The sequence below is a fragment of the Malaclemys terrapin genome, chromosome 8, assembly GCF_027887155.1.
Source record: "Malaclemys terrapin pileata isolate rMalTer1 chromosome 8, rMalTer1.hap1, whole genome shotgun sequence".
NCBI lineage: Eukaryota > Metazoa > Chordata > Testudines > Emydidae > Malaclemys > Malaclemys terrapin.
The window spans coordinates 22,982,504-23,054,592 of NC_071512.1; the positions used below are offsets into that span (position 1 = coordinate 22,982,504).

At 42.4% G+C, this 72,089-nt stretch overlaps 1 protein-coding gene across 3 annotated transcripts; it reads right to left on the minus strand.

Annotated features, from left to right (window-relative positions):
* Positions 1–11,792: 11,792 nt before the first annotated feature.
* Positions 11,793–53,555, minus strand: PWWP2A (PWWP domain containing 2A). 3 transcript variants are annotated; one of them, XM_054037391.1, is made up of 4 exons: positions 51,622–53,555; positions 32,072–33,039; positions 18,245–18,364; positions 11,793–14,911 (listed from the first exon to the last, which is right to left on the minus strand). In XM_054037391.1, the coding sequence occupies exons 1-4, from the start codon at positions 52,416–52,418 to the stop codon at positions 14,898–14,900; spliced, it is 1,899 nt and encodes a 632-aa protein (XP_053893366.1). In that variant the 5' UTR covers positions 52,419–53,555; the 3' UTR covers positions 11,793–14,897. The 3 variants fall into 3 exon arrangements, with proteins under 3 accessions (XP_053893366.1, XP_053893367.1, XP_053893365.1); XM_054037392.1 differs by lacking the exon at positions 18,245–18,364 and having other exon boundaries at positions 51,622–53,554; XM_054037390.1 differs by lacking the exons at positions 11,793–14,911; positions 18,245–18,364 and having other exon boundaries at positions 30,207–33,039; positions 51,622–53,170.
* Positions 53,556–72,089: the final 18,534 nt, after the last annotated feature.

The window sequence follows — 72,089 nt, forward strand, 5'->3', positions numbered from 1 at the left end:
GCCATAACCAACGATGGGCTATTCACCTCAATCAGAGGAAAACACGGTCCTCCAAAAGTAAAGAACAGGCATAATAGCTACTATCCCCTACAGCTGGAGAGGAGGGCATGGCTGAGGAAAAGGGGGCATAGAAATGGCTTTAATATATCTCAGCAATCACCAGGCTGACCACTCCATCAGGTCACCAGGAGCCAGACTGTTCACCTATGCTGGGGAACTAACCAGTGTTGGTATGTCTGCACTTGGATGCAATTCCCAGGTTGAGAAGACAAACTTCCACTAGTTCTGATCAAGATAGTACGCTAAAAAATATAGTGTAGCTGTGGTGGTTGGAGGGGCTAGGTGCCTTGACTCTGTACCCATCCAAGACACTGGGCACACATGCAGACAGGTAGCCCCTCCTACTGCTGGCACCACTGGAACTAACCCAGCCCAAGATCACAGAGCACAAAGGTAATGTAAAGCCACCTTTGTACCTCCTCCCTCTCCTGTGAGTTTCTTGGTGGCATCTGAGGGTATAGATGAAGATTTCTAGAATGCAATTCTGGTACTGCAGTGTTCACTAGATGATCTCTAATTTGGGTGTATGGGGGTTATCCAATATTCCCTTGACTTTTGCCATAGTCCCTCTCTTTCTATAACTCCTCCTGCATGACTAAAGGCTGGCCTTGATGGAATCCATTTCCCTCATAGGAAATTGTACCCCTTTATACCTGCTTCCCACTATTTAGCTGGCAAGTGCTTATAAAATCTTCCTGGATCATGAAGTTCATTAAGGAGCTGTGACACATGCTTAATGAGGGAAGAGTAGTATCACCATGTTGATGCTTCCAGGGAATAATAAACAGGAGTCTACATGACATCACCATTGGTAGGGATGGTGTTACTTTTATACCTTCATTATAGTGCTACCGTAGTGAGGATTAATCAGTATATCTGTAGAACCCTGTGAAATATAGTTCATTACTCTCATGGGTTCCACAGCCATGTAGCATAAGCAAATGACTCCCACAGTGAGGAGCTATAGAGCCAATGTCATGAAGTCATTAGTGACCAATTACATTTTAGCATGATTTCCTCTTTCCACCTATAAGCCAAATGAGAGAAAACCACAACAGGAGAGACTGCTGCAAGAATGAATGACTAATGGAAGAAGGAAGTTTCTATAACACTGGTCTACAATTTTTGAGAAGTCGTCTGCTTCAGAGATAAAATGTGCTATTTATTATGTATTTTGGTGTGCTGAATTCAAATATGACAATTAAAACAACTGATTGGCTACTGTTTCTAAGTATTTAAGTTTTTACATTTTATGTCTTTGTATATTGTGTAGATAGTAGAGTTTTAATCATAAATTGTAAACCTAGGTCTTTTCATGTGTTTATGGTTGCTCTGCATGATAATATTTCACCTGTCCTGTTTATGTAACACTTTAAAAATCAGCAAAAGCGTTATATAAATAAAATTGATTATGAAACAAAAAGGCAAAAAACTATTATGTACATAGTTTAGTCCTATTCAGTGTCTACTCGGTGCTTCTTGGCTTGTCTCTTGTATTCATTAAATGGAGCATCTCTTGTCACTGTCCAGCAATAGTCTGCAAGCATTGATGGGCTCCATTTGCCCTGATTGCAACAATAGAGAAACGCTATGTCCTGGTGAAATTGCTCGCCGTGCTCGTTGCTCACTGCTCCGCAGGTTCGGTGGAAAAAAATCTAGATGAGAGTGCAAAAAATGTATCTTTAGTGACATGTTGCAACCAAGGCTTTTGTATGCCTTGAGGAGGTTTTCCACCAACAACCTGTAGTTGTCTGCCTTGTTGTTTCCGAGAAAATGTATTGCCACTAACTGAAAGGCTTTCCATGCCGTCTTTTCCTTGCCACGCAGTGCATGGTCAAATGCATCATCTCGAAGAAGTTCACGAATCTGAGGACCAACAAAGACACCTTCCTTTATCTTAGCTTCACTTAACCTTGGAAATTTTCCACGGAGGTACTTGAAAGCTGCTTGTGTTTTTGTCAATGGCCTTGACAAAGTTCTTCATCAGACCCAGCTTGATGTGTAAGGGTGGTAACAAAATCTTCCTTGATTCAACAAGTGGTGGATGCTGAACACTTTTCCTTCCAGGCTCCAATGACTGTCGGAGTGGCCAATCTTTCTTGATGTAGTGGGAATCTCTTGCACAACTATCCCATTCGCAGAGAAAACAGCAGTACTTTGTGTATCCAGTCAGCAGACCAAGCAAGAGAGCAACAAGCTTCAAATCGCCACAAAGCTGCCACTGATGTTGGTCATCGTTTATGCACCTCAAAAGTTGTTTCATGTTGTCGTAGGTTTCCTTCATATGGACTGCATGACCAACTGGAATTGATGGCAAAACATTGCCATTATGCAGTAAAACAGCTTTAAGACTCGTCTTCGATGAATCAATGAACAGTCTCTACTCATCTGGATCGTGAACGATGTTGAGGGCTGCCATCACACCATCGATGTTGTTGCAGGCTACAAGATCACCTTCCATGAAGAAGAATGGGACAAGATCTTTTTGACGGTCACGGAACATGGAAACCCTAACATCACCTGCCAGGAGATTCCACTGCTGTAGTCTGGAGCCCAACAGCTCTACCTTACTCTTGGGTAGTTCCAAATCCCTGACAAGGTCATTCAGTTCACCTTGTGTTATGAGGTGTGGTTCAGAGGAGGAAGATGGGAGAAAATGTGGGTCCTGTGACATTGATGGTTCAGGATCAGAAGTTTCATCCTCTTCCTCGTCTGACTCAAGTGAGAATGATTCTGGTGCATCAGGAACCGGCAGTCCTTCTCTGTGGGGTACTGGGCGTATAGCTGATGGAATGTTTGGATAATGCACAGTTCACTTTTTCTTCTTTGACACACCTTTCCCAACTGGAGGCACCATGCAGAAGTAACAATTGCTGGTATGATCTGTTGGCTCTCCCCAAATCATTGGCACTGCAAAAGGCATAGATTTCCTTTTCCTGTTCAACCACTGGCGAAGATTTGTTGCACAAGTGTTGCAGCGTATGTGTGGGGCCCACCTCTTGTCCTGATCTCCAATTTTGCAGCCAAAATAAAGGTGATAGGCTTTCTTAACCATAGTGGTTATACTGCGCTTTTGTGATGCAAAAGTCACTTCACCACAAACATAGCAGAAGTTATCTGCACTGTTCACACAAGTATGAGGCATCTCTGCTCACTTTGGCTAAACAGAAATGTGTCCCTTTGCAAAAATCAAACACTGACAAATAAGAGTACGACACTGTCATAACTATAAAGGGAAGGGTAATAGCTGTCCTGTGTACAGTACTATAAATCCCTCCTGGCCAGAGACTCCAAAATCCTTTTCCCTGTAAAGGGTTAAGAAGCTCAGGTAACCTGGCTGGCATCTGACCTAAAGGACCAATAAGGGGACAAGATACTTTCAAATCTTGGGGGGGGAAGGCTTTTGTTTGTGTTCTTTGTTTGGGAGTGTGTTCGTTCTCGGGGACTGAGAGGGACCAGACATCAATCCAGGTTCTCCACATCTTTCTAAACAAGCCTCTCCTATTTCAAACTTGTAAGTAAATAGCCAGGCAAGGCATGTTAGTTTTCCTTTGTTTTTCTCAACTTGTAAATGTACCTTTTACTAGAGTGTTTCTCTTTGTTTGCTGTACTTTGAACCTGAGACTAGAGGGGAGTCCTCTGAGCTCTTTAAGTTTGATTACCCTGTAAGGTTGATTTCCATACTGATTTTACAGAGATGATTTTTACCTTTTTCTTTAATTAAAAACCTTCTTTTTAAGAACCTGATTGATTTTTTCCTTGTTTTAGATCCAAAGGGGTTTTGGATCTTGATTCACCAGGAGTTGGTGGGAGGAAGGAGGGGAATGGTTAATTTCCCCTTGTTTTAAATCCAAGGGGTTGGATTTGTTTTCACCAGGGATTTGGTGAAGGTTTTTCAAGGTTTCCCAGGGAGGGAATCCATTGAAAATGGTGGCAGCCGAACCAGAGCTAAGCTGGTAATTAAGCTTAGAAGTTTTTATGCAGGCCCCTACATTTGTACCCTAAAGTTCAAAGTGGGGATCTCAGTCCTGACATGGTGAATAGCGGTGGGATCATTTTAAACCCAAAAGCCAGTGAGATTTTTTTTTTCCTTCTAGCTGCTTGGAAAGCCGAGCTGGAAGTAGATAGATGCATATCTTATCTCTCCTTGCCTGAAGGCAGAGGTGTTAAGTTTTTTTTACAGGTCCTTTGTTAAGAGAAGGGTTCAATTAGCAAATGACTGGTAAAAGGTATTTACAAGCTGAATTGTTTTTTTTTCTTTTTACATCCTCGGGAGTAGCTAGTTAGAAAGTTACTGTTAACTCTGCAGCAGCCAGAGCTGAGAGCTTCCCAGTTTGTCAACTGCAAAGGGGGTGACCCAGCACAAGAAAACAGGAAAATGACTACCAAAGAAGAAAAAGCCAAAGAGGAGGCCCACAAGAGAGAGATAGAGCTGAGAGACAGAGAGGAGAAAGCCAAAGAGGAGGCCCACAAGAGAGAGATGGAGCTAAAAGAAAGAGAAGAAAAAGCCAAAAAGGAGGCCCATGAAAGAGAGATGGAGCTGGAAAAAGCCAAAGAGGAGGCTCACAAGAGAACTATGGAGCTGAAAGAAAAAGAGATGAAGATGAAAGAAAAAGAGATGGAGGAGAGAGAAAAAGAAAGGAAGCATGAACTGGAAGTAGCAAAGGCTAAGCAGGATGCACCAGCCAATGCTAACAACCCCCCTCCAGGTACCACTTCCCATCCCAGAAAATTCCCCATCTACAAGGCAGGCGATGATACTGAGGCCTTCTTAGAAAATTTTGAAAGGGCCTGCCTTGGATACAGCATCACTGCAGACCAGTACATGGTAGAGCTGAGGCCGCAGCTCAGTGGACCCTTAGCAGAGGTGGCGGCTGAAATGCCTAAGGAACACATGAACAGTTATGAACTTTTTAAAAACAAGGCCAGACTCAGAATGGGGCTAACACCCGAGCATGCCCGTCGGCGGTTCAGAGCCCTAAAGTGGAAACCCGATGTGTCATTTACCCGTCATGCCTACCACATCGACAAAAATTGTGATGCCTGGGTATCAGGAGCAAATGTTAAATCTCTGGAAGATCTGCTTTCCCTAGTAAAAATGGAGCAGTTTTTAGAGGGTGTTCCTGAGGAAATAGAAAGGTACATCCTAGATAGGAAGCCCAAAACTGTAACTGAGGCGGGGGAGATTGGAGCCCAATGGGTGGAGGTGGCAGAAAAGAAAAAAACTAGTAGCAGTTGGAGCGAATATCAGAAGGGGCAAGCCGAAACAAAACCTTACCACCGGGGACAACCCAAGGCCCCACCCACATCCCAAGGGAAACCCCAGACGCCTTCTCACCCCACCACACCAGTCTCCACCAACCAACCTCGTCCCGGTGATACCTTAGCAGGGCGATGTTTTAAATGTAATGAACTGGGACATATAAAGGCTCACTGCCCCAAGAACCCCAACCGATTACAGTTCATTACACCCCAATCACACCAAAGATCCCCAAACCCAGATGCCTCTCTCATACCCTCGGAGCGAAGGGAAACCTTGAGAGTGGGCGGAAGGAAGGTTACCGCTTGGAGGGACACTGGGGCTCAAGTGTCAACTATCCACCAATCCCTAGTGGACCCCAAACTCAACCCAGAGGCTACAGTGACAATTCAACCCTTCGTGTCACAATCTGTAACCTTGCCTACAGCCACGTTGCATGTCCAGTACAAGGGCTGGTCAGGAATGTGGACTTTTGCAGTCTATGACAATTATCCCATTCCCATGCTGCTGGGGGAAGATTTGGCCAACCATGTGAAGGTAGCCAAGAGGGTGGGAATAGTCACCCGCAGCCAGGCTAAGCAAGCTTTCACCCCCATCCCTGTTCCTGAGCCGTCCACCAGGGCCCCGTCTGTGTTACCGGAGACCCAGACAAAGGTGGTGGAACTGGATCCTCTGCCAACGACTGCAACAGCCGTAGTGGATCCAATCCCAGAGACCCAGCCAAAGCCAGTCCCAGAACCGGAACTGGCAACGCAACCAGCACCAGAACCATTGCCAGCCCTGAGTCCAGCGCTTGCAAACCCGTCTACAACTCCAATGCCAGAGGGCACCAGCGAGCCTGAACTGGCAGAAGCAGCAGATAACCCTACCCAAGAGGCTCAGCCAGAGCCTGAGTTACCACATAGTGCACCAGCGGTTCACAGTCAATGGAAACAGCCCCAGCACCTGCATCACTTCCAGAGGGACCAAGCCCCAGTCCACAGTCCAAGGAGGAACTGATGTCTCCAGCATCAAGGGAACAGTTCCAGGTCGAGCAGGAAGCAGATGACAGCCTTCAGAAAGCTTGGGCGGCGGCGCGGAGCACCCCACCGCCTCTCAGCTCTTCTAACCGATCCCGGTTTGTTGTAGAACAAGGACTTTTATACAAGGAGACTCTTTCTGGTGGGCACCAGGAAGACTGGCATCCTCAAAGGCAGTTGGTAGTTCCCACTAAGTATCGGGTAAAGCTCTTGAGCTTAGCCCATGATCATCCCAGTGGCCATTCTGGGGTGAACAGAACCAAAGACCGGTTGGGGAAGTCCTTCCACTGGGAGGGAATGGGCAAGGACGTTGCTAATTATGTCCGGTCTTGTGAGGTGTGCCAACGAGTGGGAAAACCCCAAGACCAGGTTAAAGCCCCTCTCCAGCCACTACCCATAATTGAGGTCCCATTTCAGCGCGTAGCTGTGGATATTCTGGGTCCTTTCCCAAAGAAGACACCCAGAGGAAAGCAGTACGTACTGACTTTCATGGATTTTGCTACCCGATGGCCGGAAGCAGTACCCTTAAGCAACACCAGGGCTAAAAGTGTGTGCCAGGCATTAACAGACATTTTTGCCAGGGTAGGTTGGCCCTCCGACATCCTTACAGATTCGGGAACTAACTTCCTGGCAGGAACCATGGAAAACCTGTGGGAAGCTCATGGGGTGAATCACATGGTTGCCACCCCTTACCACCATGAAACCAATGGCCTGGTGGAGAGGTTTAATGGAACTTTGGGGGCCATGATACGTAAATTTGTAAATGAACACTCCAATGATTGGGACCTCGTGTTGCAGCAGTTGCTTTTTGCCTACAGGACTGTACCACATCCCAGTTTAGGGTTTTCACCATTTGAACTTGTGTATGGCCGTGAGGTTAAGGGGCCATTACAGTTGGTGAAGCAGCAATGGGAGGGGTTTACGCCTTCTCCAGGAACAAACATTCTAGACTTTGTAAGCAACCTACAAAACACCCTCCGACATTCTTTGGCCCTTGCTAAAGAAAACCTAAAGGATGCTCAGGAAGAGCAAAAGGCCTGGTATGATAAACATTCCAGAGAACGGTCCTTCAAAGTAGGAGACCAAGTCATGGTCTTAAAGGCAATCCAGGCCCATACAATGGAAGCGTCGTGGGAAGGACCATTCACGGTCCAGGAGCGCCTAGGAGCTGTTAACTATCTCATAGCCTCCCCCACCTCCAACATAAAGCCTAAGGTATACCATGTTAATTCTCTTAAGCCCTTTTATTCCAGAGAATTAAACGTTTGCCAGTTTACCGCCCAGGAAACAGATGACGCGGAGTGGCCTGAAGGTGTCTACTACGAAGGAAAAAAGGATGGTGGCATGGAAGAGGTGAACCTCTCCATGACCCTTGGACGTCTGCAGCGACAGCAGATCAAGGAGCTGTGCACAAGCTTTGCACCAATTTTCTCAGCCACTCCAGGATGGACCGAACGGGCATACCACTCCATTGACACAGGTAATGCTCACCCTATTAGAACCCCACCCTACCGGGAGTCACCTCATGCCAAAACTGCTATACAAAGGAAGATCCAGGACATGCTACAGATGGGTATAATCCGCCCCTCTAAGAGTGCATGGGCATCTCCAGTGGTTCTAGTTCCCAAACCAGATGGGGAAATACGCTTTTGCGTGGACTACCGTAAGCTAAATGCTGTAACTCGTCCTGACAACTATCCAATGCCACGCACAGATGAGCTATTGGAGAAATTGGGACATGCCCAATTCATCTCTACTTTAGACTTAACCAAGGGGTACTGGCAAGTACCACTAGATGAACCCGCTAAGGAAAGGTCAGCCTTCGTCACCCAGGCAGGGGTGTATGAATTCAATGTACTCCCTTTCGGGTTGCGAAATGCACCCGCCACCTTCCAAAGACTTGTAGATGGTCTCCTAGCGGGATTGGGAGAATCTGCAGTTGCCTACCTCGATGATGTGGCCATTTTTTCTGATTCATGGGCAGAGCACATGGAGCACCTGGAAAAAGTTTTCGAGCGCATCCAGCAGGCAGGACTAACTGTTAAGGCTAAAAAGTGTCAAATAGGCCAAAACAGAGTGACTTACCTGGGGCACCAGGTGGGTCAAGGAACTATAAATCCCATACAGGCCAAAGTGGATGCTATCCAAAAGTGGCCGGTTCCAAAGTCTAAGAAACAGGTCCAATCCTTCTTAGGCTTGGCTGGATATTATAGGCGATTTGTACCCCACTACAGCCAAATTGCCGCCCCGCTGACAGACCTAACCAGAAAGAAACAGCCAAATGCAGTTCAGTGGACTAATGAGTGTCAAAAGGCCTTTAACCAGCTTAAGGCAACACTCATGTCTGACCCTGTGCTAAGGGCCCCAGACTTTGACAAACCGTTCCAAGTAACCACAGATGCGTCCGAGCGAGGCGTGGGAGCAGTTTTAATGCAGGAAGGACCGGATCAAGAATTCCATCCTGTCGTATTTCTCAGTAAGAAACTGTCTGAGAGGGAAAGCCATTGGTCAATCAGCAAAAAGGAATGCTATGCCATTGTGTATGCGCTGGAAAAGCTACGCCCATATATTTGGGGACGGCGTTTCCAACTACAAACAGACCATGCTGCGCTACAGTGGCTTCATACCGCCAAGGGAAATAACAAAAACTTCTTCGGTGGAGTTTAGCTCTCCAAGATTTTGATTTTGAAATACAACACATTTCGGGAGCTTCTAACAAAGTGGCTGATGCACTCTCCTGGGAAAGTTTCCCAGAGTTAACTGGTTAACAATTGTTTTTGGAATGAAACATATTGTTAGTTTTTATATAATCAGTAGTATGTCTAAAGGTACATGTGTCTTATTAACTCTGTTTTCTTCTAGAACTCCAGGAAGAAATCACAGCCAGTGTGGAACCGAACATCCAACACTATCTGTGATTTGGGGGGCGTGTCATAACTATAAAGGGAAGGGTAATAGCTGTCCTGTGTACAGTACTATAAATCCCTCCTGGCCAGAGACTCCAAAATCCTTTTCCCTGTAAAGGGTTAAGAAGCTCAGGTAACCTGGCTGGCATCTGACCTAAAGGACCAATAAGGGGACAAGATACTTTCAAATCTTGGGGGGGGAAGGCTTTTGTTTGTGTTCTTTGTTTGGGAGTGTGTTCGTTCTCGGGGACTGAGAGGGACCAGACATCAATCCAGGTTCTCCACATCTTTCTAAACAAGCCTCTCCTATTTCAAACTTGTAAGTAAATAGCCAGGCAAGGCGTGTTAGTTTTCCTTTGTTTTTCTCAACTTGTAAATGTACCTTTTACTAGAGTGTTTCTCTTTGTTTGCTGTACTTTGAACCTGAGACTAGAGGGGAGTCCTCTGAGCTCTTTAAGTTTGATTACCCTGTAAGGTTGATTTCCATACTGATTTTACAGAGATGATTTTTACCTTTTTCTTTAATTAAAAACCTTCTTTTTAAGAACCTGATTGATTTTTTCCTTGTTTTAGATCCAAAGGGGTTTTGGATCTTGATTCACCAGGAGTTGGTGGGAGGAAGGAGGGGAATGGTTAATTTCCCCTTGTTTTAAATCCAAGGGGTTGGATTTGTTTTCACCAGGGATTTGGTGAAGGTTTTTCAAGGTTTCCCAGGGAGGGAATCCATTGAAAATGGTGGCAGCCGAACCAGAGCTAAGCTGGTAATTAAGCTTAGAAGTTTTTATGCAGGCCCCTACATTTGTACCCTAAAGTTCAAAGTGGGGATCTCAGTCCTGACAGACACTGTATGATTTCTAGAGCTGATCTAGGGCAATTTGTTCAGCAGAGTGATGTAAGCTTCGTTATGATTGCATCATCCATGACTTCTAAGAATAACATGATGCAATTTATATCATATATGACGCAATACCAGCTTCAGATTGCATCATTCATTGTTTTGCCTAAAAAGCAAGTACTGTCCAAACCCAGTCATAGATTTATTCATAGATCCAGTCAAAGATGTATTTTAGTCATTTTTGGTTTAAATTGAGATCCCTTCCCTTTATAACTCACTTATCCTCCGCCATTCCCAAGTCAAGGGTCATATATACTGACCCAATAGCATATCTTGAAAACTAGAGCCAATCAACAATTTTAAGCATTATTTTCATTCTCAGTGACCCAGAATTAGTAAAGTTTGACTACATTTATTTCAGAAGCATTTTGGCTGTAGAGCAGTGTAATCAAAACAGGAGTAGAAAATGGAACATTTATAAAACGAACAGAAAAAGCATATGCCCTATTTCTACTCCACACAAGAGACTCGAGGAGAGAAGATATGATGCAGTTATACTGGACCAAAAATGTCTGAATAGCATGGAGGATAGATCCAAGGTAGCTGTCACAACAGACTCAGTGCATCTGCACAATCATTTAATTCCAACAAATTAGTTTTAATACTTTGCAAAGGTATTTGGCTGAGACTATTACCAACTGTATTGCACAGTTGATCTGTCCCTTCAGACAAATTGTACACCATTGAAAGAGGAAAATGCTTAGTCAGTAACATGCTTAATAAACATTTCCAACTAGATTTCTTATCTACTTTATATTTGATTAACCTAGACACAAATAAAAGATGTGCTACGCAACAACTTGACCCTGCTTTGACCCAATGCTACAAATGTGCTTTTTTTAAAGTGAATTACCCATTATGGCATAACCAGTTCACCTCCTTCAGGGAAAATTATGAGATTATGCAACTCAGTGTGGGGAGTTTCCTCCCTAAATGGAGAAAGATTCCATTACCCTTACCTGCAACAGATGGATTTGTCTGAAGCTGTTAATATCACAAGGAACCAGTGATTGAATAGCACGCAGATCTTGTTCTTCAAAGGCCTCAGCTCTTTCCTGCGTTCCAGCTGCTTTGTACAATGCCATCAGAACAAAGTGGTACCAAAGACAGCATTAGCTGGTCACCAGACGATTCCCCACTCCATAGGGGGATTCCTGGGTGGCACAGAGCTCTTATGCCACTCCCTATTGCTATGGGCAATGCAGGGGGTATAGCCACTGTGTCCTTCAGCTACAGCAATCCCCATGTGCCATGGTGTGCCCCCGTCGTGAGCTGTATCCAGTGCTCCTTGACTGCAGCCATGGATTACAGTCATGTTTTCTTTGTCTCTGCCTCTTCATGGTGCACAGTATCTTTTCTCATTGTCTATGTGGGGGCTTTTACTATTTCTGGTGGAAAGCATCCAACTGGTCAAGGAAGATTTAACATGAACCAGCCACCATGGGCCAAACTCAAGGTTGGACAGCGTTAGTCAAGTAGGAATTTAGTCTGGAGGACGCACTCTCAAGAGCAGATCAGCATCCTCACTTTAATTCAGAAAATGTAACAGACATAAGATGTAATCAAAACTTGCTGGTTTAGGAAAGGAAAAGGAAATATAAAGGAAAATTATAGCATAGAAATGTTCCACATCATTTCCCTTCAACAAGTGCTGAAAAAAAAAAAATCAAGGCTTTATTTGAATAAATGTTACACAACATTCTTTAACATTTACCTCTGAGCAAACCTTAAAAGTGAATCATTTTTTTCCCCCCTCATTCAAGTCTACAAAATGAAGGAGGCATAGTGACCATTCAATATACAGACAAAAAGGTAGCATGGAGCAAAGCTTAAATATTAAGCAACTAAAGCCAAAAAGTGAAAAGCAATACATTACTGTACTTCTCAGTCATTAAAATATCCCTGACAGTTTCACTTCAAAATGAAAATCTGGTTTCAAACAAAATGGCTGCACTACTTCCCATGAAAATAAACTCATTTTTATGAGCAAATACAGTTTGCTACCTTGTCTATTTTTTAAGCTTTCTATTTGCTTAATTTACCCATATACTCCAATGCAGAGATCTGCATTTCTCTCAAACTATAATGTTCTGTATACTCCAACTGATGTGTGCTAGTGCTCTGGCAGGAGAGGCAATAAGAGCACTGGTTAAGAGTCAGATGTCATATAGGCAGGCACTACTGGCTTCCACACACAACGTCAATCATTTCAATCCCAGCATGGAATAACCCTGCTATTACAGTCCTGGGCCTTTTTCCTAAGCAGAAACTGTTTTGTGCCATGTTGTCTGGTGTGGTTTTGTTTTTTGTTTTCACGTGGATAAAAGTGACTCCCCCAGTGGGGATGAGACCCCCATCTACTTGTAATACAATCAGGGTTTGGTCTCCAGAGGTAAAAGACTAGCACATTAACTCGCTGCACCCTGTCCCCCTCTCTCTCTCTCTAAGGCTACGTCTACACTACGACCTAGGGGTCTGATCCCAACTTGCCTACACATTCTTGCATGAGGTGTCACTACGCTAGCGTGAGTATACATAGCAGTGTAGCTGTGGTAGCATGTGTAGCTGCAGTGGCAGCATGGCTTAGCTATGCTGAATACACACCTGCTTGAGACTGGTGGGTACAGTCTAGGCCCCACTAAGCTATGGCTCTGCTGCCGGTACCCATGCTACTGCGGCTACGCTGCTATTTATACTCACGCTAGCTCCATGAGAATTAGCATGTGGATGTGTACATCACACACCTAGCTCATAGTGCAGATGTAACCCAAGAGTGAGATGCTTTAATTTATAATAAATCTTGGTCACATTTCGGGCAGTGGAGCAGGACCAGACTGCTGACCCTCTGCTTTGACTACATTAGAAAGGAAGAGTACTGCAGAACAATAATTACTATTCTCTATTTTTAAAAAAAAATCTGCAGTTTATTATGAAAAGTAGCACAATTTGAATCTACTGTACAACAGCAATGTGCAGCTAAAATAGTTTTTGAAAGAAACAGGTGCTATGGTTTCGGTTTCTGGTTTTATAAATAAATTATGAAGTTACCACTAATCAAACTAAAGTAACTACTAAATCTCTAATATAGAACTGCCTTTGACTATATGTACCACCAATATATCTTTCCTGGGTATGGATTATTGTTTCCCCTGCTCTGCTAAAAATATGGATTTGTTACCAAATACCAAAGCAACCGGGAAAAAAATATACATCTATGGTCACCATGATTTGAAATCAAAGGTTACTTAATTCATGATCCATGCACACAGGTTATAAAACCATATTTGTGCCTTTGGAAACCAGAGACTTTTGGAAAAAGTGCTCTCTTTGCAGATAACCTGTAGAAAGATATTTTACATTCCCTGATGAGATCAGAATATTTGTAAATAGGAAAAGAGCTTAGACCAAGCCTTTGCATTTCCATCGAAAGAGGAACTTGTACTTTATTAGAACTTTAGATTATGTGCACATTTTCATTTCTCCAAAATAAATATTTACTCTCCCAAGTCAGGCATCCAGTGAATTCGCTTCTATCATCAAGAATAGCACAGGAAACCATATTGTCAAGAAAATGTGCACACAATATTAAAACAATCAGTGGCAAATAAATTAACAAGCCAGTATTCTAGCAGTATGGTCAACATTCACTAGCTTCAGCTGAAATAACTATTACTAAACATCTTTTGGAGAAAGGAAGAAAGAGGATAAAAGATTTGACCTTCTGATTTTGATTTAATGGTATCCAAAGAAGTTGAGGCAATACGAATCGAGCAGGGGGCTGGACTCTTGAGGTCCCCTCCAGCCCGACATTTCTATGATTCTATTAAATCAACCACCATTAGAACCACTAATGGAAACTCTTGCTGTACTAGCTGCCTGCACGAGCTCTATTCTGGGCTGGAAGGGAGGGGAGGGGGGGAAGAACAATGACCTGGCAAACAACTGCTATCCTATCTTAGCAGTAGCCATTCTTGAATCCCATACTACGATAGCATTACAAGCCAATCGAAATGACTATGCTGTCAGAGATGTAGCCCTTCTTGATACGTTTCCAACAATCCTCAATTCCCAAAGTGTTACATCAGCATAAGAATAGAACAACCATTTTCACAGGGGAAGATTTTTCCCATAAATTAGAGATACATGGAGTTACTGTTGATATCCTGCCCATCACCTCTCTGGGAAACATTGGTCTCATTTAACAAGACTGTTCATATTTTACAATACAGCTGCTTTCGGACATGCTTTAGATCACAGGTTATAGCTCTAACACCCATACTAAATACTAACTAAGCCTTGGAGAATGGAAAATGCAGTGCTAAAGTTAAGAATCAAAACAGTCATCTTTCCAGGCAATTGGCTCCATCATTGGGGCCGGTCAAACATATTGATTAGACTGTCACATTAAAAAAAAATATATTCGCAGTGATTCTTCATACTAATAATTCAAGTGGTTCCTTCCATGAACACTTTGTATAATCTCTCCCCATCTCATGCGTCATTTATTGCAAAAAAGTTTTATAAAATATTTCCTAACATCTTTTTGAATTTAAAAGAAAATGTACAATAGACACAGGTGCCCCAATAGGATTAGTGGGGGTGGTTTTGTTTGTTTAACACATTCACTCTGCCCTCTCTTCCCTCTGTTTAAGATTTCAGAGGAAAAATATGACAATTCAGTCTCAAATTTTTGTCATTCCTGATGAGCTGGTGTTCTTCGTGGCAGTGTGGTGAGGTTCCATAAAAACAGCAGGTGCCTAGTGTCTCTGAGCTGAAAAGGGGAGAGAAAGGGAAAAGGGTTAAACTTCTTCCAGAGTACTGCATATGTGGCAAGCAGAATCTGAGGTGGTCAGAACAGTTATTGTTTCACCTGTACATTTGGTGCATTCCACAGTAAGAGAAGCCGGGGGGTGGAGGGCGGTCTTAAAATTGTTATAAAACATATACAAGTGAACAGACCCCTCATAAATATCACCCACTTTCAACATCAAGCATTAATTTAAATTTTCAGAGAAGCTTAGGGGTTGTTAATCAAATGGGAATGATTAATATACAATGCCTTTGGGACCATGTGTAACTCACTGATATACAACTCAAAAGTGTCAACACATTTGCACTTGGCTACAGAGAACTGAAAGCACGCAATGGAGCAGCAAAAATAAAGCTACTGAACATGTTGCCTTTCAGCAACCACTTGGTTCACAGTCTGCAGTTGCCCCACGACACACAGATGAAAATGGCAGCTGAACAAAAGAAATCCAAGCAATAAACAGTTCTTCTACAACACCATCGCCAGTAGCTCAGCACTGAGAGTATTACAAAGATTCAGTGTTATTAGTATAGGTGCACTTGCCATTTAGGTCTGGTTAGGAAAGCGAAGGAGGTTCCAACAAAACCTGCCCAGTTGTGCTGACTCTTTTTACAATCCTGCTGGAGCTTGCTCAGACTAGAATTGCTTTAGATAGCTAAACATATGTTTTCCACTCCCTCCAACACAATGCCTTAAACAATACATCCTGATTAACAGAAAAGACGGTGGATGGGCCTAAGCCCTGAGGCTGTTGCTGAAAAGAAGTAACTTCAGAGAAGAGAGGGGAAGGGAAGCTTGAGAAATCACTCCATACGCAGGGGGTGGGATGAGAAGAGAGGGATGAAAAACAGAAGAATAATGATCTGACATAGGAGTGGGCAAGGGGTATTTACTAAGCAACTTCTCAGTTTGAAGGTGCTTACTGTGCCTGGACAGTTGACTGTAATAGTAGCATAAGAGTTTGAAAAACAGCTCATTTTATGTCCTCTGCTCTGCAGTAAAAGGAAGTCAGATGGAGTGGGAATTTGGGAGTGATTGGACACAAAGGGGAGGAAGCGAGGAGCAATTATGAGGTTTAGTAGAATTGTGGATCCAAGCTGAGATACATCCAATTGCTGCATCTTGGCATTCTGGCTAAAAATTTGTTGCATTAGTTTTAATATCTGATACATCCTGCATTTGGGTACTATGTTCTGTCTGCAAGAAAATCAAGTCCACATGCCCTTCAGAGATGAATGAATTGAGCAAGCAGAGCTTCTGCAAAGAAAAGGATGCTAATCTTATACTTCCGCATAGGGAGCAAGTGCTGATTTTTGCAAAGTATATTTTGCAACTGAAATCAAATGACATTTACCATTGGTGCAGGTCACTGTGCATGGAGTATGAAGAAAAAATTACATTTGCTTTCCACAAATGTTAAAATAGACTTTCTAATCTCAAAAATATGACAGGTTGCCTAACACACAGTATGATCTTGCTCTTCCATGCCGGCAGGCCCAGGGCAGCACAAAGGCCTATAGCAGCAGCCTAGGATTAGATAAGCATTGTATTAACTAGCTTCACTGCACCCAGGAAATCTCTCTGATGGAAACCTCCATAACGTCAGTATTACAGAAACAAATTCTTCTCAGAAATTCAACAATACTACAAAAATGTAAGATTACAGTTTTTCCCAACATGTTTAAATGCCTTTGCTCAAAAACCCAGCAACACAAATACATATAGAAGAGGGACCTGGTGTCTTCAAATCAGTCAGTAGATGAACAGCCAATAATCCATATTCCAAATTTAGCCCTGATTTACTCTTCAGCAATACTGCCACCATCAGTCAACTAACTTCAAGGGCTTTCCACAGGAGTAAATGAGGGAAGAATTTGGCCCAATGATTCTAAGCTGTACACTAACATTACTGTTTGTTTAAAGTAAGTAATGGGCAGATGGCATTTACAAACCATGTGGTTTTCTACTGGCCTTTAATAGTGTTTGTAGCAGTTCTAATTTAAGTTTAAGGCCATATGCTTCCTTTAAATGATGCTTAACACAGCATTTTGGACCCTAAAGGAGCACACAGTTTTGCCTTTTATCTTTTTACACCTGACCTCATAATAGCTAGTCTAGCCTCATGTCCTTTAAGATAGTTCACAAACTACTGTAGTACCAGCAGACCACAAAAATTCCTTAGATTATTTTTAGAACAACCCAAAACATGTCTGGATTACTAGACCTAACAAAATGGGATAGTAGTGGATCAAACTCCTCCAAGTCCATAAACCATAACCTTTTTCTTGTGAAGTAAAAGCATCATACAAAATAAGCTCTATTTATTATGTCTGAAACATTCAACACTGTCCTATAAAAATCCTTGCATAAAAATGCATAAAAATATGCATATGTCCATATCAAACATAAATACCGTACCAAGTTGCAAATACTAATTTAGACCTCAATTCAGGAAAACACTTAAGCATCTGCTTAATTTTCAGCATGTGCTTTAAATTCCATTGACTTCAATGGGATTAAGGCACATGCTTAAAGTTAAGTGCTATCCTGAATATGGATACTCTCCTAGATTGGGGAATTGGGAAGAAAAAAAAATGTCAATCAAACATGTTCTTTGAGCAGTGGATCCTAAACTGTGGTCCATGGACCACTTTCTAGTGGCCTGCAGAGATCTGGCTGGTCACATGGTTTTAATTCTCCTCCTTGTTTCCAGCTTCTAAATCACATTAAATGCAACTTAAACAACACTAAATACTTTCCTAATTTTACTTGTCCAGGTAAGCCATTGCAGTAGTAGCCACCAGTATGTTATGTAACTGCCAGTGGCAGGAAGAGGTGGTCCACATAATCACAAATGGAAGGGCAGGTGTCCAAAAGACTGTCTCTATTAAGATGTTGTCGACACTATGAAAAAGTGTCCTTATTTTAAGTGACCTTAAGATCCTCATTTTAAAAGATACAGTACTCATTTTGTTATAAAACATTTTTACCTTTACCCAGAGCTCTGTTATTTCAACATGATCATATAATGCAAATCTCGGAAGCCAATGTGAAAAGGAAATTTTCTTGAATAAATTGAAGCTAATACACATCAACCTTATCACCACGTATGTGTCAGTGGAAACAGCTGAAATGCACCGTCTGTACATGAGGTACAGGTGCGCCAAGTTCAAATGGAAGTAGGAAATTGAGTGAGTGATGAATTCATCAGCTCTAACCTAACTTGTTTTGGGGGATGATTAATTGATGACATAATGCCCCCTTCACTTTAGGCAGGGCTTAAAACAGACAGACCTGCCAATTCACTGTTAACTTCAGTGCCCCCAATCTGAATCCACAGTGGTCTGTCAGATACTGTAAGGGAGCAGCAGGACTCGTCACTGTCTGATGTAATATGCTGCCATTTGTTGAGACCTATGGTAGAAAAGACCAAGTTAACAAAAATAGAGCATTCATTCATGACTTTTTTTTTTTTTTTTAATCACAATTTAGTTGCTTGTCTTCCTGAATTCCTTCCGGGTAGATTTCTTTAGCTTTACAGAAATGACATGAAAAAGTACTGACAACCAAATGGAAAATAAGGAGGCATCAACTACCTTTTAAGAACTTAACTTAGACTGGACTTGCAGGGCTCAAGTCTCTCTCAGAAATAACATTTAGCAAACAGAACTAGATTCTAGTAAACATCGTTAATATATTATACACATAGAAGGACTTTGTATTAGATCCAATGTGACAAAATAATTATCTAGAATAACTGAAAGTCACAGGGCTTGATTCACTGTGGATCTGCACCTTGTGCTGTCATTTATGCCTGTCAAGGGAGCCTAAAGCACTACCTTTTCATCGGGTAGTGTTTTACACCCACTTTGCACTGGTGTAAATCTCAACATAAGGAGCAGGGAAGAAGTTAATCAGGCCCATGCATTTTGTTTTTTCACTATATTCAAAAGCAGAGTGTGGCAATTAAACAGCTGACTTGCCACTGTGGCAGAGTGACTGTTAACCTACATCCATGGTTAACCATCACTATGCTCACTGTCCTAGATTTCTCTCGCTTCCTAAGAAAGGACATCACAAAAATACCTGCTCCTCTCCCTTGCAAGAAGGTCCACAGAAAGGACACCAATCTTTTTTCAGATCTTGAAAATCCTATCTTAAAGAGGTAGGAAGCTGAGATTATGTCTTACCTAGGGCTCTACATACATGTAAAAACACTTCACAGTGCTGCACGTTGTATTTGTACAAACCACTAAAACTTGTATTCTTAATTGTGGTAATTTGCTTAAAAAAACAACAGATGGTAAATAAACTATCAGTTTCTGTATTTTGCTTCTCATTCTTTATTAAGAGCAATCACATTTTAAAAACCCTCCATGATCTTTATTTTTTTTAGAGAGCATGTGGTCCTTCAAACAATTCTTCAATTGAGGTAAAAAAATGTTCTGCCTAGGATATCCATGTCTGTTGACGTGAGTACGGTATGACAGAATATTATGATCACACATGGTGAAAAAGCAAATGGGGCAGTTGCTCTCTTAGGAAACAAGGGTCCTGATTTCAGGCAAAGATACTTAGTAAAAAGACAAGTAAAGGAAAATACAGAAAAACATATTTACAAGAAATAATGCTTCTGAATACAGTAAAACCTTACTAATCCACCCACCCAAAACCTGATGGTCTTACCTCACTCCCACTAATGATTTAATAGTAGGTGTTTTAGTGAGCTCCCATATTACTAATACTACAGTAATATGAAGTACTATAATAAATAATTAAAACTAAACTACAACTGACAAAATGAATGAATAAGATACATTTTGTTTTCTTGAGTTTGTTCATTTGCTAATTTGTAGAGTTCAAGAATTTGCAATGGGTCTCCCAATGGTTAATGAAAATATTTTTAAGTTTTCTATAAAGTGATTACTGGTCCAGCTGACACTGGTCCAGTGTTTTATTAATCTTGATGAGAAATTTCACTTAGGATGCCTTATCACCAGCCCACTCCCTGCACAATAAAGCTATTATTAATTATTATTAAACATGTAAATTGCCGTAATGCCTAAAGGCCACAACCAGGTTGGGTGCTAGTGTGTCAGATGCTGTACAAACAAAAAGATTCACCGAGTCCACTCCTAACAAACCAGTTATATCAAAATAAGTTCTTATCATTGCAGAGTTTCTCTTCTTGCTGCCTCAAATTCTTATTCAAAAACATCAGATGAGCACAACAGTTGTATTACCTGTACTGCCACCTGCATTATTGAAAAAATAGTGTAGAACAAGCATCTAGGAAATCACTTGTGATTCATTTTCTAAATCTGTTAGTAAAAGGTTCCTTATGCTCCAGCAAACAGGTTTAATGAGAGCTACTGGTAATGAGAAAACAGTGGCATTAAATAAACAAACAAACAAAAAACAACTTTCACTTCTTGAGGCCTTGTCTACACATACAAGTTATACTGATTTAACTAAATTGATTTAGAAACGAGTGTAGTTAAGTCAGGACAACCACCCTGTAAGGTACCCTTAAATTGGTTTGAGAGTGCCTTACACTGATTTACTATAGGTCAATAAGGAATCAGTGTGTTAAATTGATATAAGGACTTAAACCAACTGCAGAGCATTCAGACACAGGGGCTGACCCAATTTAACTTTGCTGGTTTCTAAATCAATTTACTTAAATCAGTACAACTTTTGTTTGTAGACAAGGCCTGACATAGCAAGAGTAGAGAATCACAATCTCTTTAAAATGTACTAACTACAAAATGAAACCACATATGTGCTGTCACACATTTCCTACTCTCCTTCCAGGCCCCCAAAACAAATACCATGGAAGAACATTTCTTATGCTGAGGAATCCCTTGTCGTGAGTTACGCAAAATGCTGACTAGTGATGTAAAGGACAAAAGGTACAAAGAATGGTTGAAAACTGGAGTTGCTGAAAAGAATGAAGTGTGATTGGATCTTCAGAGGCCAATGCTTCTACATTTCTAAGCTTCCTGTGTCGGTACAATGTCTGTGTCCTTAAATGCCATCACCCCTGTGAATGCAGCTGTTTATCTGTTATTTCATTCAGTGGGTTTCACTGCATTGTATAATCAGTGATTTGAAAATCTCTGATAGCAAAGACATTTTGACAGCAGCACTTGACTGCTATTAGCAGACCTACAGTGGTCTAGGCAGTATGGTGGGACTATTTATGTGTAGGGCGCTACCAAATTCATGGTCCATTTTGGTCAATTTCAGAGTCATAGAAATTTACAATTTTTAAAATCCATGATTTCAGATATTTACATCTGAAATTTCAGGGTGTTGGAACTGTAGGGGTCCTGACTCAACTCTGAAGGCAGCAGTGCAGAAGTAAGGTGGCATGGTATGGTATTGCCACCCTTACTTCTGTGCTGCTGCTGGAGGGGTGCTGCGTTCAGAGCTGGGCGCCTGGCCAGCAGCTGCCACTCTCCGGCCTCCCAGCTCTGAAGGCAGTGCAGAAGTAAGGGTAGCAATACTGCAACCCCACTACCATAACCTTGTGACACCCCCTCATGACCCTCTTTTGGGTCAGGTCCCCCAATTTGAGAAACGCTGGTCTCCCCTGTGAAATCTGTATAGTATAAGGTAAAAGTACACAAAAGACCAAAGACCAGATTTCACGGCCGTGAATTTGGGAGGGCCCTATTTATGGGGACTGCTGGAGACTATGGATAAAAGTAGTGTAATAATCTTTGACCTTGTCCACATTAGAAAAATCAGTATAATTATCAAAGCAACTGCAAGCTATTGTTGCAGGACTAGTATAGACAAGGCTTAGGCACTTTTACCACTGTATCATGTAAACGTGCTTTACCTGACCCATGCCGATACTTGTAGCTTTGCACTAGTGTAGCCGCATCACTGCTGACTATCGCTGTAATACAGGTTCTAATTTTTTTAATGTATGCTCTCTAGAGGTGTCCTTGAATCCAAGAGGTGACACACTACTTATTCTGAAGCAGACCATGGCAGTCAGCAAGGGGAAGAGAGAGAAGGAGAAGCAGTACACTCTGTATTACTGCTACTAGTTTATAAACCCATCTTTTAACCAGTTTTTGGAATGAGGTTAACTTTATTTTCCAATTAATGAACTACAAAAAAGTAAGTCTGGCTGTTGCATCCCTTCCCCCAAGCCTATTTTAGCAAATGTAGTGCTTTTAACTAAATTACAGCCGACCCACCAACAGATTCACATTTTCCTTACTTTACATCCGTTGTCACTCACTCAAACATGCACACTGAGAAGAATTTCCAAAAAATAGCAAAACCAGCTCTGTGATATTCTGAAACCTCAACTGACAGCTAAAAATAAAAGCCTGGATTTTCCATGGAGTCTAAGGGCAGGTCTTCACTACGGGGGGGGAGGGGTCGATTTAAGATACGCAAATTCAGCTACGCAAATAGCGTAGCTGAATTTGACGTATCGGGGCCGACTTACCCCGTTGTGAGGACGGCGGCAAAATCCACCTCCACGGCTCCCCGTCGACGGTGCTTACTCCTACCTCCGCTGGTGGAGTAAGAGCGTCGATTCGGGGATCGGTTGTCACATCCCGACAAGACACGATAATTCGATCCCCGAGAGATCGATTTCTACCCGCCGATTCAGGCGGGTAGTGTAGACCTAGCCTAAGAGAGATAGATGCCCAACTCCCACTGAATTTTAATGGGATTAGGCACCTAATTCCTTTAAACTTCTTGGAAAATCCCAGCAAAATATCATGTTAACATGATATTCCAGCCTAAAAGCAAGCATTGGCCCAAAGCCATTTTTATTTTCATTCTTAAAGGCAGCCTGCAAAAAAAGTAAATGTGTTTGCGCCCTTTCTTCTCCTTTTTTGGTGAATAAAGAGGACATGAAAACTTATTTGTTTTTCAGAAGAGGCATTTTTCACATTAAATTTTGTCTCCCTTGTTTTCTAGACACTCCGTGGAAAACTACAGGATTGAAGTGGCAGCTCCCTCAGCCCTTGGTTGCAAGCTTTTCTCCCCACTATCTTCCTGGCAATGGAGTTAAATGAGTTATCAACACCACCACCAATCTGAGGAAAAATCTCTTCCCCTTAACATCTCTTTTGATTTTAGAATTCCACAGTCTCCTAAGAAATCCTCAATATGCCCCATCATTTCTAATGAAAAAATAAGAGAAAATAACTTTTCCCATGGGAGAGAAACAAGGTAGGAATCTCCTTAATTCATAAAAAGGGTGCAATGAATATTTTCTTCTCTTTGCCAATCACCTTTAAATTAAGATTTCATGGATGTCCCTGATAGATCACATGGTTTCAACCCGTCAGCAAAAGGCAACTGGTCCATTTCCAATTCCAGCAGCTATAATGAAACTTGCTGTACACATTTACCTTCCTGTGAAAAGTAATTATCTGAGAAGGTATAAGGCTCTTCCATTATATTCCAACCAATCAAATCTAAATCTCTAAAAAGGTATTAAACCCAGGATCCTGTCCAGAAAGACCACTAAGATAGAGAATTTTAACTATGTTACTAGTTTTTTTAATCATTCATTGATTAAAATAAATTAGTACATAAGGTTAATTTTAGTGCTGGATGTTTTAGAAAAACAGGTCCTAACATGCACCTTATTAATATCAATACTGAAATGATGCATTTTGGTCTCAAAAAGACCAAAGAGCATTAAATAACATGTAATTCTTTATGAAGTGCTTATTCACATAGATGCCAGTATAATCTGAAGATATACTTTTTAAGGATCAATAAAAAATATTTCTTCGGTTCTTGATAGAACCGCAAAGCAGCAAAAGTAGGGGTGAGCAAAAGTAGGGGTGGCCAAACTTACCGACCCTCTGAGCCACATACGATAATCTTCAGTTGTTCAAGAGCCTGGCACGCCTGCTGGGGCTTCTGTCCTGCGTGGAGGGAGGTCTCAGGGTTTCAGCCCTGCAGGAGGTGCCTGCCAGGGCTTTAGCCATGTGGGGCATGCTTGTTGGCTTCGGCCCTATGGGAGGCGCTTGCTGGGCATTCGGGCTTCACCCCCACTCCTGCTGAAGCCCCGAGCCCAGTCAGATGCGTCCTGAGCCCCAGCAGGCGTGTTCAACATGCTGCAGGGCAGAAGCCCTTAGCTTTGCCTCCCCGTCCCCAGTCTGGTAGACAGGGAATGGAGGGGAGGGGGATGTGCGGGGTTCCACAAGCTGCACTTTAACTGTAAAAGAGCCACATGTGGCTCGGGAGCTGCAGTTTGGCCACATCTGAGCAAAGACATCATTACACCTTAGACTCAAGCTAACACTTCTTAGACACCTACAATTTGGCTCATCTTCAGAGGAACTATCAGAACTTGTTTCACAGTATCTACAATTTTGAAATGCTGGCAGGCCATAATCAAATACCAACAATAAATATTAATATTTCTCCAGAGCCCAGCAAAAAATCTAGGCACAGTTAGGGTCAGAAAAGCAATAACTTCTAATTCAATAGAGATTTGTGCTGTATCACAGTAAGTCAGTCTTCTCTATTTTATACACCTGTTATCACTGCAAAGCAAATACTGGTGGGAGAGTAAGCTGGATTTAGTTCATGTATCACCATCATTAAACTGAGTTCCAGTTGCAGAATCTATTACTGATGATAATGCAGGAGAAGGACCTGAATCTGCTCCCTAAGGACTAGATCATGGCTACAAGTTCTAGGCTACCCCAGGAGCACATTAGGCATCATATTTTGATTCAGAGTCACCATTTGATCCCTGCTTCCCCTTTGGTCCAAACTATACCTTGTACCGCTTACTTACCCTCTGCACCAGCTTCTTTGGATTGGGGGTTGAAGAAGAAAAATAAAACAGCATCCAGACTCCCCATCCTGTGAAGGTGGAGAAACAACCCTGAAGCACCAGCTCTCCCCCACCACACACAGACCAACGATGTGGGGAGCCTACACAGATGGATAAGGAGGGGTCTTAGGCCATGTCTACATGTACAGCGCTGCAGCTGTACCGATACTGCTGCGCTGCTGCAGTGCATCTGGTGAAGACACTATGCCTACAGGAGCTCTCCTGTTGGCATAAAAAAAAAGCACTGCCGTGAGCAGCATAAGCTATGTTGGTGGGAGAAGCAACTCTCCTGCTGACAGCGACGTGCACAATAGCACTTATGTCGGTGTAATAAACTATTCCCCCACAAGCAACTCATGCCACTCCTTACAACATTATTTTTGACCTGTGCGCCATACAGCTTTGCTCTCCTTCTAGTCCCACAACACCCAGTTCTTATGGCTACCTTTACAACACCTAGGTGAAAATAAAGTAAATAGGGACAAGGTATCCCATCTCAACCTTTCATCATTGTAAGTGTTGTGTGTAACTTTACTCACCTCCATGTTTACTGATTTATTGCACAAAATAGCTAACTCCTACTCCTGTAACAATAGACTGCTAATACGCCTGTTACTTCGTGTTTAGTCATTTATATGACAATATGTATCAGCTGTTCCTATTTATATAGTTGCCTGTATAACCTCAGGTATATTTTATGCCCCTTCATGTAATTATCCATTTGAATAAATTATAAATTGTAAATGAAAGGAGACAGGAGCTGAATTAACTTATTGTGCTTCATTGCTTGTTCTTGTTTATTAGCTTGTTTCCTAATCTCCTCAGGAAATAGACCAATTCTATTTCCTAACACTGCTTCACAAAACACCTATCAGGATGATGAGTAATGATTCAAGAGGACATGAGGATACACCTTCCTACTGCTAATCTGGTCCAATTAAGTGCTCCTATTGTACATCCAAAAGCAAAAGTTGAAGCACAGCATGCAAGTCATCTGGCATTTCAAAATTTAAGAAAGTGCGGTAGCTTGCTTTGCACCTTAAGCTGGCACTGAACGTTACAAGTCTCATGTCAATTTTCCATTGGTATGATCCATTAAGGCGAGAGTCTGGCTACCCTGAGAACAAGACACTTTTTTTTAAAAAATGTGGTTTTATCATACCCTGAAAAATCTTGACGTTCTTAGACCTAATACAGTTTAGCCAAATAAAAATCCTTTCAATGCTGAAATTGAATGAAGAAACTGTTTTACTAGTCAAATATTAGAAGCTAAGTAGCATGAATGTTGTCTTTTAAAGAATATCTGAATTAAAAGTTATAGCTCATAGAGATTTAATGAAATAGAGTTCTTAAACATTTGTTTTTAATTTCCTGTAGAACTTTGCTCAATAGAAGATGCAAACAGTCACATTCAATTTCATATGTGGATGAATGACTATTTTTACTCCAAACCTCTGAGACAATGATACTTACAGGGATTTATTGGGATTATATTCTCTCCCCTTCACATCAGATGCTTCTAATTTAGCTTTAGAGGCCTTCAAAGCAAAGTTATGTTTTGTATCCACATTCATGGCTGACAGCCTCCTATTTTCTCACTTGAAATAATTTGGGTAGATAACAGATGTACTGAAAAAGAACTGCAGAACTGCAAACCCCATAATCCACTGGCCGTGATGTATTTTCTTAGGCTGGCAGCAAGTTAGGCAAATCACCACTACCCTTTACTGCAGCGTAACACTTTCCTTCGTAATACATAGGCTGCTGATAGATGATCAAATAGTACATTTTCACTTCGGCACTGGTTAGGCCTCAGCTGGAGTACTGTGTCCAGTTTTGGTCACCAATGTATAGAAAGGATGTGGAGATACTGAAAAGGATCCAAAGGCAAGCAACAAAGATGATCAAAGGGATGGAATGCAAGCAAAGGCTGAAGGAACCAGATATGTTTAGTTTGGAAAAGAGGAGATTGTGGGGGGCATGATAGCAGTCTTCAAATACTTGAAAGGCTGCCTAAAAAAAAGGATGGAAAAAAGTTGTTCTCTCTTCCCACAGACAGCAGGACAAGAGGCAATGGGTTCAAACTACAGCACAGACTTAGGAAGTTTTTCCTGAGATTTAATCTAACTGTAAGAACAGTAGGACAAAGAAAAAGACTGCCTAGGGAGGTTGTGGAAGCTCCTTCGCTGGAGATTTTGAAAATGAGGCTAGATAGTCATTTGTTTAAACACAATAAATCCTGCATGTTGGCAGGGGGTTAGACTAGACGACCCTTGCGGTCCCTTTTAACTATTATTCTATGATTCCAGCAGTACCAATGTGCACTAACAATTACATAGCTTAATTCCAAAGATGCATCATCCAAGCACTGTAAAAACAAATGCACCTACTATCAGGTATTTATGAGTCTTTAAAATGATCTAAAATTGATTTCAGAGCTATTAGATTGTGAATATACTGAAAACCACAGGTACAGCACAGCCTGTGCTCACAGTGGAAACATCCATTGGGATCCGGTGAGCACATTAAACAATTTCTGGCAAGTACAGAGCAGGTTGCATTGGATTAACTTCAAATTTTCCATCACTTAATAGCCCCCAAGGACAGGGTGATAAGGAATGAGGTACAGTTGCAGCTGTTTACAGTTAAAAAGTTTTAACAATCCTTAACATTTGCTCCACCACTAACTCAACTAACTCTTTGGACGGAGAGTACACCACAGATACTTTTCCATGGATTTAAAAGGAAGACAGTGGTGAAAGTAAGTTCACCTAAGCAAGCATTTTAGGCAATTCATATGAAGTGTTGTGGTGCAAAGAACTGACAGGTTTTAGGTTACGAGACTAAGTATTAGTCTAGAGAACAGTTTTTGTTCTTAACATTACATGTGCAAGATTTGTGCTATCTGTATTACAAAAAGTCATTCACTACAAAGACAGAACGTGTGTGTGTATGTCATGATGACCACTCATTACATAAGACATGCACACAGAGTTTCTTGTGAAGTTATATTTGAAATAGATTTGTTTCTTTCCCAACTCACTGAACAGTCTCTGAACACTATATACCCTAGTACTATGCTACTCTTATATGGTACAGTAACACCTCACTTGAAGTCATCCTGGTTAAAGTTGTTTAGTTATTAAGTTGCTGATCTATTAGAGAACATGCTCATTTAAAGTTGTGCAATGTTCTAACACCCTCCACCACCACCCCCAGCGCCTACCAGCAGGCCCCGCAAATCAGCACCTCTCCTCACCCTCTCTGCGCCTTCTGCAATCAGCTGTTTCGTGGCATACAGGGAGGGATGGGGGAGGAGCGAGGATGTGGCATGCTCGGGGGAAGAACTGGGTGGGAAGAGGCGGGGCAGGGCCTTGGGGGAAGGAGTGGGGTGAGGGCAGGCCTAGGGTAGAGCCAGGGGGTCAAGCACCCCCCAGCAGTTTGAAAAGTCAGCGCCTGTGGCCCCAGAAGCCTATGGCTGTCTCCAGCTGTGCAGAGATCTAGAGGCCAAGTGCCTCTGTGTTGTGTGTCCCGAGTGTACCATGCAACCTGGCAGATTGGGTCCCTTAGAAGACTACTGGTCTCCCCAGCACCCCGGGGCGGGGGGAGAATGCATTCAGTGACTAACTTGAGCAGGCATTTGTGTGATCTGCTGCTCAGAGGCTAGCAGACATCCCCATTGGGTGCTGGAGAAGGATTCAGCAGTATCACTTCTGATGTGCTGCCGCTTGCCTGCTCTGCCTGGCTCCCATGTTGAGCCCAAACACGCAGAGTTTGCACAGGGAGGACTCAGCAGGCCTGGGAGGTGGGGCGGCAGGGTGTTGTTGGCCCACACCCTCACCAGAGCTCTGGGGCCAGAGGATATTCACTTACCTAGTCACAGCTGTGAGTCAAACCGCATATAATGTCTTTTGTTTTGCAAAATTTTTCCTGGAACCTAATCCCCCCCAACCATTTACATTAATTCTTATGGGGAAATTGGATTCATTTAACATCGATGTGCTTAAAGTCGCATTTTTCAGGAACAACTACAACGTTAAGTGAGGAGTTACTGTATTACAGAAGATACTATCCAAAAGTTCTAAATATTTTAAAAAGTTGCAGCAAGTTAAGTATCCAAGTATTTTACCTCAGATTTTTGGCTCAGAACATCAGATGGCTTTTATGATGTGGGATCAGTTCATTTTGAGCTGCCTGAAACTAGATATCTGCTCTATACATATAGAGATGTCTAAAAAACCCACAGAGTGAATTTTTTGTCTTCTGAAAACAGCCTGCTTTAAATCACAAAGTAAGGCTTATGTACTGAAATACTGTAATTGTTTCTGTTTGCAGGAAAGAATATATAAATACAAGAGTGAAACAGGATTTCACATTATGAAAATTTTCATTGTGTGTTTATTACATTCAAAAAGCATTGACTGACCTCTTGAAATTTATTTGTTAGGGAAAAACCCTAGTATAGTTGTAAAGTTAATTAGCATCTACCACACAGATTGCAGTAAGATCCTCAGGAAATCTGAGCAAAATCAATTTGGACCAACATGTATTTGTGTGGGTTTTTTTTTTTTTTTTTTTTTTTTAAACACACTAGATATTCAGTAGTTACATGAACTTGATATCAGAGTAACTGAACAAGGTTGGAAGACACTCAGTGTTTTGGAAACCAACTGACTTGTCAGTTGCAAGGCAGCATATTGATCTTCTAAAACTGCATCACAATAAAGATTCTTTAATGGGTTCAATCACTAAATCCTGACACTGTATTTTAGTTTTACAACTACATTCAATTTAAGTTTAAATTTGTATTCCTCATCTGTGCTTTGCCAATATGAGCAAAATGGAAAAACTTGGGATGGGAATTGTTCTGGAATGAAGGCAGCCAAATTCTTCACAAGATCGTACAAAGCTGGAACAGGGAAAAAAAAAAAAAAAGATAGTAACTCAAATGGTCAGGTATAGACCAAAACTAGGAAGGAAAAATGTAAATCGGCTGCATGAAAATGCCCCAACACTGAGCAACAGACATGCAAGAGTAGCTAACAATAGTGGAGATTGGGCTTAATTAGCTTTTGACAGATGGAAAAAATGGTGATTGAAAACATTTCCTTACTGTATAAGTCATATTTCTGTCTTTGTTCAAATCTATGGAACAGAACTGAATTTATGGAGAAATAATTTGACAAGCTTTACCTAAGACAAGAGCTCGCTACAAGAGCCAGTTTTTGGGGAAACAGATGAATGCTTAGTCTCAAAATTAGAACCCTAAGTATATACCAATAGTACTTTACAGCAAATGATCTTTTAAAAGTGCTGAATGAGAAAGAATTTACATTTTAAAGGGGGTGTCTCCTCAATATCATGTACACAGAAAACACCCTAAAAATTTTTCAAAGCTTTTTGAGAAACACACACAAGTAATTCAGATTTAGTCAATTTTATTTACAGTTTTGTACATTTCAGAGCATTACACAATTACATATTCTCATTTTCTGACCTGCAAACAGATACCTTAAAACGGAAATATTAAAAAAAATATGAAGTTAGATACATCCAAAATGCAACAATTACACATCTGACAATTCACAAAGTGTAATTTACCAGGACGTATCCTAAGAATTTAGGAACAACCAGTCAGAAGAAAATCTGACTAGTTTCAGCAATCAATTATTTACACATTCAAACAAAACCTCTCTTGCTCTAAACTCCCAGACAAGTGGCCTGGAAGATTTTTCAGTGGAAGAAAGACAGGAAGTTATGATTCACACCTATGCAGCATTAACAGCCCTTGATCCCAAAATACTGAGTAACATTTCAGCTTTGCCTTTGGGCAAGAGGCATCCCCTCAGCTTGTCAGACCCTGAAGTGTCGTACTTGTGCCCCTGTGTGCATAGAAAGGCTGAGTGTTTGGGGAAAAAAAGTGGTCACCAAGACCCCATTTAATCTGGCCTTTAAACTCTGTTTAAAGGGGTTAGTTAAACTGGTTTCTAACATAATTTAAACTGGCCATGTGGATGAAACCAAGCATGTTTTTAAACATGGTTTGAACTCACTTTGGCCCCATTCACACCGACCAGCTATATGTATAGAAGCTACTTAATGCAGAAGTGTTGAAACAAGGTTTAAAGGCCAACATAAACAGGGCTTAAGTTTTTACACTTCCCCTGGTGGGCCACCCAGGTCACAGCTATTAATTACTTCCATCCCTTGTTTACCCTTTGCCATCTAGTGACTAGATACATACCGGCTAGAAACTACTAAAAATTCCCTGCAAATAAACTGCCCTTCAGCTGAGGCTATGGCTCCTATGCATGGGAGGAGTTTTTAATTTAAAAAAAGATTTTCGTTTGAAAAATACGGAAGTTCTCACTTTAATTTTGATTGCATGTTCAATTTGTTTAGTTAACTTTTAAGAAACAGCTACAAATCAGAACAATTTTCGTATAAAAAGAGCAGCCAACTGAGTGCAACGTTTTGAATTGGCCAAGTCCTTCATGGCAGCTCTCTAACTAGGCTATAAATTTTGTGGAGCCTCCAAATTCTTGCCTACCTTACTTTCCACGTTCACGTTTCAAACTGTGTCAGCAGGGCCCGAACTTCGGGAGTCAGCTGCTTAGCAGCCTTAGCTGCCTCTGTGATGGCCTTGCGGTAAAGGCCCTTTCTCTTCTTATTAAAGCGCGACTGAAAGTTTTCTAAAAAGGGGGACAGTTGTGAAAGAGCAAGAAAAGATGTTGTTGGGGACCCAAACCACGAAATGCGGGCCTCCTGTCGAACTAAAAGGCCATTATCTTTCCGGCTCACAGTTATAGTAAGAATACGGGCTGGCCACCAAGGGAAGCCATAAATCTTGGCCCAAACAATGTCCCCTACACATATGGTCCTGCCATCTGGTGTGACACATTTAGAGACGTTTTTGGAAAAGACTTTCATTTTCAAGGAATTACTGAGCTTTTTCTCTTCCTTTGAAGAGGAGGAGGAGGAGGAGGAGGAAGAAGGTGCATGCATGCTGCCTGGAGGAAAATCAAAGCTTTCAGTAGAACTACACTCAGAGTTGGTGGATTTCAAATCATCTGTGCTATCACTACTACACACTGATGCACTGGAAGAGTCAGATTTCTTTTGATTAAGGGTCATGTAAACTGTTATATTGCTTTTGCTGCCTCTCTTGCCCAATGTCTGGTGTTCATCCTGATCAACAGTTACATGCACTTCACTTGTGTCCTGAACCTCACTGCTGGCCTCTTCAGGGCCTTCTGAGGGGCTCTGATTTTCTGAAGGGGCCTCACCTGCTGAGCGGGTGGAGGAGCAGCGAGACTGGGGCTTAGTTGCCATCTTGCCACTCCGTATTTTCTCAAGTCCTGTCTTGAGAGATGAGTCATTTTCTTCATTCCGGTACCTTTGTGGTTTTAAACGCAATCGGGGTGGGAGGGAACCTGAGCTGGTGTTCTGAAGACGTCGTGTAAAATGGACCTTTGAATGTGCATTTTTGGAAGTGGAAGTTGCACTCTGTTTCTTTTGTGCCTTCTCTTTGGCCATTTTCAAAACTTCCCGAGCTTTTGCATGATCCATGTTTTTGCTCTGGAGAACTTTTTTAGTATTTAACTGAGCTTTCGAAGTGTTTGCTTGAGCAGAAACTTTAACTACTTTGCTTCTGCTGTGGGCAATATTTGAAACTTTGACCACAGCATTTCTTTTCTGGCTTTCATTTTGGCTTTTTCCATCTATTTTATGGTCAGTTTTAATTTTTTTATTCACAGTAGTTACACTCTCATTTCTTCGCTTTTTATGATCCTCATATTTTAAGCAGTCACTTGCATTGCCACTTTTTTTAATTTCTTTTTTTTCCGCAACAACACTGTTTTTACATTTGTCACATAAGACCTGCCTAGGTCGTAATTTGATAGCATTCATAATAGAAGTGGGTTCCTCCCTGTACATTTTCCGCTTGGGCCGCTTAATTTTTCGGGGCGGAGGCTGAGGTATTGATTGGTTATACGTGTCCCTGATAAACAAAGGAGGAGGATATGGCGCTCCCTCATGGAAGAGGGGAGGTGGTTTAGAAGTCCATAGGCTTTTAGTGAGGCTAGGTTCTGATGGCTGAATGGGAGAAGAGTCATCAGGGACTGCACCACTGGCTTCACACTTCACCTGTGTCTCATCTTGGAATGGTTTACTTTGGAGCTGCATGGCTTCAGGTTTATCCTTGTATTCCCTTTTAGGAAATATGGTCACAGGGATTCCATGGGGTCCAAACCTTAAAGGGGAAAAAAAAAAAAAAAAAGATAATTTTAAGTGTCCTCATTTTTTACTACACTGAAACAGATATTTTTAAGAGGTCCCTGCTAAGGAATTGCTATTTTTAAAAGACATTTTAGCTATTTATCCAGAGTCTAAGAATGTAGTTTTATTTTTCCTCAAAACAAGACACTGGACCTGTACGTTTAACAATATATAGTTAGTATAAGTCACTGAACACAGGCTCCAGACTCATGAACAAGTCTTAAACAGTAGTACCAGTTTGTGCAGTAGCTACAGTTTAAGTGGTTGCTACAAGTGGCCCTAAACACACATTACTGTAGTCTAGTCTCAAGATCTCACTAATGGAAACTGGATCTACTTTGTAGTTCTGCAGAAAATGAATGCTGAGAGAACTAATTCCAAAGGAGAGTGGATTTATTACCTCCCAAGAAAGTCAGCACAAATTAAATTGCATGCTAATCCAATCGAGGCACAGAATTCCTAGAAGTCTTTTGAGCAATACAAAAATATTTAGAACATTTTTTGAGAGTTATCAAAGCAGATTCAGTATGTTTTAAAAGTATTCAATATATACATGCTAGTACCTGTTATAATGGATAAAATAAAATGTAAGTGATAGCAAACTTCGTTCTTCATACACAAGAAGTTTTCCTTAAGAACAGTACTTGATCATTTGATGCATTACATACAGTCTGAGACAGAATGCCAAGTGACTTTGGGTCTATTCTGGCAAAGATATCCTTGTTACTTCAATACACTTGGTACAAATATGCTCTCCCTTCTCTTCCCCTACCTCACAGCATGTCTTATGCCATTCTATTTCTCCCAGCTAGCCCTAGCCAAGTTTTAAGATTTATACTGCAGCTACAACTGTTTTCGTGGAGTATGTGCAGCAGACTCAAATATTTAATTCTAATCCAATGGAAAAGAAATCCCTGAAAGAGTTGTAGGCATTGGCTCAATTTTGACTGGGCACCTGTCTTCACTGCCTTATTAGCTTAAAGTATAATTCGAGTTTTGCCCCTAACTTGATTCCGATTCACACACAAGATCTCTAGCTCAAGTTAAGTGGTATTTTAAACTCAAGGTAGCTAGACCAGGGGTCTCAAATTCAGATGACCGTGAGGGCCACATGAGGACTAGTACATTGGCCCGAGGGCCGCATTACTGACACCTCCCCCCGCTGCCCTCAGCCCCGCCCCCACTTCACCCCTTCCATGAGGCCCCACCCCTACCCCGCTTCTTCCCACCCGTTCCATGCCCCCATTCCAACCCCTTCCCCGAAATCCCCACCCCAACTCTGCCCCCTCCCTGCCCCCAGGGGGTGCAGGAGGGGAGTGGGGTATGGCGGGGGCTCAGGGCAGGGAATTGGGGTGTGGGGTGCAAGAGGGATGCGGGGTGCAGCAGGGGGCTCAGGGCAGGGGGTCGGGGTGCAAGGTGCAGCAGGAGGCTCAGGGTGCGGGGTATGGCAGGGGGCTCAGGGCAGGGGGTCGGGGTGCAGGAGGGGTGTGGTGGGGGTGCAGGATACGGCAGGGGGTCGGGGTGCAGGAGGGGTGTGGCGGGGGCTCAGGGCAGGGGGTCGGGGTGCAGGAGGAGTTCGGGGGGCAGGCTCTGGCCTGGCGTGCACCAAGGGCAGGGCAGCCTCCCTGCCTGCCTGCCCTGCCCCTGCGCTGCTCTGGGAAGCGGTTGGAACCTGGGGGAGGAGGAGAACAGGGGTCTGTGTGTTGCTGTTACTTCAGACACTGCCCCCAGCAGCTCCCATTGGCCGGGAATGGGGAACCTCGGCCAATGGGAGCTGCTGGGGGCGCTGCCTGAAGCAAGAGCAACACAGACCCCTGAGCTAAACCATTAGGGATATGGTTTGAAGCTTAAGTGCTATTGAGGTTCACATGAGCTAATAATGCAGTGGGGAATCAACAGATAGTTATAACTCACTAGTTGCTAACCAACCACTCTGAGTACATTAACTTGAGCTAACCACTGCTGTTCAGACAAGCCCATAGATAAGAGGCTGTCATGCAGCATGCATTAGTGTTGGCTGTACCATTCTCTCTTTTCAACATGAACTGAGTGCATAATTGCAGTAAATGAAGTTAGGTACTTAGAGACTAGTGTCACTTACCAATACAGCTTAACTAAATGCAAGTATGCTGCTCTATTATGAAACAGGGCATTGTATGTGCTAGAAGATTCTTTACATTGTCAACAAGTCTTTACTGATTTACTTTAATGCATACTGATTAAATGTGGTAAAAAAAGTTAGAGGTTATAAACAAAGCAATCTTCAGACAAAGCTGAAATGAATATGCTGCATCCAAACTGACATGGGCCATTATTCCTCCCAGTTGTAGACCATATATAATTTTGCAGAGGAAGAGCAACCTCAGTGGAGTTTGGTTTCCACAAAAGTGCTGAAAGGAAACACCCGAAAACTTACAGAAAACTAACATATTGACAGAGTCATGACTGTTACCTACACACCAGCTACTGTTCTGTTCATCTGACCTTTGAGCTATAAGGGAAGAGAACAAGAATAGTATGTGTTAACAGTTTAAGCACTACAGTGCGCCTCTACACATGCTAGTGTGTATGGTTCTTCCCTTCCCCACAAAATAAACTAATTTCCCTTTGAAATTCAGTTCAGGGGGTTCTACCTGCTTAATATCTAAAGTTTAGACACTCCTCCATTAATTCAGAAGAACACTGTTCATTTTAACTATTTCTCTGATGTATTATTGAAAGTTTCAGACATTGTATTATGTATACACTCAGAAATGAACAAATACCTCTACAGTTATTTGAAGGAAGTACACCTGGCATAAATCCACTGGGGACTCATTTTTGAAAATCTGAGATTGTAACTGCCTTAAAGGTCCACCAAATGGACCATTATGTTTATCCAGTCAAAGAATACTTACATTACACAAGTAGCATTCTGGTCTTGTTGAGGCTCAGAGGTAATTTATTCACAGGAAAATTAAATTTTAGGGAAGTATTTACAGTATCAGCTAACTATTAAATTCACAATACTTAAAATGCAATGTTTTTGACTGCATTACGTAGTCACTGCTATCAAGAAACTTTAATTTCTTCCATACTGGTTAGGAAGATCTGTATCCACTTTTTGATCAGTTAGATTAAGGTATCAGAACTTGGAAAATGCATACAATAGACATTATCCCAAGAAGTAAACCTACCAGACAAGATATGGCAGTACATTAGCTGCCATGCACTAAGGCCCTACAATTTAAAAGGACAAGAGAGCTGTACTCTTGATAATGGTAACTAAAAACCCTAGATAAGCTTTTCATTTAATTATTTTTCTTAAAGATAATGGATTTTTTCCCTACATTTTCCAATGTTCTCTCTTTTTACACCTCTTTCCCTAACATTATTGTAAAGTGGGGCCTGTCTTATAGCCCTCTCTTCCGGCTGGACCCAGGTTTGCTCTGGCTGAGCCAGCACTCTCCCTGTGAACCTTCCCTGGACTCTGTGAGAAGGTCATTTCCAACAGGGTCAGTTCTTGCAGTTTTTTTTATTTCAAGTTTCCTCAACAAAACAAGATCAAAACTTCTAAGTCTGTCCCCCAAGCCTGTAAGTTCCTGAGCCCAGAAGTTCCTGACTTTTACCTCAGAGCCTTTGTGATAACAGGATTTTCCAATCTCCCTCCTGTCCATTTTGTTTCTGGGCGCAGTTCCTCCCAACAGTCGCTCCAGCCTCTTCTGGCTCCCCCCCCCCCTTTTTTTTTTTTTTTTTTTGGAGGACCAGCCCATTAAGTTTCAGGTCTTCTCCCAAGTGTGGCAGCTGGAGTTAATCAGTCAGCCAGCTACTGGCCTCTCACACCAGAGGAATACCATCCTTTTACTATAGTCACAATTATGCTCTTTACCACCTCTCCTATATTTTGTCTCTTCGGTTTCTTCCTCACCACCACCCCCCACAAAAATGACCTGTATATTCTTAAAAGCCTACTTTTCTATCTTATCTACTCAATTCTTCCCTCTCTGTTACATCCACTCATTCCACATCTACCCACCCCTGCATACATGGGTTTCTGATAAGTGTCAGCCCTAAAGAGCTACCAGACCAGACTGAGATGGGGGACTACATTGTCAAGTGGCAATATCCAGACAGGAAAGTACCACAATATAGGCATTTTATACTCCACCTTCCCCCTCTCCCCACCCCCAGATCCTGGGTCCAGTTCTATATTTTTCCTAGTCTCTAGTTTAGAGAGACTTCTGTCTACTGCCTCAGTGAGCCAATAACCCAGCCATTTTTCCTAAAGAGGACAACAATGGTTTGATTAGATGATATTGGGTTATTATTAAGATGTTCTTTCCCCAAACAAAAACAATAAAGGACAGCAAATTAATTTAGGAACTAACTATATTCTGTTGTGTTGCAGGGTTTCACTCCCCAATTGCCATTAAACATTTTTTAAAAACTCCACTTCCCACCCAGTTCTACTTACCTCCAATTCCAAGCAGACAGTTTGGAAACCTCCCCAATAGCTAGTTTTGAGGGTGGGTTTCTCTGCTCTTAGTTTTGTTTGTTTGTTTCAGGGAAGTATTGCAGAACCATGGTAAATAACATTGAGAACTGGCTTTTAAGTCCCATCACATTAACAGAGGTCAGTCAAGTTTATATAAAGATGTGAATTCCATATACAGCTCAAACTTAGACAATCTGTAACAAATAAGAAGCTCACCTAATGATTTCAATCACGCTTGTTTGACCTTGTTGAAAGAGGGACAAAATCAGAAGCCACAATCTAAGGTCAGCTTTAGACTCAGTAACCTCTCTTATTTTGGTCATCAAGTGCTTACTGGAAAGTGTTCTATTTGCTATAGTATAAATCTAGCAACCAGAAACAATTTTAAAATCACTTTACATAGTATAAGATTTTCAAAACAGGGATGGTGCTTTTTTTGTTTGTTTTAAGACTACATAACACCTAGTCCACTGTGGATGCTGCAAAAAACAAGTAGTAATGATGCTCAACCGTTCCTACTTAACAAATCCAATTGTCTTCCCTCTCAAAGTTCTGTGAAACTTAGGGGCTAGTGAAGCACAGGACCCATGGGACAGTTCTGGGAAGCATTTAAATTAAGATACATACCAATTTAAGAATACATTGTATTAACTCACTGTGAAGTTGGGTTCTTCATTATAAAATGCAGTGCTTATAATGGATTACCAGGAACTGTCATTGCATAGTTTGCTGTAACTTTCTACTGTTGGAACTGGTTTACAGTACAGTAACGCCTCACTTAAAGACGTCCCGGTTAACGTTGTTTCATTGCTGATCAATTAGGGAACATTCTCTTTTAAAGTTGTGCAATGCTCCCTTATAATGTCGTTTGGCAGCCGCCTGCTTTGTCCACTGCTTGCAGGAAGAGCAGCTCGTTGGAGCTAGCTGGCGGGGGCTTGGAACCAGGGTGGACCGGCAGCGCCCCTATGGGCTCTCCGCTCCCTTAAGTTCCCTGTGTGGCAGCCACTCAGCAAGCTATCAATTGCTGGCAGTTCAGCTGTCCCTCCCTGCACTGCCATGTGCTGCTCCTGCCCTCTGCCTTGGAGCTGCTCCCGGGAGTCTCCTGCTTACTGTGCAGGGGAGGTGGAGAGCAGGGCTAATGTCAGGGTGTACCCCTCCCCCATGATCCTGCACCCCACTTACCCCATCTCCATGGGGGGTGGGGGGAGGGAGACAGAATAGAGCTCAGGATGGAGGGAACTTCCTGGGAGCAGCTGCTGTCTCAACTTGCTGATCTACTTAACAAGGCAGTGTACTTACAGTGGGGTCAGCGTACTTAAAGGGGTAATGCACATCTCTCTCTCACACACACACACAGGGTGTGTCTCTCTGTCTCTGTCTGCCATGCTGTCTCCCCCTCCCTACATTTGTGCTGCCTTGTAGAGTGTGAGGCTACACTAACCACAATGGACTAACCCTTGAAGGCTCAGCCAAAAGCTAGTTCATCATTTAGCAGTAAGGCATTCCCTGGGAAATATCCCACCCTCTGACTTCTCAACCAAGCTTCACAATCATCATCGCTGTGTACAGTATTAAATTGTTTGTTTAAAACTTACACACACACACACACAATAAAAAAAGTCTTTTCCAGGGAAAAAATTTTCACCAGACAACCTAACCCCCCGCTCCCATTTAGATTAATTCTTATGGAGAAATTGGATTCGCTTAACATTGTTTCACTTAAAGTTGCATTTTTCAGGAACATAACTACAACGTTAAGCGAGGAGTAACTATATTTTAACATTAATCAAGACTTCCCCCAACGTTTTCAAACATGTGATAAGACAATACCACTGTAGAGTCCACACTTCTAGTACAAAGGGTTCACTGGAGCCAAAATTTGGCCCTGTATGACTTGAAAGATGAAGCTCCTAAATCAGGTTCGGTACAGCCAGTTTTCCCCAACAGCTAGATGGGTGCTGGCTTCTTACTTGGATACTGCTCCACAGCAATGGGCTACCTTCCATCTCTTGTATCTCTCTGTCATTAATAGGTTTAATTTGTTGGTTATTAGGCATCTAGTAAAGTTCCTGAGTCTGTCTGGATGCATGGGTGGGGAGAGCGTGCGAGTGGGAGAAAGGAAGAGATTGACAGGGTAAGTTAGAAAAGAGAATTGAAGTGGAAAGGTTTGGGAAGGAGAGAACTAGAAGAAAAAAGTAGGGGTGATAGAGAAAGGAAGGAAGGAAGACACTGAAGACGACAAACAGTATTTCTTTTCTATTGCATGAGGGGGGAAAAAAGGGCAGAAAAAGACAGAAAGGGAGCAGATCTAACAAAGCCAAGGGAAACAGTAAGGGTGATTACTTAAGTAACTTGCCAAATATTATTCAGGTTTCACTAATTTATCAGATGAAATACCACAATGTACTGAATAAAAAATAAAAATCAAGCCCCATCTCTATTTCTGTAGTCACTTACTTTTTACAAAACCTCAAAAAGGTGTTCTGCTAAGTGTTTTTGTTCCACTCTCAGTTTCTTTGTATTATATAGACTAGATGTTTCAAACGAACAGAGCAAATGGATTTAAATTTTGATAGAATTTCTACATGTTTACAAGTTTTAAAAGAAAGTGTTTTGGTTAACTAGTATTAGCAAAGGTGAAGAAGGACCACAAGAAAAATGCCACTATAAAAATTCGAAGATGAAAAGCGCATCACCACTCTTCAGATTAATCTTGACATCAGGAGTCACCTTTACTGGCCTATGTTCTGAACTGAAGTACATCCTGGAAGTCTAAAAGGTTTGTAATGTTTGCCATCTTTTAAAGCAACCAAAACCAATTATGCAACATAAGTTAGGCCTGTTTAACCATTCAGTTTGAAATAAATGCAAAGTGGCAAACACTGCAAATGATATCTTCAATTTGTCCTCATATCCAAACATAATGGTAAAGCTAAGCAAGAGCATTCCCTGCACAAAGAACCTGTCTCAGGTACAATATTACTTTTTATTAAACAGAATGACATCCTTGAAGTTACCATGTTTCTATGATCTGCTAAATACAAAAATAAAATTTATTCTTGATGCATGACTCCAGTCATGAGTGATTTATATTGTTCATAGGACAATGTAATCTATAGCTTTTCATTCATTTTGATGTAATTACACAACCTACAACTACACCCTTAGTCCTCATCTGCAAAGCAGGAAAGATCTTGTGCTAGAGCCTCTTATGTAACTGAGCTGTGCTTGGCACAGGACTGGAGGAGGGCAGGGCAAAAGGTAGTTTAAGAGTACCTAACCCAGGTACTAGCCCAGGTCTGGACTAATTCAGAGCAGACCTGTAGCTACTCTAATTTACAAATGGCTGCATATGAGCCTCCAAGATGCGTTCCAGGCCTTTGTCAAAAAAAACCCACCCATATCAGGAAGGGGTTGATGTAGAAAATGCTATGCCAGTTTTTGCCACCAACCAAGGAATTCCCCTCAGAGGGCTAGTTAACCTGGCTTTCCTGAGGCTGTGACACACAGTAGGAATCAGGACCTGTCCTCTTGTTTCAGAAATATATAGCTGAGGGAAGACTTTACTATTCCTATTAACATTTTATAGTAATGCACTGCCACATTTAAGTAATGAGCTTGACATATCAGTCAGAGGTCATTTCAGCCTCTGAGATAAACTGGGTGCATGAGCATTAATGCTGTTAGGGATTTTATGTGCTTAGGATATGAGGGAATGGCTAGAAGAAGTGTTAAAAACAGAATAAATGAAGAAAGATTTAGCAATCCCAGAGAAGAGTGAAGAATGATTCAGACATGAAGTAGCAGAAGTAGGGCACAGCCAGACTACCTGTACCAAAATAAGGAAACTTACTGGAGCATGCATGACCAGCCTTACTTTTAAAACAAAGACCATTTCTGATACTACCAAATTTACCACATCACTAAATTTTTGAAGTCATCACCGGTCAAGTACTTCATAAGGTTTTTGTGCAAGTCCTGTGAGCTATGAGAATTAATGAATATTCAGAGCTAATTATGTGGTCCTCTAATTATGCATAGACTAGTTAAGTGACATCAGTAAAACCAAAAGCTGCAGAAGCTTCTCACATAAATTTTGATAAACTGATATAACTAGAAAAAAAAGCTAAATCTACATAAATTTAAGTTCTCTGAAGGGTAGCGAGGAGAAAATAATTATGTATACTTTCAGAATTCTGTTCTCAAGTGGCGTGAGCTACCACAAGAACGTGAAATATTTGAGTCTTTGCCTATATGTGAATTAAGTCAAGACTAAAGCAAGAAATGTGAGTACACGTTATAAACGCTCTTCTACGATTATAAGCCTATTTAGGAATTATCTGTAGTATTCTTTAGTCTAAACATATGCACACAAGCATTTAAACAATGCATGATGGCATGGAGGTTTACTTTAATGGGTAGGACTTAAGTGAACCCTTCCTGCATTTGCAAACTACATGGGGGAGGAGGGGAGTGGAAGAGGAAAAAAGCTTTTCTAGCAAAGTAACAACCTCCTGCAGAGAAAAGCCAACTAGGATAGATTTAAATCTAACGATTGAACATGAGCTATGTTTCTTCAGTCTCTTGAAAAGACTTATGATTTCATGGTTTCTGGGCCTAACTCTTATGAGAATGCATGATCACTAATCTAAATCAGAACAGGAAGTTGATATTTCAGGAAAGAATCAGATTTGATTTAATACATCATTTACAAGGAGTCCACTGACCTCTGATGTGTTATCACTGACAGTCAGCCTACAATAGTCTGATTATAAATTAAAATATTCTCTCAATTTGTTTTTTTTGTTTGTTTGTTTTTTTGTTAATCTTACCCAGTACAGTATTCCTAATGTGTATTCTGCAGAAGCCAAGACAGGAATCATTTGGTTTAAGGTTCAAACATTTTGTAGTATGTTGGCTACATTTATTAAAATATTTAGCACCACTTAATTCTGAGCATCTTTGTTTCATGCATCATCTACCTAATTGAAATATTTTACTCAGAATTTGAAGGAATTAGTTTAATAATAAAGCTCCAATCTGACTGTTTGTGCACATGAGTATTCAATAGCTACATTGGTTATATATTATGTAAGCTACTTAACACCAAGCACAGTATCCTGAACATGGGTATCCAGAACATAGCCCTAAAATATTTAATATTTCACTATTATTCTGCTTAGTGTAGAATTTAAGTGTCTACCTAAATATATACTAAGTATCCATCGGGACACCAGTAGGTATCCACAGAAGCGGAATTATTTTCTCAATAGTTTATTTCCCTCCAGAGTAATATAGCACCAGAGTTCACAGTTCAGAAAATGAAGTATTTCATTTAGTCAAAGTTCCAGAGCAATGGCTTGCATCTCCAATTTGAGTTACTTCCATTTCTACAGAAACAGCACATAGTAAGTGGCCAATGCCTTTCACCACCCCAAACGTTGCTTATTAGGATCTGCCAGTAGTAATAATTATGCATGTCCCATGCAGCCAGTGTTGGACTGATGGACTCTACATATAAACAGAATACTTATGGGATAATATATTTCACTTACATGTAAATGACAATCACAAGTCTTTATTTGGTATAACTTCTGAGCACGTAAACATCTTCCAACTGAAGTTAAAGATTTCTACAGTTAAATATTGAGTGTTTTAATGAAGTTACATCAGGAATTAACAGTTACACCTGTCAGAGAAACTAGATCAATATCAAATAGGGCTTTTTGAAGGCCCAGATTGAGCTTCACTGAGTGAGAAAACACTGTACTGCTTGCAGCTGCATGCTTCTAGTTCCCCTTACATACAGAGGAATCCGTTTTTTCACTGCATCTTTCCCACCCACCCAGGACCCTGTGGGTCTGCATCTATAAACAGCGAGGGGCAAGCTCACTGATCACCAATAGAAAATATTGATGTAGAAGTTGTATTATTTAGAGTGCAACCCTGAAACTAGAAACCCCTCTTTGAAATAGGGGGAACCACACAGGCAGCACTCCCTACTATAGCTTCACGAAACCACATTCTGTATAGACACCCAGGGCCATCTCCTGAGAAGTCTGAAGGATCTGTGTATGGGGCGGGTCCAAACCCCTGATTTTTCCAGAAAGGTAGGAATGTAGCCCCTCCCCTCTCCTCCTGGAAGAATTGGAAGGAAACTCCATGTAAAGTTTTCTGCAGCTTCATCTCCACATCAGCATGTCTAGATAACCAGGTTACACTAAGGTAAAAAATATATGCCAATTTTGAAATGGGTTTTTATTTTTAAACTTTAACCTGGATACTAAGTACAGCTTTTTTCTTTTGTCATGACACAGTGCTAGGGACTCTGGGTTGATCTAAACAATTTTCATACCTATAAACTCAAGTTTTTTTTAAATTGGTTTTGTTAAAACTGTGTAATCACTTTTTAGTAGACATTCTTTAATTAATTTCAAAGTTCAACAAGCACATTGCGCTGATTACAGTCATTCAATCAATAAAGAATCACTGATGTATATGGCTCAACCTTCACTTCACCTCAGTGTAGTTTGTCTGGGAATTTCCTTTTTAATTAAAATATCTAACACTAAACCAGAAAGTCAAAAAGTACTATCATGTAATATTTCAAATGATCTAAAGATTAATGTCAACTGAAGTCTTTTTCAATTTTAACTTTTAGCACCATATTTAGTTGGGCTCCAAAGTGACATAAAGCAGTCAGAACATACCAGGTTGTACACCCAAGTTTCCCCTCCACCCTCCTGTCCCCACATTCCCTCAAGTGAAGGGAAGCCAAGTTGCCCTCAGAAAACATGGTGGCATCCTATGCTGTCAGAAGGCGGAGAACACTACTATAAGAAGCAGATATATGCACTGGCCATATATTCTAAGATCAGTCCAACTGAGAACAACAGAAGATGGCAGCCATTTTAAAATAGGGCATTTCTTTGTGGAGTTCTCTGTAGTCTGCACTGGAAACTTTTGCCAGCACAGGAGTGTCAGTTAGTGGTGTGATTTCTTTGTAAACCAGCTGAAGCCCTAGTGCAGATGTAGTTATAAAATTTATTTTGCTTTATTTAATATAGCTATCCGAGCAAAATTTAAGTTTAGATGGGATCTTATTCAGCCTCTCTTTTATGAAGAGGAAAAACGAACAATCTTAATATATTATTTCTTTCAAAACAGTCTATGTACAAGATTCCAGTAAAGTTTTTTACTCTAATGGAAGCTTGAAGAGTCCGCATTCATTCCATTATTAAAATGAATTTGTCATCAGGAACAATAAAGAGGTCTGACAGGATACACAATATCTTAGGAGACTCATTTTAAAATTAATTTTTATTTGATTAATGGATTTACTTACATTTCCAAAAATATTGCTCTATACTTGGAGGAAGTGCTAGGCTTATGGGAAGAATATGCTGTAATTTTCATACATAAGAGAATCTATACTTTAACTGAAAAACTCAATCCAACTACAACTGACACCTCCATAATTCTTTTTAATTATCTGCATTACACTAGCACCTAAGAGCCCATAATTATGGACAAAGAAAAAGCAGACACTACAGAGATATTTGACATTTTGTGGCTGTTTCCTAAACAGCTTGTCCTACCTGGCTTTTTCACAAGTCCAAAGAACAACTGCGTTTCCCTACTTTTTAGTCACCAGAAAGAGATTTGTGACTCCTAAGCTATGGCTACACTAGAAAGCTTACAGAGGCACATCTCCACCAATGTAGCTGTGCCACTGTAAACTCTCTGCATAGCTCCCATCAGCTTAATTATTCCAGCCCCAGCAAGCAGCGGTAGCTATGTCGGCTCGCCCAGCAACAGCAACAACAGCGCTTAATTCAGCATAAGTTATGTCGCTCAAGGGAATGGCTAATTCATGCCCGAGTGACATAATTTATATCGACTTAAACTTCAGTGTAGCCATAGCCTTAGTGACATTGTGCAGATCAGGCAAGGAAGGAAGGAGAAACAATGTTAGAGTCAAAAGATAGGCAGAAGTTGGCCTCCCCCCCAATTTTTGTGACTGAATATTAACTTCGTAAACTTCAGTAGTTCCATAAAACCTAAAAACAATATCAACCTGCACCGTAGTTCCTTCCCAAAACCAAAATGTACGCAGTTCATGACAACCTGGGATTTGGACAATTTTTCAGTACTCTTGTATTTTTTAATAGAAGCTACATTGGTTTAAGGAAGCTGACTGGAGAAAATTCTTTACCCCTTCAGGGACAGTCAGGTAAAAAAATATCTAAAAGACAGTTTACCTATATTGTTACCACAACCTTAGATTCTCAGAACGGAAAGATTAAATTTTAATCTTATTTTTCACTTTTGCTTGGTGTTAAAAGTGAAGACAGACTAATCAATCTCACTTTCCAAAGCTCATGCTTTAATCAACACCAAGCTGCCATGTTTGAGCTATAAACACTGAGAAAATGTGTTTATATCGAACAATCTTTGGACCAACTGTGACAGTTCACATAACCTCACTGGGGTCTACAAATTCTTTCTACATATGGAAGTAGAAGTTCTATATGAGCAGAAGCAACATAAGCTTCTAACCACTTTAGAAGTATCATTGGGAGAGAGCACCATAACAAAGCAACAAATAATAATTTTACAAAAAAAGAGTTGAAGATTTATGAAGTTCAGGTAAGCCAAGTGGATAAGTTACATGACAACTCTGCTTTTAAAAATCATTTTAATTACCATTTTGTTCCAACCAAAACCCAATTTTCATACAACTTTGTCTGCCAATATGTCAGACTGCTAGAGATTAATGCTCTCTCCTCTGAAGTCTGGTATCTCATGCTTTCAAATGGCAGAAGACTTTGGTTTCTAGCTCTCATGGTTGTTCTTTCTAGAGCTGCTATGATGAAATTCAAAAAGGAAAAAAAAAACCCTGCATGTCAGAATTGTGATTTTTAAGGTTCAGTACATCATGATATACCAGGGCTAGAAACAAAATCTTTCTGTTGTTAAACTAAGAATTCTGTGATTGTTCACAAGAAAATAGAACTTAAAAAAAAAAAAAAAAAGAGAGACACACACGGTGAAGTCTTAAGACTCAGCCCAATATAGTTTTAAATCCTGGAATAGCATTCCAACAGGATGAAAAGCACTCACACCACCTCTTAAGATTTAGAGGTGCTATACTTCCTAATGTCTGCTTCCTCCAGGTGCAGAGTGAGCCTTGCAGCAATTCTGAGCCAGCAGGTGGCATTAATGTATCAGAAACCAATATAGCTGCATGCAGTGTCATAAGACCCTCAGAATACAGTGCATGCATAGAAACACATTAATTTAAAAGGAGATTGTGTCTAACAATTTTTGCAGATGGCAACGTATATTACTATAATTAAAATGTTAGAGAAAATATTTCTATCCAAGTTCACCATGTGCATGATCAACTTCTGTTTTGATAGTCAGCTGCACTTCCCCTCTCATGCATTAAGATGATACCACCACTTATGCACTAGGAAGGAGCTCTCAAGCATTACCTTCCTGAGAGGACGCAAGAGGAGCTTAAAGGTAATAGCAGCAGCACTACTAGAATTAAAATCAGCAGCAAGCAGGCGTGTGGGAGTGTAAGCAGGAGGAGAGTGGGCTCAGTGATGCTTGTTCTTGAATTTCCCAAAAGACGTTTCAGAACTTCAGCTTAGGTACAAAAACTCTCTTTAATAAAAATATAAGAACCAGGTCCTGGGTCTGAAGAATGTTCAATTGGAATTATCTAGGGCAGTGTTTCCCAAACTTGGAACGCCACTTGTGTAGGGAAAGCCCCTGGCAGGCGGGCCGGTTTGTTTACCTGCCGCATCCGTAGGTCCGGCCGATCGCGGCTCCCACTGGCCACGGTTCGCTGCTCCAGGCCAATGGGAGCTGCTGGAAGAGGCGCAGGCTGAGGGATGTACTGGCCGCCCTTCCTGCAGCCCCCATTGGCCTGGAGCAGCGAACCGCGGCCAGTGGGAGCCGCGATCGGCCAGACCTGTGGACGCGACAGGTAAACAAACCGGCTCGGCCCGCCAGGGGCTTTCCCTAAACAAGCAGCGTCCCAAGTTTGGGAAACACTGATCTAGGGAATTGGACTGGGACCCAGAAGACCCAGGTTGAATTCCCAGATCAACTTCTGACCTCCTATGTGACCATGGGGAAGCTGCTAAATTTCTTTGTGCCTCAGATCCCCATTTGTAAAAGTGGGTATAATACATCCTTATCTCACAGGGATAGTGTGTGGATAAAATTCATTAGTGATTAGGGCACTTGCACTACAGTGATGAGGGCCATAAATACTTAAATAGGACATTATTTTTAAAGGGGGTACTCCAACAGAAAAAATGTTGATATTTGTCAATTAAAAATGTAATTGACAATGTTCCTTTATATATGCACCGTTGACCTCATTTAAAACTCTGCTGGAATAAATACAAAGGCTAGCATTTCATTTCAGCAGCAGAAACAGAAGTAGTAGAGGTTCAGAGAAAAACAACAAAATTGGTTGAAGGCATTTTGGCTGTGCTTACATCCCACAATATAGGAGTGACAGCACTAAAATTTAGAGGGGCAATAAACTTGCCTGCATGAAATGCATATATTTTTTTACACACACGTTAACCTTCAAAGTCATTGCCATACAATAATAAGGCAAACAGCAGTCTCATTTCCATTTGCTAGAATAAAAGCGCTATTAATTCTCTTTCTTCAGAGCATAAGGTGATTTCCCCCACCCATAGTTCACTGAGGGTAGGGTGAGTTAGAACCTATAACTGAAGATGTTGGTAACCATTTAAAAAACAAACAAAAAAGAGTGGACTAGGTTAGATTTTTTTATCCTTACCAAAAATTTACTTGACTTGCATAGGAACCGATCAGTTTAAGATTTCTAGAGGAAGCAGATTAGGAGGCAGTGGTCATGTCTGCACTGGAGAAGTTTAAAAAAATTTCCACAAATTCAGATGAACTGGTGGGAGCAAAGTTCCAATGGCCATATTCTTTTCTATATTAGGATTCCCACCATTTCAAGTGAACCCATGTTAGAACTTGTGGGGCTTTTGGTTTGGTTTTTCCCCAGTGTAATGATTCCTATAAAAAGTTGCAACATTCAATAAACAGAGACTCCCAGAAGAGAGTTACGGTTAGTCAAAACTTGTATATACCTCTACCTCGATAGAACGCTGTCCCCGGGAGTCAAAAAAATCTTACCGCATTATAGGTGAAACCGCGTTATATTAAACTTGCTTTGATCCACCGGAGTGCGCAGTCCCACCCCCGAAGCACTGCTTTACCACGTTATATCCGAATTCGTGTTATATCGGGTCGCGTTATATCGAGGTAGTGGTGTACTATTGATGTTTTTAAACAAGTCCTGCTACAGGAATCATACATCTCATAAAAAGACAAATGAAGAGACCATCATAGTTTTCTGATATTGACAGCACTATCCCAAGGCAGTAACAGGCCATCAAAGCATAACAATCTAGATAAGCTAATGCAGCAAAACAAAAATAGCACAGAAGTTGAGTTTATCTTAAAAAAATGTGTTTAACACTTAAGTGCTGAAATATTCTATAGTTAAAACGTGCCTAGTACATTTCTAAAGTTAAATCCCCAAAAGAAGAATAAAGTAGTAAGTTGAGTCCAGATCTCACTTGCCAGTTCACATACTGGTATCACTAGCAAAACATTGCAGAGCCTGTATGTAAGGAAGTCCAATTCTCACCCTAGGCCCCGCTCCCGAGCTTTGATTTAAAAAAGAGTCCAAACTTTATCTTCCACATCCACGTGAAGAGGGACCATCCATGAATTCCAGGATGCACATGGACAGAGGGACAGACACAGAAGATGCATCATTCCCTCATCAGCCCATAAGAAAAGGTAATACAACCCCCAGCTGTACTACCTTTTCCACAAAGCCCTGTGATGAGGAATGCTTCCCCCTACCTTTAACAAATGGTTTGGGGCAATCTTGGAAGCATGGATCCACTGAAGCCACACTACCAAGGAATCAAGGAGCCCCTCCTCATCCATGTGGAGCCATAGTGCTTCTATGCAGATGGCCTTGTGCCTCAAAGGGATATTGGAAATCCACATGTTGGAGGACTCTCAGTGGTGAGACAATTTTTGTACCCAGAAACCACAGGCATTTATATCTGAGAGAATACACTAGGTCAAATATAAGTGTTTAATAAGACGCAGGTAATTTTTGTTTGTTTTTTCAGGAGGGGAAAGAAATCAGGATTTTCCTTACTCATACATACAGGATCCAGAGTCATTTAATGGCAAGTGATTTGACACCCACATAGTGTAAGTGACTGAACAGAGTGAGAACCAGCAACTTTGAGGGTCTGGATTTCAGATCTACAAAAGAATAGAATTAAAAAATAAGTTACCTAGATGGGTAACTGAATGTGCCTGTCACTGGCTTGGGGCTTTTCAGTATTTCATGCTAAAAATGTACACAATTAAAGATCAGCCTCAAATCAATTTAATAAAATGTGAAAGTGTCTTTAGGCTTTTCAAACTATAGATGGTTAAATTCTGAGTTGTGGAATTAGCTTCCATGATTTTTAAGATGTTTCTAACATCTTAAATCATCTTCATTGAACTTAGAAAAGGCCATACTCCTCTCTAAACATCTGCCCCAAAAAACAAGCTGACCCCAAAGCAAAAATGCTCAAAGCCATTGGCCCCATTTCTAAAGGAAGCACTAAGAGCAGAGAGACTACAAAGGTAAATAATTCCTTAAAATTCATACAGGTTCTCTATGTCACAACCACTATCTTGGATTACTAGATAGTAAGAACATTTGCAAATTCCGTTTTCCAAGATTTATGTTTTTTACTTTTTGCATTTCAGTTAGAACAGATAATGAAAATAGCCTAGTCAATGTCACTTTGTTCTGTACTTGCTTAATGCTGAAGTATTAGACTACAAACACCGAAGAAAGGGGAGGGAGGGGAAGAGATATTTATATCCTTAAATACTTTCCTTAGAATTTTCTGAGCAGTTTTTACTCCCATCAAGTTGTGTAAGTTTCCCCAAAATGTTGGGCTTGAACTAACAAAACTCTCTCTTCAGGCCCAGATTTACTAGGTGGATATTGGTTCCTTGAAGAGAAAGCCCCTCCCCATACACAAGGAGAATCATACCAATAAACCCTTCAGGGCACCAAGAACCTTCAATTTGAAGATTGCTGTAATCCAAAAGGTGTCAGTGGGCTTTTAAAGGATAATATGATGTGACTTGGTCAATGCAAGCTGTAAGTTAGAGATGAGCACCCAAAACAGAACTCTGGATCTGAAGACCCCTATGATTTGGGGAGGCTCAGGCCAATGCTCTGCGTTCAAGCTCATGACTGTTACCAGGACGGTGGGATTAGGAAGGCCCAAGATGAATCCTAACTGAGTTAGAGGGAAATGACCATGTGCTCTTCCTGCCTCTCTCATATTTTCTAATTCCCACAAGGCAACAACTCTTATTTAAAACAGCAGCACAAAACGGGGGGTGGGAGGTTTGTTGGTCAGTGACCAGCTTTTATCCTATTTTTATTACTTAAAAGGAAAGGGCCTCTCCCTTACCTTTAACCCAGTAGTAGGCCAGAGGACCAGAGAGCGTGCGTGGCAGCGGGAGAGGCTACATCGCATCAGAACTGGCGATCGGAGAAGGTGCTTTTAGGCATTGTCTCAATGCAACGAGGCTGCGGGGGCACCGTTCCTACCCATCATGGCACGGCCTGGGGCTTAGCCTGCGATAGGGGCCGGGTTCTTTAGATAGGGAGTAATTAACACGGGGCAGTTTCTCCTCCCTCACACAACGGTATAGAGCTGAAGGGGTAAATCGGCTCCAAGCACCCCGCCTCCATCTCCAGGAAGGATGGAGGGCCAAGGACTACTTCTGCACAGAGCCCGAGTCCCCTACACTCCATCTCTCAACGGGGAGGGAAGGAGACGGCTGACGAAAAGGTGCGGAGCTCGGGCCCGCTCTCACCCTTTGCGGAAGTCCCTGAGGGCCTCGGGGTCAGGCCCGGGGATCCCCCCAAAGCGCTGATCTCCCCCGGCTGGGAGGAGCTGTTCTCCAGCGGGATCTCACCTTTTGGAGAGGTCCATGAGGACCCCGGAGAAGAGCTTCTCCCCCAGCCGAAACGACACCACCAGCGCGTCCTCGATGATGTGGTCCAGGGTGACCCGCACCTCCGAGCCAGGCAGCAGCGGAGCCTCCGCCTCCCCCCCGGCCGGGGCCACCGGGGAGCCGGCAGCCGGGGGCTCCGGCTTTACAGCGGCAGCATCAGCAGCATCCGGCTCCTCCTCCTCCGGCCGGCACGGCTCCTCCCCGGGCTCCGGCTCCACGGGGCCCCCAGCAGCCGGCGGGCAGGGCTGCGGCTCCTCCTCGGGAAGTTCAGGGTGCCCAGCAGGCTGCGGGCAGGGCTGCGGCGCGTCCTCGGGCTCCGGGCTGGGCGCTTCTCTAGGCTCGGACTGGGGCAAACCCAGCTCCGGTTCCTCCGGCTCCGTCCTCTCAGGTTCCGGCTCCTGGGTCCTAGCCGGGCTCCGGACGAGCTCCACGGGCGGCGGCGGCTCCTCGGCCTCCCCTGGAGCGGGCTTTCCCCCGTCGGCCTCGTCCCCATCAGGCACGGCCGACTCCACGGCCTCGCTGACAGCGGGGAGGGGATCTGCGCCGGCCTCGCTGCCCGGGATGGGCTCCATCTCGGGCTCGGCTTCGCCGGCTCCCCCGTCGCCTGGCACCGCTGCAGTCGCCGCCGCCTCCGCAGCCATGGCCGCCATTTTCTCTGCTGCTTCGCCGCCGCCTCCCTCCAGCAGCCGGATCGATAACCGCGGCCTTCTCCGCCCGCCTGGGAGGCAGAGCCCGCCCATTGCGCTCATCATTGACATCTCATTGGAGGCTAGGGCACGATTCTAAGCGCCTATTGGAGTTTGGGAAAGTCCATCAAGCCGAACGGAAACTTCTCATTGGCCATTAGAGACTTCATTCATTCAGGGGTCGGGAAGAGGAAGAAGGGGCTGAGTTTAATACCTCTAAAGATCAAAGGGGCCTACTCAGGAGGCAGTTGTGCCTTCCTATTGGCGCAGGGAAGACTCTCCTCCCCCTTCATCCCTCTGAGAGGCTGTTAATTGGTGCAGAGTTACATCCATCAAACTGAGATGGGGTGCCTGAGGCCTGGGGTTCAGTGTAAGGGGAGGTTCCTGTTTCAGTGGGGGGGGGCAAGGGCACAGAGGTGTGAGGTTAACTCACTTGCAATGAGAGGGTAGTATCCTCATATTCAAGACTATGAGCTTATTGGGACAGAGACTGTGTCTTCCTGTCCATACAGCACCTAGCACCTTGGTGTCCTGATTCTGACTCAGGTGTTGCTCCAGCACAAATAATATAATGATCTCACCATCTCTAGTTTCAAGACACCCACATTGGGGGAGTGAGCAGGACCCATTGCAAAAGGGACCAAAGATGGAGAGAATTGTGAAAAGAGAAGGAAAAAATATTAAAAGTCAATAAAGGGGGTGGCCAAATCAGAAAGAAAATTGTCTGGAAGAAAGAGGATTTTAAGGGGAAGAGGGGAGTGAACTATAACATTTTCTAAAAGGGATAAAATTAGACACTAAACGAGATTGAAGAAAAGACTCAGGGTATCAAAGGAGAAGTGGAGAATAGGGAGAGAAGGGAGAAAAAAGCAAATGACACTTGTATATTTTACAGTTTGGCTCATATGGTACTTTGAATCAACACTAGCCTTTTCTTCCCAAAACTATGAAAAATTTCCCAGTTTTGGTCATTCCTCCCCAGATTCAAACCCCTTGGGATGCTATAAATCGGCCACCATTATCTATTTTGGAAAGTTGACATGGATGTGGAAGAATGAAGTAGAGGAGATAGATGGACAGCCAAAGGGCAGAAGGAGAAGATCTGTGAAAGAAAGACAGAAAACAAGGGGAAGAGCTAGAGATGCTTAGCATGAATGTAATTTGTAGGCCTTACTCCCCACCAATGCAATTATAGGGAATAAACTATTGGCAGAGAGTGAAATTTGTGGAAGAGTAATGACCTGAATTTCTAATGTTTTGAGGGTTTTTTTAAATACATAGTTTTAATAATAAATCTATAGTTATCCTTTCTGAAGGATTCTAAAGAGGTTTATTGCATCACTGAAATGTAGCCACCTCTCTGTTGGAAGGCAGTAATCAGGCAGGCAACTAACATAAAGCAATGACGGTGAGGAAGTAGTGAAATTTTGGCAAAGGATACCGGAGCAAATCCCTCCGCAGTTTCAAAGCCTAGTTGTATACACTGCCTTTAATCTTTCCACACTGGGAAAATTGATGTCATGCAGTTATAGCAGTACAGTAATGCAAGTAATAATAATAATAATTTTTCTTATCAAACCTTATAAACCAGGGGTAGGCAACCTATGGCATGCGTGCCAAAGGCGGCACGCGAGCTGATTTTCAGTGGCACTCACACTGCCCAGGCCCTGGCCACTGGTCCGGGGGGCTCTGCATTTTAACTTAATTTTAAATGAAGCTTCTTAAACATTTTAAAGAAAAGCTTTATTTACTTTACATACAACAATAGTTTACATATTATAGACTTATAGAAAGAGACCTTCTAAAAACATTAAAATGTATTACTGGCACGCAAAACCTTAAATTAGAGTGAATAAATGAAGTCTCAGCACACCTCTTCTAAAAGGTTGTCGACCCTGTTATAAACCAAGAACTGGGTTTGAAGCCTCCCATCACAGCAGAAGGGGCTGGAGAGATCTGTATGTAAACAGAACCTGATCCTGCAAATGCCAAGCATAATGCATACTAGTACTACCACATACATAGTCCCATTGTAGTCCCAAGGACCAGGGGCCTGATTCACCAACCCAGTGCTATCCATCATGTGTAGTGACTTGCACAAATACAAGGAAGGTATAAAACACCATTCTGATTTGATAATGCTTTACGCTCACTTTGCACTGGTGTAACTGATTGTACAAGCTGCAGGGCAACAGTGAATTAGGTCCTAATGCTTGCAGCATCAGCCTCATATAGTTTGTAAAGGGCTTATGTGTACATACATTTCTAGAGACAGAAAATGCCTTAGAAATGTAGCTCCTGAGTTAAATGAAATTTTAAAATATAAAATAGTTGAATAGCTCGGTATTATACAATCTACCATGTTCTTGGGTAATCTACTGTTTGAAGGGATGTGTGGTTGGAATAGAATATGTGTTTGTGGGGAGGTTAGTACTACAGAGTAGCATATTGAATTGCAGTGTTTATTCTCCATCATCCCTGGATCTTTGTCAGTCTCTGTCAGAGAGAAACAGCAGATGGACTCATAGCTGTATGATTTGTGGCTAAAAACAAAACCAAGTCGATTTGGGGGTTTTCCAGAACTACCCAACATTAATATTAATGCCTAAGCTGTCTCTAAACATTTTGTTGGGTCATATTTTTAAAGGCCTGCATACTGTTTCCTGAGTCCATCATGCTTTGAAAGAGAGGCAACCATCTAGGAGCTCCCAGGGCTGCATATGTCTGTTGCCAGTATTCTACAAAATAATGAGATTTGTCTTGCTGCTGAGTTACTAATACCTTAACTTCAAAACCTGCACCTGTGCAATGATTTCAATTTCACATCAGAGGTAAGATCTCAGTTTTGCATTTCAGAATTGTTCTGTATACTCTGGTATGTGGACTGGGGACAAAATAACACTGGCCCCCAAAGGTTTTCAAAGGCTATGAATGATTCAGAAATATTTTTCATTTCAGAGGGATGCAGGAGGGGACAGTAAGGAGAATTAGGTCTCTGCTCTTCCTTCCTATTTTATTGCAAGTCTCCAGAAATGTGACAACAGATGAGAGACTCCTAGAAAACTGAGAATCCCTTCCCCAAAATCAGGAACTTACTATCTTACTCAACTAAGCAACAGTAGCAGGGCAAGCTATTACTCCCCAGTGAAAGCAGCACAAAAATAAGTTCCAGAAGCCTGTGATAGGAATTGTGAGAGATACCCAGGGAGTAGAGCAATGGCAAAGCTGTAAAACAGCACTTGTGCAGATGTGGCCAAAACTGTCATGGGTTTTATCTCAAAACTGCATGGTTAGTGTGGATACACTGTACCATTGGTGCTTAGAACAGAGATATCCCATCAGTTCAGTTACCCACAGTTCATTTCTATAGGGTAGCCATGGCCTAGTAGAGCAGAATGGCAGTAATTTCTAGCCTACAAAAAGTCACCAATCAGTACAAAGGGGCTACTCAGTCATTGAGCTAATGGGACATTGAGATCCAGTAGCTCAGCCCAGCAGGCTCTTTGTTATGTTAAATTCAGACTTCCAAAGGACAGGAGTAACATGGAAGAATTCCTCTTCCAGAACTGCAGTGTTGTTTTCTGAAATCACCCTGCTTTGCCAGAAGTGTTGCTTATGTCATACAGCAAACATTAAAATGCTAACATTGTCATCATTTATATCCAATAGAGTCTCCAGCAGTCCTGAGAATGAATGTAAAAGGATTTTTTACAGTTTCATTTACATTTCAAAAGCCCAGTGTCTGTGAAAAGATGTAAACAAATGTGTATGCCGCTCTAATGGCAGATGCAGAAATATGGTAGCATAGGCTATTCCTGTTTTCAAAAGTAGGTTATGCCAAAGGCTAGGTGGTTAGGAGAAGAGACTTACTTATTATGCAAAAACTTGCTTGTTTTACTGTTTTTGTCCCCTCAGGTGCTCCCTTGACCATTATCTCCCTGTTTCATCCTGCTCTTGCATCCTGTAATAAACCTAGCCTGTAAACTCTCTCAGGCTGGGATTGTCTTTTGTTCCCTGTGCCTAGCACAGTGGGGCCCTGTTCTGTTCTTGTTGACCCTAGGCATTACTATAATGCAAGTAGTAATGAGTGGCAAAAATGGAAGGAAGAGATTGATGAATCTGAGGGAGGGGAACCGGTTAGTTTTTGTGGGGAGAGGATAGAACTAGTGAATTTGGGAATCCCATTGCTGCAGATCCATCCTCTATGTCTTACACATTGCTGAGAGTCACAGTTCTGCATAACAGGAGGCATATTTGTGGCCCTGCACACTCAGGAGCGGCGCCAGGGTTTTTGCCGCCCTAGGCAGCAGCGCTCCTCCTCTGAGCATTCGGTGGCGGGGGTCCTTCCGCTCCACATCTTCGGGGCACTTCGGCGGCGGGTCCCGGAGCGAGTGAAGGACCCACCGCCGAATTTCTGCCGAAGACCCGGAGCGGAAGGACCCCCCGCCACCGAATTTCCGCCAAGGGCGGCAAAATGCCGCCCCCCAAATCCTGCCTCCCTAAGCGACCGCCTAGGGTCGCCTAGTGGAAGCACCGGCCCTGTGCACACTTGCATTACAGTGGCCACCACAGTGGATTTTCCAATTCCAAAATGACTTCCCGCTGACCACTAGCAATTTGGCCTTCCACAGTGCAATCACCATTTGCTCTCACTGCAATGGAAGGCAAGGGCGAGGCTTGCCACACAGATCCAGGAATGTGGCCATGTGCATCCAAAAGTTCTGCAGCCACTGCTTGTCATTTCAAGCCTGCATTACAATGCAATCCCACCAGTTAGTGCTCGTATCTCAGGCCCAGAAGCGACACTCCACCATCTGCAGGTGCTCTGTGAACGCAACCAGCAACCTTAAATTGGTTTGTGGTATGTCCCACAGCAATCAGTCCTCAAAGAAATTGTCATAGTCCCCGCTGATTTGTTTCTTCTTATGACTCTGCAGATTTGCTGGAGGATCGTGCTTGCAATGCTTATGACAATAATGTAGAGCTGTGCAGGCTTCATGTGTCTGTTATAGATGGTAGACAGTGAGGAGGACCGGGAGTTCATGGGATTTTTTAAAAAGGCATTAAAATCAGGGCCGGCTTTAGGCCAATTCCACCAATTCCCCCGAATCGGGCCCCGCGCCTAAGAGGGCCCCGCGCCCAGTGGCAGGGCTGCTGGGGTGGGGGCAAGTGGCCGAGAATCCCTTCCCTGGCTAGAGGCTCCTTTTTAATTTTTACTCACCCGGCAGCGCTCCGGGTCTTCGGCGACACTTCAGCGGCGGGTCCTTCACTCGCTCTGGGTCTTCGGCAGCACTTTGGCAGCAGGTCCTTCAGTGCCACCAAAGACCCGAAGCAAGTGAAGGACAAACCGCCGAAGACTACGAGTGCCGCCCGGTGAGTACAAGCCCCAGATGTTTTTTTACGTGTTTTTTCTTTTTTCAGTCATCCTTGCCGGGGCCCCGTCAAAACTGTTCGAATCGGGCCCCGCACTTCCTAAAGCCGGCTCTGATTAAAATTATGGAATATAGATAACACTGTGGGATGGAGACAGTTGCACTATGGGAAGTTGACCCTTTGCTCCCAGTCATCCCTGCGTAACTTGTTTCTGCCCCACCATGCATTGTCAAAACTTCTCAAAAGACAGTGAGCTGGATGCTAGCACATTGTACACTGGGACACCTACCCATGGGCCCTGCACCATGCATCGATAGAAGCACTCCTGGAGAGTATGTGCAGCGCTGACACAAGGAGCCAAGAATGCATGCACACACACCAGTGATATACTAACTGGGGTGGCTTTATGCCAGCGTAACTTGCGTCAACCATAGTTTGCAGTGTAGCCCTGAGTGAGCGAACATCAGTGTATTGTGACTGTGAGAAACAGATATCTGTGTGTGTGTGAGAGAGAGAGTTGGTTGTGTGTATATGCCTAGCAATGTGAGAGTGAATGAGTTAACGGGGCATGAATGTTTGCATGTGCATGAGTGGGAGTTTGTTTTCAGATGTACGTGCACAGTAGCAACACTGGCAGAGAAGCTTGTCATGACAATAAAGTATTACTGAATTGAACTGTGTGTGAAAAAGAAAGGCTAGGGGTGTGTGTGAGAGAGAGAGAGAGAGAGAGTGGCTGTCTGGGCGTTGTGTATGTATGTACGAGCACTTCGGGCTTATCTAGACTAAGGAAATTTGTAGTGGTCTAATTACATAATTACACTGAGGTAAGCCACTCGTAGACACACTGCACTGGGGTAAAACACGGTGTGAACTGGTGCAACTTACCCCAGTAATATACCAGGGTAAATTGCACTGATGCAACACATCTACACACGGCAGTGTCACTGGGAAAAACACATCAATGCAAATAAGACCAACATAGACAGGCCTGAGGTATGTGTATGGTTTTATAGGGGGTATTTATGACGTGGGGAGGGGCAAATGGAGGTGCTATGTGCTCATGTCATGGCAAGGGTAGGTTAATAGATATTTTTTCTAGGGCCTTATCTAGACTAAAGCTGCATCTACACTGGGGGTTTTGCTGGCATAGCTACATCAGATGGGGGTGTGCTTTTCTCACATCCTTGACTGACACAGCTATGCTGACAAAACTTGGTAGTATAGGCCTGGGCTACACTAGAAAAGTTTTGCTGGCATAGCTGTACTGGTATAGCTGTACTGGCAAACCCTCCCAGTTTAGGATGTAAAGGTGTGATGTTGGAACATGATAGCTACCTCTCTGTGTCTGCACGGCGCACATTACAGTGATGCAGCTGTGCCGTAGCAGCCATGCGGTATATTCGTCAACAGGAGTGGCTCCCACCAATGAAGTGCTGTCCACACTGGCCCTTTTCGTCATCAAAACTTTTATCATTCAGAGGTGTGTTTTTTTTCACACCCCTGAGTGACAAAAGTTTTAATGATAAAGGTGCAGTGTAGACAAAGCCTATGGCTCCCACAGTATACGTTAAGCTAACCCATTCTAACCTGGGCTGGTACCTTTTTTGATAAGTTTGCAAGGCTTCCCTATTTACAAAAGGCACCTTTTAACCAATACAAAATCCGATCAGATGCTGAATGAATTACAAATGGATAGGTAAATTGCAAATAGCATACATGGATAAAACTAAAGCAGAAACAGAAAATGAAGATCGGGTTTTAGTTACACGCAGCAGAGCTACACTGCTTCAGGAACTGTCTAGATGAGAAGGTTTGAATGAGAAGCAGTGCCCTGCAAAACAGTTGTTAGCTTTAATTTAAAATAATTGGTTTTAAACATTGTCATGATTTATTACAGAAAATTGGCTGGGGTGAAAAAATAATCAGTCATTTTCCCTTTTGATCAGCAAATGATATTTCTGGTTATAAGAATGCAGAGCTCATTTTTGTTAGATTTGTGAATGATTCGTAAAGGATTTGTAAAATCCAAATATACACACATGCCCCAGAAGTCTCTGCTTGAATTTGAAAAGTTAATTATATGCTAAATTTCTTGTGAACATGTGAGAAGTTAAGGATTGGGGCTTCATCTAATGTCCATACAGGGAATTGATTTAAATCCATTATTCCCTCCATCAAAAGCTGTAACCGTAGACCAGATTGATATAAAAATGTACAAATATCAGTGAGCACCTGGGGCCAAATTCTGCGATTAAATCTATTTTGGCATGTCCCTTGCTTATTTATAAGTTAAAGAGCCCAGGATTGGAATCTGCTTCCTGTATGATCTTGCAATCCGTGTGATTTCATCTGTCTTCTAAAATGCATGCATCTTGAGATAGCCATGCTACCCACATTAATGGAAATGAATCTCTGCATAGCAGTGCATTTAAACAAACAAACAAACAAAATCCAGGTTACTAAAATGCCAATTTTTTTTTCATATTCTGTAGTCACATTCTTCTAATTTTGGATGCATAAGTTACAACTGACTTTTTATTTAAAAAATCTTTATTCTTTTCATATCTTAATACAGAGGAAACTAAATCCAAGATGCACAAATGTAACTTGGGTCTAAAGCAGTGGTGGGCAACCTGCGGCCCATCAGGGTAAGCCACTGGCGGGCTGGGCTGACAGACCGTTTGTTTACATTTGCATGGTCGCCCGCAGCTCCCAGTGGCTGTGGTTCACCGTTTCTGGCCAATGGGAGCTGCGGGAAGATTATTACCGGTTTTCAAGAGAGCCCACCATGTGGTACGTGCTGTATAAACATAAAAGGCATAGTCCCTGCCTCAAAGATCCTTTAATCAAATATCCCAAATACGTAAATGTCAAGTTACCTTCTTTGTGATATAACTTCATATTCTGTAGTCCCCAGATACATTAGTCCATTTTGTTGGGGAGGAAGCAGTAAAAAACCTCTACTCAAATATGTCACCAAAACACTTGAACAAACAGAACAAAAGTTTATGGATAAAATTTTCTAATGTGCCAGGGGAGGGATAGCTTAGTGGTTTGAGCATTGGCCTATTAAACCCAGGGTTGTGAGTTCAATCCTTGAGGGGGCCTCTTGGGGATCTGGGGCAAAATCAGTACTTGGTCCTGCTAGTGAAGGCAGGGGGCTGGACTCAATGACCTGTCAAGGTCCCTTCCAGTTCTAGGAGATGGGATATCTCTATTAATTATTTATTAAGTGATATAGAAGCCTAGGTTTGATTTTCAAGTGACTTAGGCACATAGAGCATAATCTGTTTAAGCACTTTTGAAAATCCCACCAAGGGCCTATCTGCATCCTTAGGCAGTTTTAGTTAAGTTGATTTTGTGTTCTAAAACAATGTGCTATTTCTGTTGCATATTCCAAGCTTTGAATAGTACAGAATTGTAGCTTTTGTGTTTTCATTTTGGAAGGCTCCTGACCTCCACCAGCTCTATCCTGTGGGATCATCTCACTGAGTTTAAGATTTGGGGAAATTACTATTTTGTTTCCTTCATATGTTATGTTCCGTCTTTCCTTCCTCCCTCTCCCATCTCCCTACGACTGCTTCTAAAATCTCACTCTGTTTCTGTGATCTGAAATTGGAGCAATGATAGTATGGGCTACTTTGTTCATTGTAGATTATTCTTTGGCCAGAATCCTATAGTGTTTAGCATATATAAGGTCACATTGCACTTGCAGATCTAATATTGAGGGAATCATTTGCTCCAAGATAACGAAGGGATCTGGATTTTCCTTTAGGAATGCCAGGGTTTTGCCTATTTTGGGCTTGGATTTGGTTTTCTGTAATTTCTATCTGTGCTGTCTTTTATAAATGCTGATTTTAATTCTTTCACTGACTGTTTCCTTATGTTCCTTTCCACCATATCCAGCTGCTGCTAGATCTTGGACACAAGTCCATTCACAATCATTTATTTCTGTCACTCTGGTCTTAAGTTTGACTTTCCAGAGGACATTTTTGTATGAAATCCATCTGTTTTGGCAGAGCAATTCTGAAAGTTCTTGGATGAAGCTTTCTAGGTTGAGCAAGGAAGGGAAGAGCAAAATGGCTCCTGTAATGAGCATTCCAGTGCTAGAATTTTAAATCTGAAGAAACCCTTTGGATCTACTTGTCCTTGGCTTCAGGCATGACTTCTTATTCTGGGACCCAGCTGTGACTGTGACCCACAAAGTTGCTGCAAAGCATCCATCCTTAATCTAATCAAGGTTATATCAGGCTTTTTTCCCTTGTGTTTACTTGGGAACTAACCAGGAACATTCTTTCTTTATGGTTGCTAGACTCCAGTTCACACCCTCCTCCCCAATTGACTTCTTATGGGGCAAACTTTTTGGCCTGAGGGCCACATGGGGTTTTGGAAATTGTATGGAAGGCCGGTTAGGGGAGGGGGTCGTGACCCGGCCCCCACCTCCTATCTGTCCCCTTCCCCCGGGACTCCTGCCCCATCCAACTCTGCCTGTTCCCTGACGGCCCTCCCCGGAACCCCTGCCCCATCCACACAGCCCTGCTCCCTGTCCCCTGACCACCCCCAGACCCCTGCCGCCCCATCCAACCCCTCCTCTCATCCCTGATGGGCCCCCCCTGGGACCCCTGCCCCATCCAACCACCCCTTCTCCCTGTCCCCGGACTGCCCCCAGAAACCCTGCCCCTGACTGCCCCCTGCCATCCCATCCAACCCCCCCTTCCTTCCTGACTGCCCCCCCCGGGACCCCTGCCCCCATTCAACCCTCTAGCCCCCCCGACCACCCCGCCCCCTATCCACACCACCACCCCCTGACCACCGCCCCAAACTCCCCTGCCCTCTATCCAACCCCCCTGCTCCATGCCCCCTTACTGCGCTGCCTGGAGCACCTGTGGCTGGTGGCACTACAGCCGTGCCGCTGGCTGGAGCCGGGCCATGCCGCCACCACCGCGCAGCACAGAGCCAAGCTCTGCAGCTGCGCTGCCCCAGGAGCTCACAGCCCCACCGCCCAGAGCATTGCGCCGGTGGCGGAGTGAATGAGCTGAGGCTGTGGGGGGACAGCAGGGAAGGAGTCGGGGGCTAGCCTTCCGGGGCAGGAGCTCAGGGGCCGGGCAGGACGGGCCCACGGGCTGGATGTTGCCCGCAGACGTAGTTTGCCCACCGCATCTTATGGTATTACGTCTTTGAGACTGTACTGGTGATTAGTTACTTAAGAGCTGTCTGGCTACATGTGTTTCTAAAGTCTCTGAGCCTTTACCCCTGTAATTTTAAATTGGGGATAAAACTGTGTCTTGTGTTCAGGTAGAAACTTATCATTTCCTATTTCCATTTCTTTGTTTTAAAATTTATGGTACAGCATCTGCCTAGCAGCAGTTACTGCTCGGGCTGTGAGCTTGCCAAGTTAAGCAGGATTGGGCCTTATCCACATTTGAATGGAAGATCTCAAAGGGGAAGAGCCAGGATGCTGCATTGGATGATTTAGTGACAGTCTTCCCTCAGAGTCAGTATTACATGAATGCCCTGGCATTGTATTAGGGCTAGTCTACACGAGGAAATTGATTGGAATAGTTATTGCAGCTTATAGCTATTTCAATCAATTTCCCCACATAAACAAGCCCTTAATAAGCACTGTGCTGTTGGAGGTGATGTAAAACAAAGGCATTTAAGGATCTTGTGGCATCTTTCACAAGAGCAGGTACGTTTAACCCTGATGATCTTTTTGGGTAATTGTATTCTGTCTACCTACATTTTCCCTGTAGTTCAACTAAATACTGTAGTCCAGATACTGAACTTCAGTTGAGCTCTGCTCAGCAGCACAGCTCAGGAGTGGGACAAAGACGGATTTTAGTCTGCTTGCCAGATTAGTCCTGGGGGCAGCTACACTGGCTGTCCATGGTTCTAAGGAGCCATTCTGGCAACTGGGAATCACTAGGGCTTGAGGACCACCTGACTAAGCTCCTTTTTAACCTAGCTCCCCTCCCCACCCGCATCAGGAGCTGAGAGGGGGTTGGCATCGGAACCACTACAATACTTCTGCGCCAGCCAGAGATTCCCCTACACACGTGGCAGGATCTGCCAGTTTTAATATTGTTTTACGCTGCCGGAGCCCTGTAATACAGCCTACTAGGATCAGAGGATCTAGCCCTGTATTCTTCCTCTGCTAAACTGTTGTGTGGTGTTACTCTGCACTGTTGAATAACTTCTGTGTTTCATTCAAGACACAGCTGCATTTCATATATTGGGTAATTTGTATAAAACACTGGTATTCTTTGGGATGAAAGGTGCTATGCTATAGCTGTGGTGCTAATGACAGCTACAGTTAAGGTTGCCTAAAGATGTACTCTCTAAGCTCCAGTTTTGAGTTTCTCATAACTTTGTGAAACTTCCATCTGTTGGACAGAAGGTCTCCAGGCCTGGTGTCTGCCGGAAGAAAAAGTAAAAAGAACAAGAAAGATGTATTGGTAAGTGCTCAAAAGTCAGGCCATATGCAGTATGAAGCCTGCCCCCAGTAGGTATGCAAAATAAATATACAGCTTTAGTCACATTCTATATTTCAAGTAATACAACATATCAGGCCATTCTTTCTGCAGCCTTCTGTATCCTGTAAAAAGCTTGCCTCGTTCAGTGTGAATACGGCAAAGGCTCAATATTCACTGCATATCTTGTATGTAAAACATTTTCATAATCTCTTTTGTTTGACATATATACTGTACTAGAAAATGCTATGTGTATCTTAAGGCTGTAGAAAGATGTGTGATATTATAGTACTTGAAAAACAGTATGTGATCAGGTATTTAAAGACTATCAAAATGAACACATGCAGAGGGAAAGAGTTCTAATTGCACATGCAACCTTTGGCACTGTCTGAGTGCTTAATCTTGTGGCTTTAATGTTCTCTTATTAACTTAGCTTTTTAATTAATAGAGTAAATATAATAATTACAACTTGGAATACGTTATCTTGCTCCATTAATTTTGTATTTTTTCTTAATTATTTAAGAACACAATATGTGAGAGAACACCTTGTTTGTAGAGAATAATGCAATAAATAGCTGTCAGGTATATTATATGACTAGAGTATATTTATTTTGGGTTCCAAAGACATTATTAGAATCCAAGAAACAGTAATATTTATGCCTGATCTTGCATTTTCTTGTAGGAGATATATTGCCTCCAAAGAATTACTGAGGATGTGTGGATATACCAAATCTTTGATTCCTTGTAGTTCTTGAAAATTGCTTTTACATTTCTCTTTAAAAACATACTAAGTCTGATTTTCAGGTGGGCTAAGCAACCACAACCCCAGTTGAAGTAAATGGGAGCTGCAAGTGCTCATGCAGCACCTCTGTAAATCAGGCCCATTACGTGCTGGCCTTCAACTGTTATTTGGCAGGAGAAATTGAACTGAATGTCTTGCTAACTAAAAACACCATTATCCAAATGATAATCACTGTTTGGCTGAGACACTAGACTCCCAAAAGCTAGCATTAAACCTTGTTACGTGACCGAGAATCCTGCATAAGGTAATATTAATCTTATTTACAACATCTGACATTTATTGTAACTATTGTTTAGAGAGCTTGGTCAAATAATTTGGTTTATGATCAGCTGTTCCCAACATAAATTACTCATCAGATAATGCTATTCACAGTTACTATAAGAGTAGATGCTGATGCAGGTAAACAAATGAATAGGGAGCTCACTGTGTGAATTGTCACCCTCATCTACGTTTGTAATGGTGGGTTTACCAAAAAGCAGACAATCATTCAATAAGCTCTTGTGCCAGCTCCAGATCTTTAGGAAAATTCACAAGTATGCAAGTGGTTCCTCAGAAGGGCAATATCGGTCCTTTTGGGGTTTGTACTTTTTAATTATAATACTTTGTACTGGTGTCTGTCATGTGCTGGACGGGGGGTTCTGGTGGCTCATGCAAGCACCTTGAAAAATATTCTGGATCACCAAATTGAAAAGAAAGTTGGATGATTTCCTTGTGTTAGAGGTGCCCCTCCCTTCTCTGGACTTTGCTAACACATCTCAGTGGGCTTGTAAAACTACTCCTGGAAAGCATTTTTTTTTTTTTTTTTAACTTTGGAACAGACCAGGCTTCACCAAATGGCAGGTACTATTAAAACACTTCCCAGGGAGGAATAGACTCATGCCACCCCTACGACTTCTTCATCCCCACACCTACCTCAAATTGTTGTGCAAACTGGACACAGTTTTCTAATCAATATACTATCTAAATATTTCAGGAGCTATGCATAAACATTCCCATCAAAGTGTCACCTACTGTTTGTTTGGTAAATGGCATTGCCTCCTTCCTCGGCTCAAGTTAAAAGAAAGCATTTTTGTTTATGAGATAACAAATGAATAGATCCGTATTCCCTCAGATTTCCTTTCTGTAAGTGCATGCATCCTTGGTGCACAGCCTCTAGGGGACAGTTTTGTGGGAGCTCTTTGTTAAAACATTGGGATCACAACATGAAAATATGAATCACTTTTCAAGCAATATTAAAACAAACATATATGAGTGAAACCTCACCACATTCCTGTGGGATAATACTCATTTAAGAGTGTCTTTATTTGGAGTTCTGGGTGCTCAGAACTTTTGAAGATCAAGCTTCAAGTTGGTCACTGAAAATCTTTGGCATCCAAAATTCTGGCCACTTTGAAAATTTGGGGCTCGTGACTTGCCCAAAGTCATACAGCAAATTGTTGACAGAGTTGTAAACAACATCCAGTACTTGTGAGTCCCAGGGCCAGCTCCTCAGTGGGTGTCAATCAGAGTAGCTCTATGAAAGTTAATTGAGCTATGTGGATTTACATCAGGGGAGCAGCTGAGCCCCAGTTCCTTTCTCAGACCACTATCTTTAATTCCCTTATTTCTGTATCTATACCCATACCGCATTAATAGCTATTATTGATCCAGACTAGCATTTTGTTCTGTCTTGTTCCTTTTGTCATAAATATTTCTCTTAGGGTACGTCTATACTTACCCGCTGGTTCGGCGGCAAGCAATTGATCTTCTGGGATCGATTTATCACGTCTTGTCTAGACGCGATAAATCGATCCCAGAAGTGCTCGCCGTTGACACCGGTAATCCTGCTCCACGAGAGGAGTAGGCAGAGTCGACGGGGGAGCCTGTCTGCCGCATGTGGACCCGCGGTAAGTACCTTTAAGTTGGAACTAAGATACTTCGACTTCAGTTACGTTATTCACGTAGCTGAAGTTGCGTATCTTAGTTCGAACTCGGGGCTTAGTGTGGACCAGCCCTTAGTCATCTGTGAATTATACTCAAGATGGGCATAAAACAAGCTCATCTTATTTCTAAATAAAGCAATTTGACCAAGGTCTCTCAAGTATATTTAGTTCTGTTGCATAATTCTTGAGGTGATTTATTCATACTGTCCTTTTTAAATAATTCTTTTTAATTTTTAGTGGAGTTAGTAATTATCTGTCTCTCTATAAATATTGCATCGAGCTGGCATTTAAATTGCTCATTACAATCACTGAATCTTAAAGTGCTTTGCAAAGCAATAATTTATATACTCCGCATTAGCTAAATGCCTTTTCCACACCAACTTTATAAGAGGAGAAGAGAGAGAAAGGGGAGAGAGGAGGCATTGTTTAAATCAATACCTTGCTCTGGGTCTCCTAGCATGCCCTGTATTTACCCTGGAAGTGAAAAGGGTTCACATTGGCAGTCAATTAATGGAGCTAAGGTTGATGCAGAAGTACTTTTGAGTTGGAATTAGAAAGAGAAAATTTTACATAGCTACATACTTCCCAGCAATGGAACAGATCAATCTATTGGTCTTTCTAATCTAGACAAGGACAAAGACTGTAAATTCCATGGGGCAGAAGCTCCTTATCTGGGTCCTGTACAGGGCCAAATATATTGTTGGCACTTAAGTAATAATATGAGTAATTTTAAAAATATTTTGGGGGAGTAGCATATGGCTTGAGGGACTGGTAACTGAACAAAGACTTTAATCTCTAGGTCACAGGTTAGAATTCAGCCTAGTACTGTAGTGACCAAAAACTGTTAACAGTTACTGGTTTATGGGAAATGAGTCAATGTTTTCAATCCAGTCCCTAATGGATAGATGTCCACATCACCAAAACCTCACTCTTGAGTGGGCCACTGACCCACTTGTTGGTAGTTTCAGCAAATAAGTCAAAGATTACCTGGACATGATACAAGTAGGCACATCCCCTGACAGGGAGGGGGCCCATTAGCACTGTCAAAGAAACTTGCATTGCTAATTTCTGTGATTTCCTTGTTTTGTGGTTCCAAAGGATTTCACTCTAGGGAACAGAATCTGGGACAGTTCACCAGAACTAAATTCACAAAAGATAAAACTGCACTTCAGGACGATGTTACTGCCCAGCTGTGAGCAGATGTATCATGTACACCGTGCTCATTGCTGTGCTCTCTGAGCCTTCGTGCAGCAACGTCATTGCTGACAGTGTTACTTCCGAAAAGTGATTGTTCTGGGAATTCTGTTGCTGAATCAGCCAAGAGGCTGCAGCATCCTTTTCAGAAGTAACCTGCTGGAAGTAGTGCTTCTAAAGTGAAAAGGACAAGCAATGCCGAAGGCAGGAGTGGCATTTGTAGTAAAAGAGCCTCTTTTGGTCTCTTACTGTTTCCCTGTTTTGACTGACCTGTTCACCCTATACCTAGTGGCATATTAATTGTTTAATATCGTGGATCTACATTCTGTGCTTTAATGAAATGAGAGGACAAGAACCACTGACGTTGCACTACTGTCTTTTATTTATTAAAATGCTTTGTGTGTAGGTCAACTTTCAGTACATACAGTTTTGTGTGTGTGTGTGTGTGAATGAATGAATTTTAGTGTTCGTGGACAGAACTGTATCAGACTTAAGTTCTTTATTTTGCATAGATACAGTATGGCGCAAATAGATGGCAACAGTGCAATCTTCCCCAGCTGTGCATTGTACTTCAAACCTGAGCTGGAGGGACTGCCCTGCAAATGAATTTGAAACTCATTTCACATAGGCTGCCAAGCACCCATCAGATGGGGGGCTTCATTCAAACCATTTATTATTATTTTTAACCTGCCTTTAAATGTAGATTGCAAGCTCTTGGGCAGGGATGGTCTCTCATTCATTATACATCTGTACAGAGCGGAGAACAATGGGGACCCAAGCTTGGTTGCGGCCTGTAGGTGCTATAAAAATGTGTTGAAAAAAGGTTCTGCAGCTTTCATTGTAAGTTTGTTTGTTCCATCTACTGAAGTCTTGGTTTATCATTTCTTAGAGAAGCCCTCTCAGCAAATTACACGCTCCCTGTGTCCTGCAAGCAGCAGAGGAGCTATGTATTTCGGTCTCCAGTTGTGGGAGCACAACACTGTGACTAGAGGTTGTAGTCCACATCTGCAGTCTCGCTTTTCTAATACTGTGATCAACAGAGCCTGAACATTTGGCTGTGAGCAGGTCTACACTACCACTTATGTTGATATAACTTACGTTGCTCAGGAGTGTGAAAAAGGCACCGCCTGAGCTACGCAAGTTACACCAACCTAAGCACCAGTGTGGACAGTGCCATGTCGGCGCAATGAGAGACACTGTCCCACGTCCCACCGACATAGCTACTGCCTCTTGCGGAGATAGAGTAATTTACACCAATGGGAGAGCTCTCTCCCGTCAGCATAGAGTGTCTTCACTAGATGTAAAAAGAACAGGAGTACTTGTGGCACCTTAGAGTCTAACAAATGTATTAGAGCATAAGCTTTTGTGGGCTACTGCCCACTTCTTCGGATGCATATAGAGTGGAACATATATTGAGGAGATATATATACACACATACAGAGAGCATGAACAGGTGGGAGTTGTCTTACCAACTCTGAGAGGCCAATTAAGTAAGAGAAAAACATTTTTTTTTTGAAGTGATAATCAAGCTAGCCCAGTACAGACAGTTTGATAAGAAGTGTGAGATGTGCTACAGCTTCCAGCATAGACTAGCCCAGTGTCTTCACTGCAAAAGAAGGTGTATGTTTTACACTGAGATAACTAATCTGAGATAGCTATCAGTGTAAAATCCCAGTGGAGCCAAGACACTATAGTTAACTTGATGTAGCTAGTGGATGTTAATCCCAGGTGGGGCATGTATAGTGTTGACCACGACTAACTACATCAGGGGAAAAAAATCCTCTTTGCAATGAGTACATAGCCATACCGGCCACATTTAAGATGGTTAAAAATATCAAATGTAATAAAATCACAAGTAACCAAATGAAAACATTGTACTTAGCTAACTGGAACTTGTTGTCTGAGCACAGGACTGTGACCTAGGAACCCAGCTCTGAGATTGGCTTTCTCTGTGACCTTTGTCACGTCATTTAATTGCTGTCTCCATTTCCCTATTAATGAAACAAGGACACACAGTAATGCTTCCTCTCCAACAGAAGTGTTATGAGGATTAATTATAGTTAATGTTTGTAAAGCAGCTTGAAAATGAAAAGCATTAAGCATTATCATTAGCAAAGATCCAGTAACTGGGTAATTGGTCTTTTAGGTGCATCTAGTTCTATAAATTGCAAATTAATTTCTTTATAAGTTTCTCTTTAAACGCTCAACTTGCTCAACTAAAACGCATAATTTCAATATGTACAAGATTTGCCAAAGTAAATGAATTCTCTCTGGCTATTTTAGCCATATCAGCCAGACTTTGTAGCCCTACAGTTTAGATGTTAGACAGGGTCAAATCAGAGAAGCAGGCACCTCAGCAAGCTTTCAAAAAAATATTATGGCAAAATTCATGTTATTTGCCTTTGCCAGCAGATTTTCAAAAGCATTTTTACAATGAGTCAGTTCTAGGTTCATTTTGACTCTGATATTCACACAAATTAGAATGAATAACATTGTCTATGGCATTTACATACTGCCCAGGTTGGCATTTTTCAATTGGTATGTTTTGTATCTGGATCTTCTTCTGGTTCACAACCCAAAAATCATTTTTAGTTTTTTGTAAGTCATGCAAACAGACAGAGTTGTGGATGATCTAAGGCCTTGTCTACACTGGTTAGTTTCTGCACAGTAAAGCAGCTTTCTGTGCTCTAACTCTCGAGGTGAGCACACTGCCAAGGCACTTAGTGCGCAGAAACTGTGCAATTGCAGCTCTGTAAAAAACCCACCTCGACAAGAGGTGTAGAGCTTTCTGTGCCAGGGATACAGCGCTGCGGTGCCAGTGTAGAGACCCTGGTTGATTACAGCGCTGCAATTGGCCTCCGGGAGGTGTCCCACAATGCCTGTTCTTGAATCTCTGGTCATTGGTTTGAACTCTACTGCCCAGCTGCAGGGAACCAACCATCATCCCCATCCTGTAAATTCCTTTGGAATTTTGAAAGCCCCCTTCCTGTTTGCTCGGTGACACGTGCAGTGGTCTCAGCACATCTTTCCAGGTGACTATGCCTGCTCCACATACCCTGGTGATCCTCCGCTTGGAGCAGTGCCAAGCTGCTGGACCTCATCAGCATTTGGGAAGAGGAGGCTGTCCAGTCCCAGCTGTGCTCCAGACGTAGGAATTATGAAACCTACAGACAGATTTCATGAGGCATGACAGAAAGGGGCCGGGTCAAAGAGAAGGAGCTGCGGCATGCCTACCACAAGGCGCTGGAGGCAAACCGCCACTCTGGTGCTGCGCCCATGAGCTTCTGGTTCTACAAAGACCTGGACGCAATACTCGGTGGTGACCCCACCTCCACTGCGAAGAGCACTGTGGATACTTTGGTGGCTCGCATGCCAGTCGAGAGTGGACCAAGCCAGGAGGAGGAAATCTTGGACGAGGATGTGGAGGGGGAGGGGGACCCAGAGGCAGAAGATGACTCAGATGTCAGAGATGCATGCAGTCAGAGGTTCTTTTCTACGCCAGAGAAGGCTAGCCATTCACAGCTGTCAGATGTTGGCGAAGTGCAAACAGGAGAAAAGGCCCCTGGTAAGTGGATTTCATGTTGGGAATCGTTGAAGCGAGTTGTTGGGGGCAGGAGGGTTGCAGAAAGCAGGCTTGTGTCTGTATGATGCGCGTACCACCACATGCATAGTCTGAGCAGCGGAACAGGGTGTTGATTGACTCCCTCACTTCCCAGGAATCTGCCTCAGAGATCTCCATAAAACTCTCATGGAGATACTGGGCAATCCGCTGCTGCAGGTTCTTTAGCAGACTGCTTTGTTTTTTGCCCCATTAACGGTAACTTTCCCACGCCACTCTGCCGTCTCTGGGGGGAGCGGGGGGCAACCATTACTGCATACAGTTGAGCTACGTAAGGGCCAGGGCGGAAGCCGCAGTCTTGGAGAAGACCTTCCTTTGATTCCCTGCTCACCCTCAGCAATGAGATATATTTCATAATAAACA

Excerpts from the sequence above, each read along its gene's own strand:
- PWWP2A (XM_054037390.1), bottom strand. The coding sequence starts at position 52,418 with ATGTCAATGATGAGCGCAATGGGCGGGCTCTGCCTCCCAGGCGGGCGG. Across the intron at positions 33,040-51,621 it reads CTCATGGACCTCTCCAAAAG|GTTTGGACCCCATGGAATCC; the intron begins GTGAGATCCCGC and ends TTCCCCTTTAAG.